The following is a 53,053-nucleotide window of genomic DNA, read 5'->3' as shown; positions in this document are numbered from 1 at the left end:
GACGATGGTATTAGTAAGTGCCCTGAGTCATCATCCCTCCAATTCCTCGTTCAAGGTCAAAATTGTAGCTTTCACCATCTGCTACGATTATAAATATTCACAATCTTCGATATAAATATATTATATATATATTATATATTTTTTTTTTTTTTTTTCTACAACTTGAAATATTTTTTTTCCAAACCATCTGTGTATATATATATATATATATATATATATATATATATATTTTATGATGATGTAAAAGGTGTGAATAATATTTAACACTTTGAATTCTTAATTACATATGCTTTTCATGAATTTCATTCCATTTAATTAACTCTAATAATTACTTTTTTCATTAATACTTAACTTAATCATTTTATCATACATTTATTCCAATTACAAAATTATGTTAAAAAGTTATTTATTTTTCTTAGCACAAGAGATTTTAACATGTTCCTACTAAAATGCTTTTCACTCTAGTTTGAGTTTACTAAAATAGCAACTCATATTTCAACTTGTAAGAATATTTTTTTTTTTTTCAAAACAATATTTTTTCAAACTTGTAACATTTTTCTACTTAGAAAATGAAATCAAATATTTTTTTTTCTTCAATTATATAAAATGTTTTTAAGAATTAATTTCTCAAACTTGTAATGTATTTTCCACTAATTAAATAAAAAATCAATTTTTTTTTTTCCACATCATATAAAAATAAATTTTTAATCTTACAAAATTAATTTTTTTTCCGCAAAAATATTTTTTTCAAAAACAAAAATAATATTTTTATAACATATTATTTTTTTCTTTTCAATCTTTTTTCACAATACTTTTTTTTTTCTTTTTTTTTTTTTTCATTTTTTTTTTCAAACTTACAAAAAATAAATTTAATTCAACTGAATCTTCAAACAGAATGATTTAATTAATTTTAAAACTAGCAATCAATTTACTTTTTGTATTAATAACAACTATTGTTAATCCGTTTACTCTTTGCACTCTCAGTATTAATTAGCACACATGCATTACAAATAATAGTAATGTTTAAGATACTTATAAATCATTCACTCAAGCTTTCAAATATCCAATTATCATGTTATTGTTCAATCATGTGAGGGAACTTGTAATGAAACTTTACTCATCAATCGAAATTATAAGCGAAAATATCACATTTTTAGCAATTAATATAATCATACAATTAACTTTGAATTTAAGAAAATTAAAAACTATTATACACTTAGTAACACATAGGTCGAAATGGTTTACGATCAGGTGAGTGTCTTTTATCAATTGAGAGAACAACATAGTTGAGAAAGAGCGCTCACTTTTCATATTAGAATTTATAAGTCTTTAAGGTATTTCTCCAATATTGAATTCAGTATTAATACGTATGAATTTCAACATGTGAATGTGACTGTATATTATTTTTCAACCCATTAACTTGTTTAAGGTTCACTATCATAATTTTCAACTTTTTCTTAGCATATGTTGAAATATTTTATGTGTGTCAATCTATTGAAATATCACAAAAATCATATTCTCACTCAAACTTTATTACAATACCATACAGTGAAACAAACAAAATACAGCCATTCTAAAGCTTGCTTACAAGAAAACGCATGTAGAAATATATGAAAGATTAATTTCAAAGCACAAATCATCAACTATATACAACGCAAAGCAATAAAACAAGTTTAACTGCCTTAAAGGATAACAGATACATTTTGAAGGATAGAGGTAATTCATTTATAAAACTTATTAATTTACTACTTAGCTAAAGGTGCGTATTTCGCAGTCTGAACTTCCACATTGACAATATGATCCAACGTCCACCCAGATCCAAGTTGTATAAACACCTCTAAGGCGTTTTCAACCTGACCAATAGCATCATTTAAATGTTCTAAGATAGTGTCCTTAACAAGTTCTATTCGCATTACACTTCTAAAATAAGAAGTAATCAAATCATCATCATCATCACCAACATGACGACTCAGCACTGCCTTCATTACTATGCACCATTTAATGCTTCGTTTTTCATCTATTTCATCCTCCAATATTTGAATAATTTGGAGTCTTAACTCATCAAAACACATTTTTATGTCTTGAGAATTTTGAGGAGCAGGTGTTACAAACTCCGTAGCAAAAACACCGAATGTAGTTTGTCGAGTAGGTTTTAATCTCTTTGGGACATGAGTTTTCACTGTAACTTGCTTCACTGCACTATGCATAACACGAACGTGATGCAAAAGGGTAGATTTACTCGCAAGCACTTTTCCGCACCGATCACATGTATAGCTTCGTTCATGTATCAGGATATGCCTTTTCAAACTATCCTCTCGTTTAAACTTTCTGTCACATTTCGAACATGCAAAGGTGGTAGTAGAATTATGAATCTTCAAATGACGATTCAAAGCAGATTTCCACTTGAATGACTTTCCACATTCTTGACATATGAATGAGGGACCATGCTCCTTAATATGTAGATTCAAATGCTTTCTTTCATCGAATAGCATGTCGCACTTTTCACATCTATAAGACTTCTTTCTAGAATGTATCTTTTGATGACTTCTCAAAGTAGACTCATGCCCAAAGGAAGCATTACATTTCATACAACAAAATGGTTTCATTCCTGAATGAGTCTTAAGATGTTGATTCAAATTTGAATTTGAACTAAATTGCTTCCCACATGAAGCACATACCTGTAAAAGATATAAAGGAAAAATAAATCAAAAATTATCAGAAACTTTTTTTATTTAAGTCAATTCTATCATTGAAAATAGCATTTAAAACACTAGCACATATGAAGTTTCGTGCTATATACTTTCACAACATCATTTCATCATCTAAATTTAAACTCAAATGAAATGTAAATAAATACATAAAACGTGAAAACAAAACTCCTGTTTACATCATATTCAATTCTTTTAATAAGACAAGAATCCGAAAGTTGAAATTTTATAAAAGTTCATTTAAAAATACAGCACACAATATCGTTTACTGTTCCGCTACCAAAATTCAGCATGTACAATTTTTCCACTAAACTAACAAGCTTCTTTAGAATATTAAAGTAAGATGCTTATCAAATAAGCGCAAACCTTCAAGTAAGCACATTCTATGAAAATATTAATCAATTTTCATGAAATGAATATTTCGTACTCACACTTTTGAAATAGAAAAATTGGTGAAATCTTTACCCAAAATCATTTATTATATTATTTTCATACTGCTTGAGCCCTCAAATATTTCAACAAAAGAATTATCACATAACACACTCAAAATAAATACTTACATGTGATGATAAAACATCTTCACGACTCACACCACCATCAACAATATTCGAGTTTTCCCTATGATTTTCCATTAGAAAATCTCTAAAGAAATTCGAAACACCAAGTTAAAATTTTCAACTGTTCGAAAAAGTTATTCGATAGAAGTTAACTTCAGCACAGAAAACCTCCCGTCACGATCGGAATGGAATCCAAACCACCAAAGGATCTTTCGAAGTAACCACATCAAATTTATACTTTCGAAGGATGCGTTAAACAAAAAGGTGAAATTATCAACCAATGAGAATGCTAAATGAAATGGATGAGAGAACCAATGAGCTTAATGCATTTGTTTGAATACAATCCTTTCACAACAGTAAAAAATAAAACAAAATTAATAAATAAATAAAGATAAATTCAATCCATATGTGACCATCAAGATCTTTCTCAAAATTTGTCGAAAACTACTCTGAGTGGAGTTGTTTTTCTCAAAATTTAAGTTTCAGGATGTGCCATGACTTTTAATTTTGAGAAAAACAACTCCACTCAGAGTAGTTTTCGACAAATTTTGAGAAAGATCTTGATGGTCACATATGGATTGAATTTATCTTTATTTATTTATTAATTTTGTTTTATTTTTTACTGTTGTGAAAGGATTGTATTCAAACAAATGCATTAAGCTCATTGGTTCTCTCATCCATTTCATTTAGCATTCTCATTGGTTGATAATTTCACCTTTTTGTTTAACGCATCCTTCGAAAGTATAAATTTGATGTGGTTACTTCGAAAGATCCTTTGGTGGTTTGGATTCCATTCCGATCGTGACGGGAGGTTTTCTGTGCTGAAGTTAACTTCTATCGAATAACTTTTTCGAACAGTTGAAAATTTTAACTTGGTGTTTCGAATTTCTTTAGAGATTTTCTAATGGAAAATCATAGGGAAAACTCGAATATTGTTGATGGTGGTGTGAGTCGTGAAGATGTTTTATCATCACATGTAAGTATTTATTTTGAGTGTGTTATGTGATAATTCTTTTGTTGAAATATTTGAGGGCTCAAGCAGTATGAAAATAATATAATAAATGATTTTGGGTAAAGATTTCACCAATTTTTCTATTTCAAAAGTGTGAGTACGAAATATTCATTTCATGAAAATTGATTAATATTTTCATAGAATGTGCTTACTTGAAGGTTTGCGCTTATTTGATAAGCATCTTACTTTAATATTCTAAAGAAGCTTGTTAGTTTAGTGGAAAAATTGTACATGCTGAATTTTGGTAGCGGAACAGTAAACGATATTGTGTGCTGTATTTTTAAATGAACTTTTATAAAATTTCAACTTTCGGATTCTTGTCTTATTAAAAGAATTGAATATGATGTAAACAGGAGTTTTGTTTTCACGTTTTATGTATTTATTTACATTTCATTTGAGTTTAAATTTAGATGATGAAATGATGTTGTGAAAGTATATAGCACGAAACTTCATATGTGCTAGTGTTTTAAATGCTATTTTCAATGATAGAATTGACTTAAATAAAAAAAGTTTCTGATAATTTTTGATTTATTTTTCCTTTATATCTTTTACAGGTATGTGCTTCATGTGGGAAGCAATTTAGTTCAAATTCAAATTTGAATCAACATCTTAAGACTCATTCAGGAATGAAACCATTTTGTTGTATGAAATGTAATGCTTCCTTTGGGCATGAGTCTACTTTGAGAAGTCATCAAAAGATACATTCTAGAAAGAAGTCTTATAGATGTGAAAAGTGCGACATGCTATTCGATGAAAGAAAGCATTTGAATCTACATATTAAGGAGCATGGTCCCTCATTCATATGTCAAGAATGTGGAAAGTCATTCAAGTGGAAATCTGCTTTGAATCGTCATTTGAAGATTCATAATTCTACTACCACCTTTGCATGTTCGAAATGTGACAGAAAGTTTAAACGAGAGGATAGTTTGAAAAGGCATATCCTGATACATGAACGAAGCTATACATGTGATCGGTGCGGAAAAGTGCTTGCGAGTAAATCTACCCTTTTGCATCACGTTCGTGTTATGCATAGTGCAGTGAAGCAAGTTACAGTGAAAACTCATGTCCCAAAGAGATTAAAACCTACTCGACAAACTACATTCGGTGTTTTTGCTACGGAGTTTGTAACACCTGCTCCTCAAAATTCTCAAGACATAAAAATGTGTTTTGATGAGTTAAGACTCCAAATTATTCAAATATTGGAGGATGAAATAGATGAAAAACGAAGCATTAAATGGTGCATAGTAATGAAGGCAGTGCTGAGTCGTCATGTTGGTGATGATGATGATGATTTGATTACTTCTTATTTTAGAAGTGTAATGCGAATAGAACTTGTTAAGGACACTATCTTAGAACATTTAAATGATGCTATTGGTCAGGTTGAAAACGCCTTAGAGGTGTTTATACAACTTGGATCTGGGTGGACGTTGGATCATATTGTCAATGTGGAAGTTCAGACTGCGAAATACGCACCTTTAGCTAAGTAGTAAATTAATAAGTTTTATAAATGAATTACCTCTATCCTTCAAAATGTATCTGTTATCCTTTAAGGCAGTTAAACTTGTTTTATTGCTTTGCGTTGTATATAGTTGATGATTTGTGCTTTGAAATTAATCTTTCATATATTTCTACATGCGTTTTCTTGTAAGCAAGCTTTAGAATGGCTGTATTTTGTTTGTTTCACTGTATGGTATTGTAATAAAGTTTGAGTGAGAATATGATTTTTGTGATATTTCAATAGATTGACACACATAAAATATTTCAACATATGCTAAGAAAAAGTTGAAAATTATGATAGTGAACCTTAAACAAGTTAATGGGTTGAAAAATAATATACAGTCACATTCACATGTTGAAATTCATACGTATTAATACTGAATTCAATATTGGAGAAATACCTTAAAGACTTATAAATTCTAATATGAAAAGTGAGCGCTCTTTCTCAACTATGTTGTTCTCTCAATTGATAAAAGACACTCACCTGATCGTAAACCATTTCGACCTATGTGTTACTAAGTGTATAATAGTTTTTAATTTTCTTAAATTCAAAGTTAATTGTATGATTATATTAATTGCTAAAAATGTGATATTTTCGCTTATAATTTCGATTGATGAGTAAAGTTTCATTACAAGTTCCCTCACATGATTGAACAATAACATGATAATTGGATATTTGAAAGCTTGAGTGAATGATTTATAAGTATCTTAAACATTACTATTATTTGTAATGCATGTGTGCTAATTAATACTGAGAGTGCAAAGAGTAAACGGATTAACAATAGTTGTTATTAATACAAAAAGTAAATTGATTGCTAGTTTTAAAATTAATTAAATCATTCTGTTTGAAGATTCAGTTGATTAAATTTATTTTTTGTAAGTTTGAAAAAAAAAAATGAAAAAAAAAAAAAGAAAAAAAAAAGTTTTGTGAAAAAAGATTGAAAAGAAAAAAATAATATGTTATAAAAATATTATTTTTGTTTTGAAAAAAATATTTTTGCGGAAAAAAATTATTTTTGTAAGATTAAAAATTTATTTTTATATGATTGGAAAAAAAAAATTGATTTTTTTTTTAATTAGTGGAAATACATTACAAGTTTGAGAAATTAATTCTTAAAAACATTTTATATAATTGAAGAAAAAAAAATATTTGATTTCATTTTCTAAGTAGAAAAATGTTACAAGTTTGAAAAAATATTGTTTTGAAAAAAAAAAAAATATTCTTACAAGTTGAAATATGAGTTGCTATTTTAGTAAACTCAAACTAGAGTGAAAAGCATTTTAGTAGGAACATGTTAAAATCTCTTGTGCTAAGAAAAATAAATAACTTTTAAACATAATTTTGTAATTGGAATAAATGTATGATAAAATGATTAAGTTAAGTATTAATGAAAAAAGTAATTATTAGAGTTAATTAAATGGAATGAAATTCATGAAAAGCATATGTAATTAAGAATTCAAAGTGTTAAATATTATTCACACCTTTTACATCATCATAAAATATATATATATATATATATATATATATATATATACACAGATGGTTTGAAAAAAAATATTTCAAGTTGTAGAAAAAAAAAAAAATATATATATATATATATATATATTTATATCGAAGATTGTGAATATTTATAATCGTAGCAGATGGTGAAAGCTACAATTTTGACCTTGAACGAGGAATTGGAGGGATGATGACTCAGGGCACTTACTAATACCATCGTCAATGCCTTACAACCGCGTTCCTTATCACTAAGTTGTTCACAATTGACCCTAGAGAGGGGGAGGTGTAGCGGGGCGTGAATCAAGGTGAGCGAAAGTTGAAATGGATATTTTGCTTTAGAAAGTTTGTACGAGCTCGATCAGGTCTGAAGTGTGAATATTTGCAAAGTGTGGTGAAAATGGATGAACACATGGTAGTGTTTGAAGAAATTTGTCAGGAAATTTTAAGGTTAAGTGCCGATAATACATATGAAGAAAGAAATGCATTGTATAATTCATTGCAAGAGATTAGGGATGAACTTGAAAAGTTTTTCGCAATCAACGATCAAGGCCCGTACTTCGAAATTAGAAGTCGATATTTCTGTAACCAAGAGGAGGACTGTGTTATATGCATGATTGAAGGGAATGGTGAGTTCATAAAATTGAATTGTGGTCATATATGTCATGAGAAATGTGTAATACTTTGGGGGATAAATAACCCCACTTGCCCAATTTGCCGAGGGGAATTTTTTAGTGAACTTAAAAAGTTTGTTCTCCACCTAAAAGTGTATGGAATGTGTCATGAACTGCATGGCTACGTCGTCCGAATGCAGACAGCATTAGGCCGATATGAGCTCGGAATGAATACCTTAGAACATTTGCATACTATGTGTACGATGATCTATATGTGTTACGAACATGTTATTGTAAATGGAAATTGTAATTACCGTGAAATATTTTCAATTTAAATATATTATATAATTTGTTATTAAATTCTTATTAATTTCGTTTATAAAGTTTAATGAAATGTATTTAAGGGGTTTCAGATAAGATTTCATTATTTCAGCAGGAATACATTGATTTCTTTATTTCCGCAGGGAAAAATGCTTTCTTTATTTCAGCAGGAAAAAAAAAAAAAACATATGATTAATTTCTTTATTTCAGCAGGAAAAAAAAAAAAAAACATATGATTAATTTCTTTATTTCAACAGGAAAAAAAAAAAACATAAACATATGATTAATTTCTTTATTTCAGCTGGAACACATCGATTAAAAACCACATGTTGATGAATCAACGAGATTATACATTTCTTTATCAGTAATCACCTAATAAAATCAATTGAAGAAAGTGATGTCATAACTTTTCGGATTAGCTCAAGTTTAATTAGTCAGTTGAAATTGGTGTCATGATACTTACATTGAAACAGTTTTTTATCGAATCTTTCACAATAATGATTCATTTCGCTCCATACTTCTATGTGAATAGACCATGTCTTTCACACTCCTGTTAGTTTTCGCAATTTTCTTTAAATTGTGATATTTATATCATTTTATGGTTTAAAATTTAAGGTATTTTCATCGAGGTATTTTTTGGTCATCGAAAATAACTATGTTGAAAATGGCGTATTTTGGATATAGCGATGTGATAAATAGTAAATGTATGAAAATATTTAAGCGCGTGAGGGCATGTTTGATTGTGATTTTGAATTAGTGTTAAAAGATAATTTTCCTTTTGTTGAGGAGTGTATATATTTTGAAAATGGTTCGAAGTTTGTAAAAACTAGCTTTTCTAAGTTTTGTTGTATGATTTGCGCGTTGAATGCTTTTTTTTGGTGAACTGGTAAAGTTAATTACCAATCGTTGAATTACTTTGATTAAATTTGAATGCGATAAATTAATCAACAGCTATAAAAAAAAAAATAATATTTGCAACTATTTAAAATTAATTTGTAATTTCGGAAACAATATGATGGAAGTCTAAAAATAATAAACAGTAACATATAAAGTGAAAAACATGATTCTTGAATTTGATGAAAATTGAGATGTAGGTATATGTTAATGAAAAAAATTATTAGAATTAATTAAATGAAATGAAACTCTTGAAAAGCATATGTAGTGATGAAATGTAACTTGAGTGAGAAATTTACCTACTGAAAAAAATATACAAGATGATTTTTAAATTCCATGAAAATTTGTTAATGTTATGCAGTAATTAATACTATCGGAATTAAGATTGATATGGCGATTAAAATTAACTCGTGAAAATGTATAAATCGTATTGAATATTAAAGCTGATTGATACAATGAAAAAAAAAAAAAAAAAAAAGAAAATCTAACTTGTGAAAAATATTCAAAGTTTGAAAACGCTCGAAAATAAGCAAAAGAACGAAAGACGTCAAAATAGTCTAAGACTTGAATGTAAAAAATATTTGAATTCTAAAATACCTGAAAAAAAAAATAAAGTTCGAAAAATATTTCAAGTTTGAAAACGCCCGAAAATAATTAAAGATCAAAAGACTTTTGGATGGTATGGCAAAAAGTATCACACATTGTCATGGCAACAATTGCGACATTTTGCCATTCCCTAAAAACGAAGATTTAAAAAAAAAAAAAAATTTCCAAGTCCAAAAAATCACGGAAAATCTTCAAAGTCTCAATAGATGACGCCACGAGCATTTAGCACATGTGAAAATTATATTGAGATGATAATTAACGTGCTTACACTCAGGTCTTAGTAGCTTGGTCAGTTTGCGCGTGTCTAAATCTGACAGCTACTAAGACCTTTTGGAGATCGTGTGTTCGATTCCCAGCAGCGACACTCTGTAAAAATAAAAATAATTAAATTCGCAGAAATATTCAAAGTCCGGAAATAAAAAATCAACCTCTCAATAGATGGCGCCACCGACGTTAAACATAGCATAAGTTAAAACATAGCAACAAGTGTTGCCAACCGAAAACTAAAAACTCTGGTTGTCATGACAACAAGTGTTGCCATTCCAAAACCGAAACTCGCCATCCAAAAAGTAAAAACTTTGTGGATACCATGACAACAAGTTCAAAATATTCTAAGTCCGAAAACGCGGGAAAAATATCTAAAACGCGGGAAAAACCCTCGTCACCTTCTACGGGTTCTCGCGGCGGCCCCCGTCGTGGGGAGGGTCAACCCCAAGGTCGGGAGGGGGTGGGGAGGAAGTGGAGGAGGCGGTGGGAGGAAGAGTGGGAGGGGGAGGCGGATTGCAGATGCATACTACCGCCACCGCCTCCTGTTGCAGAACTCTCATTATTCCCCTACTTGCGGCATCACCGTCGACCGGCTCCTCACGATGCTGCTCCTATAGCGAAAGCCGTCTCCAGGTTGCATCCATATCCTACACACACGCGCATACATACAAAACTATACACACACACGCACATACCCACACGCATACATACAGACAACTACACATACACGCAAACACATACACACAAGCATACATACAGACACCTACACATACACACACAAACACATACACACAACTACCCACACATTCATGTCTGCACACAGACACAAACACATATGCTTACACACACATACACATACCCCGCCCCCACGCACACAAACACTTATACACACAACTACCCACACACTCATGCCTGCACACAGACACAAACACACATGCCTACCACACACAAACACACACACTCGTGATTGCGAAAAACATAATTTGAATTCAAGATGACAAAATTCAAATTCATCTTTTTCTTTTCTTTTTTTTTCTTAAGTTTCATTTTCTGTAGTTCAACATTAAAACTTTTACAGCAAATTTAACCGCAATTGAGTAATTCTAATGTTCATTTTATTGCCCACACTTGCGCTGTTTTTGCTGTGATTGAAAAAATATATATTCTTAACCCCCAAAGTAAGGGGGGTTAAGAATATATTTAGTGCAGGTGGTTTTTAATTTCCCGTCCGTTAAATTCTGAAATCAATTAGTTGAAATAAAACTCTCACGACACCCTAAAATAAAGACGTTTAACAACGTTCAAAAAAGGACAGTGATGTTGCAAAATAAAACCATCTTCGTTCGAAGGACAAAGGTCTGAAATTGATACATTAACCCTTTATTCGAACGGCATCCTAAAAATCTAGTAGACAATTAAGAGAGATTGAAGCACAAATTATAGTCATTGCACGTTAAATTGATCAATAACAGATATCTAAGAATGAAGTAGATTAATATTGCGAAATAAATTTAACCCGTTCGTATGTTTCGATACATTTTTACAGTTCTAGATCTTTTTCTAAACTGAGTTTTATGTTTGAAAATGTATCAATTCTGCGACCAAGAACTTTTTTCAGAAACTTATATTAGATGCGTAACGTACGTCGGAGGTTTCACTGGCCAAGTTGTGAAAAGACTTACTTCGTGTGTCTGAGATCCTTGCTTCCATTCTTACCGGTTCAATATATTTGGGGAAAACCTATTCTGGCAGCAATTTTCCAAGTTACGCTGATTATAATCGCAGCATTACGACGCCAGGTTAGGTATGCCCCAACTATATATACGATTTCTGCTCTCTAGTACTGCATGCTCTCTTGCATGCTCACAACTATTTTCATTAAACAAAGGATGTATGTGTATGTATATGATATGTATGTATTCAGTGGCGAATACAAGGGGAGGGTCATGGGGGTCATGACCCCCCTCCCTTTCCCCTAAAACGTCGACAATAGTATCCGTCGTTACTATGTTCAAACGCTTTATAAATAAAATGCAAACGATTTCAGTAGTCTTTCAATTTATTAATTATTTTTGAAGTACATATTTAAAATACTACTTTTTTTCATTGCTTGTTAAAATTATTTTTAATGTTTATGGGTCATTCTTCAAAAAGTGTAACTTTTCTCTCACACGCCTTTTACAGTAAAAACTTCAAGGAACAATTCATTTAACAATGATTTTTATCTTCATCAAAAATATGTCTTTTTAAACCTGCCAACATTTTTTTTAATAATAATTTTTATTTTAGTATATTTTTGGTTCACAACATGTGAATTCTCACCTCCGTGGCATGTCACACACCTTGTGTGACTGTTTATGTTGCTTAATAACTTGTTTAATTAAAGGTATATACTTATTTTTTGGTTATTCCTTTCACAAGTTTCTCAAATACTAATTGTTTAAGTATATTTATTTTTTTAATATTGTGTTTTAGTTCGTTTTAGTAGGACAAGAAGTCATGTCACACAATAAATTCTCATCTTCGATACCTAAACACAAAATGCCATTCCCCATTAACACGTGGCAGTTATGACACCAAATTTTATTTTCCATGATACAAGGGTGCCCCTTTGTTTATTTTCAGCCATAGTTGAAGTTGTGAGATTTTTTTTAGAAAACAAGAAGATAGATTTTGCTTTAAAAACTTAGTATGGTTATTCTGACTTCTCACCTCCGTGAACTTGAATTTCAGGAATGTAAATTAATGTAAAAAAAGAAGTGAACATGTTTTCATATGCTTAACATGTGCAGATTGTACCAACGAATAAAACTTTCCCCCTGAAAATTGTATCTATTAGGCCTATATTAATGGAAAATTCCTCACCTCCGTGACAGACCTTATCAATGTCATTATTTCTGAGGTGAAAATAAGTGATGGAGGGGAAATACATCAATAATAGGCATTCTAACAAAATTATAAACTGCCTGTATATCCTCAAATTTACTAAATACTATTTTTTAACATACATTTGAAACTGCTACTTAAGCCGTATTTTAATTAAGAAAGCTTAATATTATGTTCCCACTGATCATTAAAATTACTAATTGTTTGCACAATTAACAAAATTACTACTTTGACATTAAATTGACCTCTATTTTTAAACATTAAAAGTTTTTTTTCTTTTTTTTTTTTAATTTCCGTGAACAAGGTTATTTTTTTATTATTTTTATTTATGAGTAAAATAATTGGAACTTAGCTGGGCCATTGTTTATGGTTACTTCTAGTAGGTTACACTTTCATGTACGAATGAAAAAAAAAAAGAAAACAAAAAGTTTCGAAATGGAAAAATATTTTGCGATCAAAAGTTACGTTTTCCGGAGAATGACCCCTATACTTTATCCCGGGTCCATTTGGTGCTTTGCATTAACACCTAAGCCGTTTCAGAAATTTTTCGTGCTCAAAACTGTAAAGTAATTCATTTGGGGAGGGGGGAAGTGTCATTATTCAGCGTGACCCCCCCGCCGCTAAAATATTAGTCTGTATCCGCCCCAGTATGTATGTATGTATTGTAACGGATTCCGTGCGACTTCCACTTTCTTGAAATGAAGACACAGTTCTTGATGAAAACACAGGAAATTTATTTACACTATGTACAGGAGAGATCTTCAACAACTGCTAAATTATTCATCAGCAATTAAGCAATTATCACACAACACCGTAAACTCAACGTTTACACACGTATTTACTTCCAAATACGAAAACAACACAGCGAAATGCCTCGCTATAAACAGAGCAAAATGCTCCTCAGTTCGAAAAATCAATCGAAACTAACTGTTTATCCATCGCTAACGGCTTAAATACACCGAAAAGAATTTTCTCAAATATTCCACACGCTTCTCGAAATGCGTTGACCGTTATCAAATTTTATCAATGAACAAAGAGGGAATAGGGGTCGTATATTTTAGCCATATGAAAAAGGGGTTGTATATTCATTACGGGAAACTATTTACAGGTTACGTTCCTACAATAATTACTATTTACAGAATTTGTAACATTGCCCCCTTCCTAAGGACTGCACGTCCCGGGCAGTACAATCCCCAGAAAGGGTGCCAAACTTCTATCACAAGTTTACAAATATACACATTAATTAACAACTAACAGATACAGAAAACACAATAATAACAAGAAATATTACTAAACATTAAAAGCAAAAATTATCTACAACTTTTATGTTATCAACCATGGTTGTTTACGTAATACTCATGAACTATGGCCATAGTATGGGGCTAACCGATCATAATGTACAACCCTAGGTTTTGCATTAGGTGATTTTTGGATCCTCACTACGACGTCATTTAGTCGGTTAACGACTTTGTAGGGTCCATCCCAATGCGACTGCAATTTGGGTGAAAGACCTTTCCGTCGGATGGGATTCCATAACCAAACCTTGTCGCCTTCGTTGAATTCATGTCCAGTAGACCTTGTGTCGTATCTGGTCTTCATCTTCTCCGCCGCGATGTTGATTCGCTCTCGTGCGAAGTTATGAACGTCTTCCAACCGGGCCTGGAGATCCTGGATGTACTCCTCAGGCGATGAAGGCGCATCCGGAGGACGACCGAAGACGAGATCACAAGGTAGCCGAAGCTCTCGTCCGAAGAGCATCTGAGATGGGGCATATCCGGTAGTCTCGTGGACAGCACTGCGGTAGGCCAGCAGGAACAAAGGTAGCTTCTTGTCCCAATCCTGTTGATTTCTGGATACCATAAGCGAGAGATTGTTCAGGATTGTGCGGTTAAATCTCTCCACCATGCCGTCCGATTGTGGGTGTAGTGGTGTTGTCCTAGTTTTCTCAATTCCGAAAATTTGACATAGGTCCTTAAACACAGCAGAGATGAAATTCCTCCCTTGATCGGAATGAATCTGCAAAGGTGTTCCATATCTCGAGATCCAATGTTGAACTAGAGTCTCTGCTACGGTGGTAGCCTCTTGATCTGGAATGGGATATGCTTCCGGCCATTTGGTGAAGTAGTCGATGGAAACAAGAATGTATTTGTTCCCATCAGCAGTTCTTGGTAGAGGACCCAGGATGTCGATCCCAATTCGTTCGAAAGGAGCTCCAACGTTGTACAGATGTAGCTTCCCTCTGCTTCTCTTCTTTGCTCCTTTACGAGCAGCACAGGCGTCACAAGAATGGCACCACTTCTCCACGTCATCCTTCGCCTTGCTCCAGAAGAAGCGCTCCTGAACTTTATTGAGAGTTTTCAAGACACCAAAATGTCCTCCAGTCGCACTACTATGTATTTCTTTCAGAACATCTGAAATCCTGGATCGAGGAAGTAGTAACTGCCACCTAGATGTCTTGCCGTCGTCAGATTCCCATTTCCGGTGTAGCACGCCATTCCGTAAATGGAGTGAGTTCCATAAAGCCCAGTATCTTTTTGTTGCAGGACTGAAGATGGAAACGTCTTGCCAGCTAGGGCGTCGACTGTCACTTTCCATGAACTCTAAAATTGGTTTTATGTCGGGGTCTTCAAGTTGATCTTTTCGAACTTGGTCATCACTCCATGGATCAGGTTCTGATAATGTTGGAGTCACTGTCACCTGATAGGCGGTAGGGCTAGTCGTTCCATACTGTTTCTCGATTCGGGAACAATAGTGGCAGTTCTCAGGACAGGGTCTCCTTGATAAAGCGTCAGCATTCCCGTGAGATAACCCTTTTCGATGCTTGATCTCCATGTCATATTCCTGGAGCCGCTGTATCCATCTGGCTATCTGGCCTTCTGGATTCTTGAAGTTTAAAAGCCAAGTTAACGAGGCATGATCTGTCCGAAGCAGAAATTTTCGGCCATAGAGGTAATGATGGAAGTGTTCTACAGCTTTCACTATGGCCAGTAACTCCTTTCTGGTGACGCAGTAATTTCGCTCCGACTTTGATAAGCATTTGCTCCAGTAAGCGATGACATGTTCATTTCCGTCAACTTCTTGGGATAAAACAGCTCCAATTCCCTCGTTGCTCGCATCAGTGTCCAGGATGAAGGATTTTTCAGGCTGAGGATAGGCGAGGATAGGCGTTGATGTTAAAGCCTCCTTCAGTCGTAGAAATGCATCTTCGCATTCTTTTGACCATTCAAACTTTTGCTTGCTCTCCGTCAGCTTATGCAAAGGTCGTGCAATGTTGGAAAAACCCTTCACGAACTTCCTGTAGTACGTGCAGAGCCCCAGGAAACTTCGCAACTGATGGATGTTTTCGGGACGACTCCAACTCCTGACCGCAGATACCTTCTCTGGATCGGTTTGCACACCCTCAGAAGAGATGATGTGACCAAGGTAGTTCACTTCCCGGCGGAACAAATTACATTTGGACGGGCTTAACTTCAGATTGGCTTCCTTAAGCTTTTGCAGTACCTTCCTAAGATTTGCCAGATGTTCTTCGAAGCTGCGTCCCATGATGATGATATCGTCTAAGTAGACCAGACAGGATTCGTAAGAGAGTCCTCTTAACACTGTCTCCATAAGACGCTCGAACGTAGCTGGTGCATTGCAGAGGCCGAAGGGCATAACTTTGAACTGCCATAAGCCTTGTCCAGTTGTAAACGCTGTCTTCTCTCGGTCATCAGGGTGTATCTCAACCTGCCAGTAGCCGCTCTTCAAGTCCAGGGTCGAAAACCACTTGTGTCCGGAAAGAGTGTCCAAGGTGTCGTCTATCCGTGGAAGAGGGTAACTGTCTTTCTTGGTGATTTCATTCAGTCGTCGGTAATCGACACAAAATCTGGTGGAGCCATCTTTCTTTCGGACCAAGACGATGGGAGAGGCCCAGGGACTGGATGAGGGTTCGATTACATCATTCTCCTTCATCTCTTTCAGGAGGGTCTCAACCTCTTCCTTCTTGGCGAACGGTAGTCGTCTTGGATGCTGTTTAATAGGTGGGTGTTCTCCAGTGTAGATCCTATGCTGCGTTAAATTCGTACGGCCAACATCCTCCGATGTAGATGAAAACAGATTCTTAAAGTCATCCACCAATTGTTCCGCAGCAGTTCTTTGATCTTTCGATAAGGGTGCACTCCCAATTAACTTCGATGTCAAGGACTCAGAAGACACAGTCTCGGGGGAATTGATTCTTCTAATGATGCAGTTTACTGGAGTACAAGTTGCTAACACTTCACCTTTCCGAATATTCCTTGGCCTTTCACTCACGTTGGCGACTCTTACAGGAATTACATCCTTAGAAAGGTCCACAAGCGTAGATGCTACCAGCACTCCTTTTAGGCTATTGCTTAAGTTGGGGGATTCAATGAGTCCAAATCGAAAACTATTGCTTTCTTCAATGGAGCCGGGTATTAATGATTCTGACCTTGAGGGAATTGACAAATCTGTTTGGGCTATTATTTGATGAGCGGATTTGACATCACTTTCTGCAGGGAAAACGGCTATGTCTTCTCTCATCGAGTGCAGCTCATTAGTCTTGAAGTCGAGAGTGAAGTCATATTTCTTCAAAAAGTCCAATCCGAGAATGAAGGGGTCCGTGATATTAGCGACGAATGCCGTATGATGGTAGGTGGCATTCCCAAACACTATTTCCAAGTCCACTTTACCGTCAATCTCAATTTTGTCACCTGTCACAGTCTGGAGACTTACGCGTGGCGATGTCCACAGCAGTTTCAATCCAAATTCACGAGCCACATCTGTCCTAATGATTGTCACATTGGCTCCAGTGTCAACAATCAGTCTGCAGGGGTTCCCATTTACATGTGCGTAAATGAAAAGTCCATCACTGCCACTACTAGAAGAGGAAATCTGCAGAGCTTTAGTGGTGTTGATTTCCTTCCCTCGCGTAATTTGGCGAGCCGGACAACTCCTTCGCAGGTGTCCTTCACTACCGCATTTCCAGCACTTCTGCTCTTGTTTCTTTTGGGCTTTTATGCTGCTCAAATGTCTTGTCAAGTCACCGAGTTGTCTCTCAAGTTCAGCGAGGTGGGACGACCTGGAATCAGACTCATCAGCTTCCTGAGTCCGGATTAGATGGCGATCCACACGGGTTGCTTCTTGGGCGGCCTCGTATCTCATCGCATACATCAAAGCGGATTTCAAGTCGTTTACATTCGCCATCCGGAGGGCCTTCTGGATCTCAGGATTCCGAACTCCGTCGATGAAGTAGTTGAGTGCCAGGTTGTCCCGAACATCCGCAGGACAGTCGCAAAAAGCAAGATGAGACAGTCTCTCGACGTCCGCCGCTAGCTCTTGCAGGGTTTCCCCGGTTTTCTGGAAACGGGACTTCAACTGGAGTCGGCTGAACTCTTTCTGGCATTTCTCACCGAAGCGAAGCTCCAACGCAGATGTGAGGGCGGCGAAATCCAGGCGCTGGCTGTCCGGAAGGGTCTGAAGAATGTCCGCTGCGTCACCTCTCAGGGATGCTGCAAGATGGCAGGCCTTGGTAGCAGAGTCCCATCCGTTCGCTTCCGCCACTATCATGAACTGAGTTTTGTAAACCTGCCACGAAGTTTTCCCATCAAATGTGGCAAGTTTATTGGGCGGTCGAGCAACCGATGTGGGAGCGCCAAACTGTACAGAGCTGCTTTCCGCGGTCGCCAATCTCTTTTCCACGTCCTTAAAGATCTCTTCTTTAAATAGATGAAATCTTCTATCTTCTTCTTCAAATTTATTTTCTACAGCATTGAATCGGCTTTCAACGGTATCAAATTTTTCTTCAATAGCATCAACTCGATGCTCTATGTCATTAAATTTATTTTCCATCACAGTCTTTACCGAAATAAGGTCGTTTTTAATTTCTTCTTGGTTAGACGTTAAGTCCTTTTTCAGCACCGTTAAATCGCTTTTTAACTGGTCTTGATTAGCCGCCAAACTTTCGGTCAAGTCACTTTTCACAGCATTAATTGCTTCCAGAAGTTGTTTTAATTGGTCATCCATTGCGCGAGTAATCACCATAAAAACAAAGTCTATAAATTCAAACAGTCTTTATGAAAAAAATGTCCAAAGTCATACTTACTCCAAGAAAGTCCAGAAGAAGCCCCACGTTGGGCGCCAAATTGTAACGGATTCCGTGCGACTTCCACTTTCTTGAAATGAAGACACAGTTCTTGATGAAAACACAGGAAATTTATTTACACTATGTACAGGAGAGATCTTCAACAACTGCTAAATTATTCATCAGCAATTAAGCAATTATCACACAACACCGTAAACTCAACGTTTACACACGTATTTACTTCCAAATACGAAAACAACACAGCGAAATGCCTCGCTATAAACAGAGCAAAATGCTCCTCAGTTCGAAAAATCAATCGAAACTAACTGTTTATCCATCGCTAACGGCTTAAATACACCGAAAAGAATTTTCTCAAATATTCCACACGCTTCTCGAAATGCGTTGACCGTTATCAAATTTTATCAATGAACAAAGAGGGAATAGGGGTCGTATATTTTAGCCATATGAAAAAGGGGTTGTATATTCATTACGGGAAACTATTTACAGGTTACGTTCCTACAATAATTACTATTTACAGAATTTGTAACAGTATGTATGTATTTTCCCTATCCAAATCCAGCGCCGAATCTCGACCAAATTTGGCAGAGAGGTACTTGGGCACCCGAGAAGAAACGTAAGGGGGGGGGGGGGGGGTCAAACGCCAAAAAGGTACCAAACAGTTCAAATTTTATTTTAGAACACGAAAATGGCATTAAATGGCTCTTTCAGCCTGAAATAATTATCCTACTGATTCGATTTTAGTATCATTACTCATTTACAAATACATCTTTAGAAAAATTTTGTCTTACAGATTTCAAACCCACCAAAGCTGTAAAATCACCGTTAGAAAAGTTATAAGCATTTTTCAGCTATGAAACATCAAAATTAAATCAGAAATTTATCCTCCGCAGCGAGCTCAGTTTTAATTAGCGTGAATAAAATCATTGAAAAGAAAGATCTGTTGCCTTTTTTTTTTCTCGACTGTCAACAAAAAATATTCTTGCTTTTGATTTTAGGCTTTTTTTTGTAATCGGGATTTAAATATTTTCCTTTTTTGTTATTTTTCCGCGATCTGTCTGGAAATTTTGCAGATTTTTTTTTTCAATGTTTGAGCCTGATTTTTAAACACGCGTCACTTGGACAAAACTTTTATTTTCGAAGTAGACATTGCAAAGCCGGCCTACGCTGCTAGTAATGAATAAAGAAGTTTGGTAACCTATTCAAATCAGCATAGTCTAACTGCAATTTACTTTAGTGAATGTTCAGCACACATTATATTTATCTTTAACAGATACGGAATGGGGGGACACTGCTTGTGACACATCACAAAGCGAAAATTTCCTTATTATCTCATACCTTTGCACTCTATTTCTGTACCATTATTTTTAGAAAACACAGTGGTTCAATTAGCTTGTGTTTATATAAATTTGTTTGTTTTGAAAAATGAGTTTAATGACGGTCATAGCAATGTACTAAATATAATTTTTAATTATTTTTTTCAAAAACATTTTGCAAACATTATTGTAACACAAAATTGTTAGCAAACCCCCTAGTATCCAAAAAAAAAAAAAAAAAAAAATTGTTTTAAAGTAATAATCAACGATTATGTGCAGGAACATGTCAACTTTTATACACATCAGATCTCTTATTCACGATTTAATAGTCATGAAAAAAATTTAGAACTTTTACATGATACATAAATGATTAAATTTAACTATATTTAAGGTTTTAAATATAAGTTAAAATATTTTTACCCAAATGGCATTAAAAAAATCTGAGATTTTTTTTTTGCCTGCATCAAAAAGAATGATTAAAATTTAAAATAAACTTTAAATGTGAAAAATTAAAAAAAAAATATTCTAGTACTCAATTTATTTATTTATTTTTTAAATTAATTAAGTAATTTATTTATTTTTGTATGAATGTAAAGGTTTCACACCTTAGTTGCATATTAAGAAATATAAGTTAACAAAAAAAAAATAAAAAAGTGGTTGAAGTGTAGGAGCTGCATGTTTCCTAAAAAAAAACAAGTGTTTAATCACATGTAGAACGGTTTTTTTATCCAACCGTTAAGTGCTCAAATCCAGCTGCGACATATATGAAAGAAAAAAATATATATACATAAATATTGTTATAAAAATATATGTTACTTATCGATTTCGCAGGTATTTCGTCATGTATCAGCATAAAAAAAGAAGGAAAAAGTTCATTTTGCATTTTGTGATAAATCATGTTTATAACGAGGGAAAAATAGTATTTTTCGAAATTATCAATTGTATTTGCTATTATATGTGAATCATATCACGTTTATGCCACCCAAAACCCAAAGTAATGTTTGAAAGGCCATAATCATCACTTTTCTTGTACGTATTTGTGACGTTCTGCAAAGCCTTATCATACCTTAGTCTCGTTTTCCTGAAACAAAATATAGAGTATTAACGAAAATACTGCAGCGGGAAGGTAAAGGGCAGTATCTGTAAGATTGAGTTTTTGAGATATTTGAAGAAACGCGGAATTAGGGAAATGATGGCATTTAACGTTTTTTCATGCTTTATTTTCAGAGGAGATCAAGCAAACACGTTTGTACAATTAAAGCTTAAGTACAATATAAAGACAAAAAAATAAATAAATAAATAAATAAAATAAAAATAATAAAAAATTTAATTTGAAGTTTGTCATCTTGAATTCAAATTATGTTTTTCACAATCACGAGTGTGTGTATGTAGGCGTGTATGTTTGTGTGTGTGGGGGGTATGTGTGTTTGTGTGTGGGAGGTATGTGTCTTTGTGTGTAGGGAGGTATGTGTGTGTAGGCATGTGTGTTTGTGTCTGTGTGCAGGCATGAGTGTGGATAGTTGTGTGTATGAGTGTTTGTGTGTGTGAAGGCGGGGTATGTGTATGTGTGTGTAGGTATATGTGTTTGTGTCTGTGTGCAGGCATGAATGTGTGGGTAGTTGTGTGTGTGTGTATGTGTTTGTGTGTGTGTGCGTGTGTGTGTGTCTGTGTAGTTGTGTATATATGCGTGTAAGTGTAGGATATTGACGCAACCTGGAGACGGCTTTCGCTATAGGAGCAGCATCGTGAGGAGCCGGTCGACGGTGATGCAGCAGAGGGTGCTGGTGGGAAAATAAAATGATAGCACATCAAAACAGTCAAATGAAAGCAATAAGCAATCGTGATTGCTCAAAAAAAAATAATACGGAAGAACTTTCAGATACTGCGCTTTACCTTCTCACGGCAGAATAATAATTTTAAATTATAAAGTGCAATTGCCTTTAAATCATCATACATCATTCTAACCGAGAGTATAGCTTTCAATGCACCAGTATTAGGTTAATGTTTGCCTTTTCGAGAAACCTCACTTTTTTTTATTTCTAGCATTAGTCTTTTAACATTTTACAATTAAGTAAATCGTGCCGAATTTTCAGTTCTAAAATATCTAGGGATGGGGCGTCTCACATTAGTAAATATTAAGCTAAATACCAAAGATGGAGGACTTTCAGTAGACATAGATTATTTCCCTCTTTTTTTTTCTTTTGCTTCTAAAACTTGCAAGCGGGTCATTGGTGCTTTCTTCTCTCTCTCTCTCTCTGTATATATATATATATATATATATATATACGCATTTACAGGTGAGAAACGATTTTCTTCAGTTAATGATGGATACAGTAAAAGATGATGAGGATAAAAAGTCTCAAACTGTTCATGAGAAGGAAGATCTGACAGAAAACTATGGAAAAGAAGAGGACCATGAGCAAGTATTGAAAACCTTCGGTGACAAAAGTGAGTTGTATTTACCTTTTTCAGACCCATTAAAACAATAATACAAATAAAGGTAGTAATAATAGTAATAACAGTTACAATTTTTGAAATGAATAAAAAAGCGTTATTTTACACCATTTTCGTTTTTAACAGGTGGTTATATGCAGTTGAAAATTAAAGTTTTAAAAGTCTTAGAAGTGGTGCTGCCCCATTAATTTCCTTAAAACAATGCTCATATTCAGTTGATGGTCCTTTCAGGGACAAACAGAGGGGAGAAGATATTTTTTATTTATTGCATTCAAGCCATACCTTTAAAAGTTTAAAAAAACAAAAACCAAAAAAAAAAAAAAAAATGTTCATGTTCCTGATCGCAGAACAAGCTGGCATTTCCATTCATATCATTTTTTCCTTCGAAAGGGAATCATTCACCAAGTTAACACGATGTGACTTGGAATTGTCGTCTATTATCATGAAGTCACATCCAATAGCTATAGTGTAAGGGACTACGATAGGGCTGAAGATTTTATTCCCATAACAGTGGCTGGGGTCGCTGCTCCATTTTGAATATTGAGATCAGAGCGTAGACCATCCCTTTCCAACAGCCAAACCTGACACTTCTTTTCACGAACGGCGGGATGAAACTACGCCTATTTTCAAAATGAAGAGAAAAACAGGATACGTCAGAAAAAAGAATATTCCTCAAACACGCACAATTACTAGAACTTATTAAAAGTCAAAAGTATTCTTTAAGCTTTCAAATATATCAGGCCTTCAGTGTGACAGCATTTTCTGTAATCTTAGCACTAATATGGCAATTCGTTTCAAAAAGATTATCCGCCATTTTGGAGCACTTTATAGATCCTCCTTGGATCTACAAAGCTGAAAAATTGCATACGTTAATTTCTTTGCCCCTTTGTAAATTTTCATATAATTCGGAGATGATCGGATTGGGACCACGGGGACACTTGACATTGAATGATTCCAATACAAAAATAATAAATATTCGTGTAAACGTTGAGTTCTATTGAGTTCTGGTTTCAGTTGAGTACTTCGTGATTACACCCAGACCATGGTCAAGAGCAGTGAAGAAAAAACCATTAATAAAGATTTCAACGAAATATTTCGTGTATATATCAGAAAAAACACATGAGTTAGAAATGATTTTTAAAATAAAGGCCACTTGTGACTAATAATCTAAACATGGCTGTAATGACTGCTTGGGATTTTATTGAATTAAGAAAGTAAAAATATTGTACAAATACTTTTTAACAGTAGTGTTGCTGTTTTGATAATAGTTAAGTAGCCATAGAGAAAATTGTTACTGTTCTGTAGTATAAGCTTGCACTTGTAGTCACGTATATACAAATTTTGATTCATTTTTCAACATAATTATTTTAGCTATAAAAGTACTGAAATTACAGATAACTTTGTGTTCTTTTTGTGCTTTCTCCTAGAATTATCCAGCGTTGAGCTGGTTGCGCAAAGTATTCTTTTCCTCCTTGCTGGATACGATACCACAGCATCTACATTGTCATTCGCTTCTTATCTATTAGCAATCAATCCAGATGTCCAAGACAAGTTGTTTTCTGAGATCAGTGACACCTTAAGTTCTACAAGTGTAAGTTGAAATTAGATCTTAGAATTAAGGGCTGATTAGTAAAAATATAAGCAATTTTTTTTCTGCAGTTTAACACTGAATTTGCAGAGAAGATATTTTGCTTTGCCCATAACACTTTTTTTTATTCAATATTTTATTCGGACTTTCGATATAACTAATTTTGGTGCTGACACTTATACGTTTATTTAAACACTATTCAACTATTGCGATGCATAATTAGCAAAATACACACATAAGTATTTAAGCATTAACGTTAAATATATTGATAGTTTCGGAGCAATATCTTCTTTGAGTAAACGTTTTACTTCTTTCAAAGCGTGTTTAGTATACTGCATGAAATAAATTTCTACACTGAAGAGGCAAAACATTATTACAACCGTCACATTTTACTGAAATCGTCTGGAGGAGGAGGCGAGCATGTTATTGAAGGGGAAGGGTAGTTAACTGAATTTAGAGAAGATAAGGAATTATTCTTGCACTTACTTTTGCAACGATTGTAGCTAATTTAAGCGAATTTGTTGGAGGATAGATTGTAATGGTTCGATGTATCAGAACGAGTACCTTCGAAACTGGATGACTTGTAAGATTTTCCATGATCTATCTTTGTTAGTATTTAAAAAAAGCGGACAAATGACAGTGAAACCTGCAACAGGAGCTAAGGTACTTGACATTCCTGAGTCACAAAAGAAAACAACTGTCGGACACTGTCTCACTTTAAAAAGCAAAAGCGACGCCAGACAGTAACTAAGGTCACAACCAAGTACATTGCAGTATTAAGTACAAGGGTTTTAGAATACACAGTTCAGAGGACATTTCTGGCTATGGGGGAATGACGCAGTCACTCGTATGTTTATTTTGATCGTCATTATTGACAAAGCCCATAGTAGGCCCGGGAACATCGAGACTGGACCAAGAACTATGTGGATGAGAGTTGCGTCGTCGGAATTAGCTCCATTTCTCCTTCGCCACTTCCATGGTCGTGTTAGTGTTTGCCTTCCTCCCGGTGAACAGTTGATCACCTCATGAGCAGCAGGTTGTGCACAAGCTGGTGTTGGCATTATTATGCATTGGGAAACGTCCTCATGAGTGTCTATGGGCCGCTTACTTGCGGATAGGGATTGCAATACCGGACCAAATATGCAATACCGGTATTCGGTATTTTTAAAACGTGATACCGGAATACCGGTATTAATACCGGTATTTGGAATTTCTCAATAAATTATCAAAAAAAATTGTTTATTTGTATTATTTCATAATTTTGTGCAAAAAGTACATTATTTAAGGAAATTAAGTTTGAACAAATATAAAATAAGAAGGAACAAATGTTATAATAAGAAACCAATTATAATAAGAAATATATTACACATATTGAACTGTCAGTAAGCATGGAACTCGTTTTAGTGTACCGATTTTCTGTAGTTGAAAATACTGTTTCTGAATTCCTGCTGGGCGGTGGTACTGTTAATATCGCGCGTGTTTCTTTTCTAGTGTGTGCAGTATTTTTAAAAATTCTTATTGTTAATACACCCAGTTGTAACTGCTCTTCGAGAGACAATTCTTTTCGAATATTAACATCATCTTCAACAACTTTCTCTTGATCAGGACAGGCTTGTGTTTGTGTTTTATTAACCCTTCGGTTTGAAATTTATGATGAACTTCACTAAACTTGATCTTTTTTGTTTTTATCTCCTTTTTCGTTTTCGTTTTCATTTCAAAATTCTGTAGTTATGTCAATATATGAAAATATGTTCCAGGGGATTAAGCCTTCCCTCTATGTAAATTTTTTTAGGTACAATATAATTGCTAAGTGTTACCTCGCCAAGTATACAGCTCAATAGTGAGAAGAACAGCATACTAATCCCGGTGAGAACGAATTACCCTTTGTTATGCTACCAAGAAAAGGATTTTCTCAAAATTCAGTACAGTTGAGTCAAATATTAAAAAAAAACATCTGTCATTAAATATTGTTTCAACAGATGTTTAGTATATATTATTCATAGCACAAATACATTCGTAACTGAAATTAGCTTTTACAAAAGGGCAAGTGAGCAATCAAGGATATTTAAAAAATAAAAACATGGTGCATATAAACGTACGAAAAACTTTCGTCCACTGATATTCTATAAATTCTTGCTTTTGAAGCCACGTGTTTTACATCAATAGATTGATTTTGGCACTGTCTCATTGAAAAAGGTATGTACCTTTAAAATAACAATAGATATCTAATAAGTTAAATTGAAACATCTTTAATTGAAAGATATTTATTATTTTCAGCTAATACCGAAAATACCGGTATTTTACCTCAGCAAATACTGGTATTTCAAAATTGCAAAATAGCTCGAAATACCGGTATTGGGTATACCGGTATTGCTATCACTAGTTGCGACAGAGCAGGTTATGAAAGCTGTGGAGTGTCTGAACATAGTTGCGGATCAATCGCACCATTACATGGCGTTTATCTGAGCAACTGATTGTAGCTTTTATTATGCAATTAAAATATTAATGATGACTTTTCAGTAAAAATAGAAAACTAAATTAGCAGTCAACAAGTTGTTAAAACATTCGCCACTGCTGTTAATTGTACTAATATGTACTATTTAATTTTTTAATCTGAAGTGAAAGCTTTTTTTTTATAACTGTTATTACTCCAAAGGAAATACTTCTCATTATTCTTAATTGCCTTTTGGACAGTCTAATTAACTGCTTATTTCACAACGAATTTGAAAGAGTACGCTCTAAGTAATTAGTGGACTTTCGCATCTCGTGTTTGTATGGTAACAGTTTTGCTCTGATGGGTCGGCTGCTTGGTTTTTCTTGCTTTTCTGAAAGCGATGAGGTGTGTTTACTTACACTTGTTGACTCCCCTCCTCCCCATAAAAATAACATTTACTTTATTTAAGCGGGAAAAAACTATTAAAATACGTAGGAAATAAAATATCTGAGATCCTTAACGAAAATAACGCTGCTCAGTTTATTAATTACGTTTTATATTTCCTGATTAACTGACCGTGGTTAATTATAACCGGCGTAAGTGCAAGTTTGGTTCAAAGGTGAGCTAAACTAGATGAATTACGCTCTGAGCTTAAAAATTGCCAATATCAAAAATGGCCGTGAAACTGGAAATTCATTCATCCAACAAGGTGACGCTCATATTGTGAGGCTTGAGTAGCAAAATTTAAGAATTTCAATTAATGTCTTATCCACTTAACCCACCGGATCTTAAATCGATGGAGCACATTTGGTCATTCATAGAAATGTAGCTAAACGAGCAAACTCCACCATGGTTGAATATTTCGAGTGTGTGCTACTTCTTTTCTCAGACATTTGTTATAACTTATTTCTGCTCTTCATTCAAGCACTTGTGGTGAACATAGCAAAGCAAGTTGCAACTATTTTGATACCAAAGGTTGCATAATACGTTATTGAGCCGGTGATCATAATGCAACGGCTATTCAGTACGTATTAATTTTTACAGTTTAGTCATTCCATTTTTACTTTTAAATTTCGACAGTAGAAAAATAAATAAAAACCATTTCTTGATTGCAGCTTTTATTCTGCAATAAAACAATTAATGATGACTTTTCAATAATTATAGAAAACTAAACTAGCAGTCAACATGTTGTTGAAACATTCGCTCAGGCTACTAATTGTACTAATATGTACTATTTAATATTTTGATCTGAAGTGAAAGCTTAATGATTAGTTTTTTTTTAAATAATTATTATTATTCCAAACGAAATACTTCTCATTATTCTTAACTGCCTTTTGGACAGTCTGATTGACTGCTGATTTCACTAAGACTATGAAACAGTACGCTCAAAGTAATAAGTGGACTTTCCGCATCTCGTGTTTGTACGGTAGCAGCTTTGCTCTGATGAATCGGCTTCTTGATTTTTCTAGCTTTCCTGAAAACTATGAGATGTGTTTACTTACACTTGTTGACTCCCCTCCTCCCCATAAAAAGAACATTTACTTTATTTAAGCGAGAAATTTTTTTAAAAATACATAGGAAATAAAATATCTGAGATCCTTAACGAAAATAAGGCTGTTCAGTTTATTACTTACGTTTTATATTTTCTGATAAACTGATCGTGGTTAACTATAACCATTGCAAGTGCAAGTTTGGTTCAAAGGTGAGCTAAACTAAATGAATTACGCTAATTGCCAACATTAGAAATGGCTGTGAAATATGCCAAATGTCCTTTTATGGCAGATGAATATTAAGTAAATTAAAATTCCAATCATTGTTGCTAGGATATAAACAGAAAACCATCTTCCATTATTAACATTTTTATGTTTGGTGATGGAGCCGGCTGGTACCGTGATGGTTAGGCGCTGGCCTTCTACGCCTGTGAACCCAGGTTCTGATCTGCGGTGGTCAGTCGGTGGATTTTCGAGATGCAGAAAATCATCAACGCCCATGTCGTATGATTATGCGGCATGTAAAAGATCCCTTTGGTATTCGTTTGGCTTAGAACTCCATCAGCAAAATTAAAATTCTTAGTGCAAATTTCGCATCAAAGAGATTTTTGGTGCCTCCATCTGGTGGAAACTGGGCATCCAAATTACTCCTGCATTGACATCCGCGCCTTAATGGTAGCACATGAAAGACTGGATGCCGTATCAGGTGATCGCACTAGGTCTGCTAAAGGCTAAAAAGCCTAAAACGCAACCCCCATTAGACGAAAAAAAAAATGTTTGGTAATGGGGAACGTTCCTCGGTTTTATTTCTGTGCCAGAAACATGCTTTGTTATAAAGTGTAGGGGGAAATGTATGTATCTTCTTTACACTCCCTTGCTTTGGTGAGTCTTTGGCTCAGTTTTTTTAATCCAGACCAGGGACCGAATTCCCCCGGATATAGCACCCCAGAGATTTTAATTTGTAACATCATCTCGGAGCTAGTTATGATTGCGAGAGACTTAACCTTCATCAGCCATCATAAAGCAAACAGTCTGGTATCTTACTCCTATTCCTGGGATTAGATCTTACTCTTTCTCTAAGGTGACGATATGCGTATGCTTCAATGGGGTGGTGTCGAAACAGTGCGGATGTTCTTTGAATGTTCTTTGAGTCCACCGTACCTGTCCATAAGCCTAATTTAGCATAATAACCTTTTACTCAAAGGAAACTACTAATACTCAACTGCTAGCGGCTTAGATTCTGCAAGGTCCGTACGCACGCTGGATGCAAAAGAACCAATTACTTCAGAATGGCACTGATTGCACTGCACATGCGCAAGAAAATGCTCTTCAACATGCAATCATTTACGCCATCTTCCAGCTTTTCGTTCTCTTGCAGTTAGTTCAGTCCTTTAAATTAATAGCCTGTCCTTGTAGGGGAGACTGGGACAAGAAACTTATGCTATTAATTTTTGATGTTTATTAATTTATTTTTAAGGATAATAAAATTTCCTTTACATGAGCTGTTAGAGTTGTCCTTTATAGTATTAAATATAGTACCAATAAATTTTTCAAATGAAATAAATGAAGGATATTTTTATTTTTTCATAACCTTAACAGAGTGTCATCTTGTCCAAGTACTGGGGCAAGATGACTTTGGCTTCGGGGCAAGATGACAACACTGAAAAAGGTTGAACACAGTTTATTTTTTGAATATATTATATATTTTAACAAATTTTTACTCTGTTTTTACATCTTACAAAGCATCAAATTAAGCGTAATGAATTGCAAAGTAACGTTGAAGTGTTTAATTGTGCAGCTAACAATAGTCACAAATAAAAATGCCATTTTCATAATTGGAACATTCCTCACGCCACCACTCTTGGCATTGCAGCACTAGAACCATTCTTCTGTTGGAGGTTCAAAATATTCCTCTTTACAAGCAGGCCTTGTTTAGAAGAAGTATTGTCATCTTGCCCCGTGTTTCGGCCCGTCATCATGCCCCGGACTGCCTGTTTGAAGGGATTCGCCTTCATTGCCATAAAGGAAGGCAATTAATTGACGTTTATTCATGGTAATAGGCAGTATATAAACTAAGTGTTACTCATAAATACTAAAGAGAAACAATCTATCATTCTTGTATCTTTAGCAGAGCTTATTTACACATGCATAAAAGGTATAACGTAGCAGCGGTAAATAATCAGAGCTTCGGAACTACTACAAATATGATAATTTCACCGTCTTTATACTATTGATGAACGAACAGCCTATAGGAGAGCCAGTAGTATCCAGGTGATGCTGTTTCCTAGTGAGAAACGCAAAAAATAAGACTATCGTCATGTTGTCCGCCTCGTCATCTTGCCCCGGTCTCCCTTAAATAAGAGAGCAATTATGTCGGATAATCGAGAAAGCTTAATACAATGTTAAATTTTTGAAACGAAGTTCTCAGCAGAAGTAGTGTCGCAATTATAACGAAATTGTATATGATTTACTTTTACACCGACATAATTAGAAAAACAAAAAATAAATCATACTTCTGTATAAATTTAAAATTTGGTGATTATAATGAGTATTCATAAACAGAGCATTGATTCAAACTTCTACAAAACAAAATACAATCGGGTATTATTATTTCTCATATGTAAAAATACCAAACATACATATCGTAAACAGAGAGTGAAGTATAATGTGATGTATTGTACAAGAGGATTATAATTTTGGGTTTTTATTCACGATATTTTTCCCAGGGAGAATTGAATTACGAAGCCCTGCAAAGTATGAAGTATCTTGATTGTGTCATCTCGGAAACTCTACGTTTATATCCTCCAGCCACTAGGTAAAGCTATTTCCATTACTTTAGATGTTTTCGCAAATCAAATGTTCAAACTTACAATTTTTTTTAATTTACTAAAGAATGTGAAAAACATTTTAAATATTTGTGCTTTATGCTTGGTTAAAAAAGAAACCTTTTCTTTAAAAAATGCATTTTTAGCTGTGGTGAATTAAAATTAAGTTTCATCCAAACAATCTGCAAATGTTATAGTTTTTAACTTTCAGTTTCTAAAAGGTTTCTGTGGTTTGTTTTCTGTAAAATAGACTGGAAAGAACCGCAGATGAAGATTATGAGCTGGGCGTTATGGGAATAACAATACCGAAAGGTATGCTGGTAACCATTCCATCAATTGCTTTGCATAAAGATCCGAAATATTTTCCAGATCCAGAAAAATTCAATCCTGATCGGTAAATAAATATTTTCTTCTGAAATTCAAATACATTTAATGCGAACTGCTTATTTAATGCATAACTTATCTGAATTTTTTAAAAAAACTTATAAATGAATTTTTATTTTAAATTAGTGTGGATTGTTAAGGGAAAATATCAGTAGTTCAGAACCGTAGCAGAAATACTCGCGCAGGGTATGATACACCCGTAGAAGTCAATTCCAACGAAACTAATTTTAGAATGTCCCCACCGTTTCTACCCCTTCAAGGTTATGACCTATGGATCAGCAACTCAAGGAATCGTCCACTTCCAAAAAAAAAAAAAAAAAAAAAAAAAGGTGGGGAGAAATATAACTGAAAGCGAAGAGGTGGGTATGTCACACCCTGCGCGAGCAATCTCGGGTTAAGTTCTATTTGATTTTACAATAGTTTGGTGTTCATGGATTTTTTTTTTCATTTCAAATTATTAAAATGTATGGTAAATTCAGCTTCTTTTATTAATTAATTAATTTATTTATTTTGTGTATCAAACTTTTTTAAACTATTTTATTGACGGGGCGTCATTTTTTTTGTACTGAAATATTATCTGCTTAGATCTTCACTCATTTCTTCTTTCTTATGTTTATAATTAATAATATGTCTTACTTTAATCTCCATAAATATTTGCAACAATTCTATCATTTTAAAATTTTAACATGTATTATCTTCGAATAACAAGAGAGGACCTTCTCTTTTTCGTATTTTCAATTATCAGTTTCATATCTTGCCAACAGCTCATGTTTTTTTCCCGGTCTAAATAAATTAGTTTAAAATGAAAAAAAGGATATAATTTTCTCTTTATTATCCAAAAAAAAAACATAGCTCCTTTCCTTTAATTCTCCCGAAAAATAATTACCAAACTACGAATGATCAAAAAGGTTATCATCGAAATTACTTAAAATCATCAAAATAACTCTACGACTACCATGTCTGTGACAGTTGCACTTCTGACTAAGTTCGCTGAAAGCGATAAGTGGATTGTTTTCCGAAAAACTTACAAAACCTTTCAATGGTTATGCTTTCCCCTTTTTGCGCTATGGAGATACATTTCCTTGTTTAAACTATAAGAAACATTATTGCGTTGTTTCAGTTGGTTCCCAATGTATACCTTTGTTGACAACTATTTTCTTTGTTAATGCAATTTTATTTTTAAAAACAAGTGAGGTTTTTTTGCACATTAAAAAAAATATACAAAAACAGTTCACTGTATAATTATGCTTGCAAATTAAAAAAAGCAACAATGGAAACATTAACGCTAGCAGCGTGCGTTGATTTGTTTTAACCACATTCCATGAGGGTCATTTGAGGTAAAGAAAAGTTGTATTTCAATGTTTCAAATTTAGATCCATCCCCTGTTATTGGATAAATTTCTGAGATTAATTTTTGCACATTGTATCTAAAAGTATATTATCTGAGTAACTGGTATGAAAATTTTTGCTTAGTGAGCATATTTTCTTTAAAAAAAAGCAGTTTACATTTACTTTAGCGTGTTTCCATTTACCCCAAAGATAAGGGGATTGATTTAAACAATAATATCCTTTCTCACGAGAGATCCTGGCAGATAGCTGTAATATGCGGAATAAGTTTTGAAGATTTAAAATTTCTACAACAGCAATATTTCATCTTTTAGGGTCTGGTGGGGGAAAGTGGTCAATGGGGTAAAGTGGTCATACGTCAAATAAATGGCTATAGCTTGGAAATAAATGTTCGAATGGATGTAAAAATTTTACTTTAGAGTAAGGCAGTTAGAAACTACATTTTGAATACGAAATTTTACAACTGGCAAAATTTAATTCGGTAAAAAAAAATATTTTGCGTGAATATGAAAAATTTTAAAATCTAAACACCTATTTTAACATTCTTGGGAAATTTTGTTTGTTAGAATTTGGAACAGATTGACTATACAGGAAGCTTCCTACCTGTCTCGAGAACTCTTACTCATTAGCAGTTAGCTGAATCTATTTTAGATAACTTTTTAGAACAATTTAAGTAAGATGGGGTAAAGTGGTCATAATATTAGGCTTAACGAATATTATTCTTCTAATGTCACTTAATCTTTAGGTATAAGGCAGATACATATTAAATATTAATTTTACTTAATATGTATTTTTTTACAGTAAACGGGGTTAAATATACGAGTATATGCGTATATATACGCATATATACTCGTGTAGACATGTACATAGACGTATTCACATAAATGCGCAATAAATACGTATTTGGGTATCTGCAAGTATTTTTTATCCATACAGCTATACATTCTACTATACACGTATAACACGTATATGCTCGTTTATACTCGTATCTATAAGAACACTTATATACTCAGGTAGACACGCATATACGCGAACGTACTCGAGTAGATACATACATACAAGCATGTGATATAAAGGTATACAGGGTGAGTTTATATTCTTGAGCAAATTATTAAAAGGTGTTAGAGGAGAGAATAAGAAGCAAGAATCAATAAGGAAATATGGTCACAAACACAATGCTGACGCGCTACATGCACGCAAAGTGAGAAATTGATGGATGCAAAAAAAGTCACAAATATATATATATATATATATATATATATATATATATATATATATATATATATATATATATATATATATATATATATATATATATATATATATATATATATATAACACAAATACAATTTTACACAACATTTTAGGACTTAAGAAAGTTTTAAAGCGATTGATGAAATTTGCGGCCTTCAGCTGTAATACATGCGTCGCATTCACAGATCCCTCTCTGTTGCAATAACGAGACTTTTGAAAAACTTTCATCAGCCGCTGCGCCTTTGCTGCGATACATGTATTAAAGCTACTACAGACCGTAACTTTCAACAACTGCTCTAAATATTTCTTAAAAACTAAAATGTTAGGTGAAATCATCTTTGTGCAACAAATTTGTGCCCTGCTTTGCATCCATCAGTTTCTGGCTTCGTGTGCATGTAGCGCGTCAGTGATTATAACTTCCTTATGATTCTTTGCTTCTTATCCTCCCCTCTCACACCCCTTTGATTTTTGCCCAAGAGCTTAGATTCACTCTGTAGGCCGACATGTATATAAGCGTATATTCTCGTGTATACATACATGTACTGGTGTACACACGTAAATGTACGTATATACGTCTATACAGGTACATAATCGTGTTTACACGTATACGTGCGTATATACTCGTGCTTCCATATTTTATATATACGTGAGTAGACACGTACAAAGACGCACTGGATGTATCCACGAATTAACTCGTGTATACTCGTATATGTACGTATGTACACTTATATATGCGTATATACGTCTACTATACACATATATACTCAAGTATGCTCGTATTTTCTCGAGATACAAGTGCATACGCGCATATGATGTTCGTTTATACGCGTATATACTCGTATATACACATGACACGTACATATACGTAACACGTATATACATGTGACACGTATGTACTCATGTAGACACGTATACACTCCTGTAGGTAATCACGTATACATGCTTATATACTCGTATATACATGTATATACTTGAGTAGGCACGTGCATGCATGTATCCGATGTATACATGTATCTACTCATATAGGAACGTGTTTACTCGTGTATAACACGACACGTATTTATTCGTGTATACACGCATGTACTCGTGAATATACTTGTAACTATAAAAACAACTGAAATATACAAGTATTAGGGTTCTTTATAATGGTTTTGCATCTATTTTTAACTATGACCACTTTACCCCATGTTATGACCACTTTCCCCCACCCCATGGGGTAAAGTGGTCATAAAAACATAGGAAAAAGAAAGTTCTGTAAAACTACTAAAATCAATACTTTTCTTCCTAAAATTCAATGTACCGTGTTCTTTAATAATGCAATGTAAAATAACAACAAAAAAAGTTGAAGTGTTTAAAGAATTTGTTGCATTTATTATCCACCTAAGTTGAAAACCTACGATTTTATGACCACTTTACCCCACCAGACCCTACCTATTGGTGCATGCGTCATGCTGATTTTTTCAAATTCCATTTGAAAGTTTTTAAAAAGAAAAGTGTACTAGCAATTAAATTAGATGTTACGTTTGTGTAAATTATTTACAAACCCCCAAGCAATTCATATCAAAAACCAATCTTCCAAAACTAGGAACAATAACAAGCTTTCCTGTTTCCGACTATCCCAGAGTACATCATCAATGATGGTAATGAAATACGGTGATTGAGCATCAAAAATAGGTCACATCAGTAAACGTGAAATTTATAAGAATACGTTTTAGTTAATGTCCACATGATAAATAAATGTAGCTGAAACCTTTTGCTTCTCATTTGTAGAGCTTCTAGAGAATATACAGGAAGAATACATAACTTCAATAGAAAACCTTTTTTTAGTGTCATCTTAACAATAATGTCGCATATGCAAATGTTTGATACAAGCAGAACTGTCAAAATGAATTTTTTTATTTGCCTAGTCTTCACTTACCAATGGTGAGGTTTTAAAATTTACAACAAGTATGGCGATACAGTTTGTTTACATTTGTCCCAACTGAACTACTATCAAATAAAATAAGATGCCTAATTTTATTCATTTTTTTTGTTTGTATTTTTTAAATCATAAATGAAAAGAATGAGGGCATACTGATCTATATTACTTTTTCCGCGGAGAGAAATTACTTTTTCGTATGGATAATAAATTGAGTTAAGAATTCAGAGTTACCAACTAATAATAAATCCTATCCCATCTGCAAGCACTGTCTCCATTTACAACTCACCCCGGATCATGTTTTTAATCGTCAGGCCATTATTCGCTTCCTCCTCCAGCTTGGAGCACCACCAATTGAAATCCCCTTCAGTCTTCAGGATATGAAGATTTTAACAACCAATATTAAATCCTATCCCATCTGCAAGCATTGTCCCCATTCACAACTAACCCCCCAGATCATGTTTTTAAATGCCGGACCATTATTCGCTCCCTCCTCCAACTTGGAGCACCACCAATTGAAATTCTCTACAGTCATCAGGACATGAAGATTTTAACAACCAATATTAAATCCTATACCATCTGCAAGCATTGTCCCCATTCACAACTAACCTCCCCCGAGATCATGTTTTTAATTGCCAGGCCATTATCCGCTCAATCCTCCAACTTGGAGCACCACCAATTGAAATCCTGGTCAGCCATCGGGCTCCAGAATTAGCAGATCTTGTTATCAAGACTTTTGGAGGCATCTAAACCTTTCTCACTCTGCACGTCATTAGATACGACAACAACAATTCAGAATAATAAACTAATAACCTCAGAAATGTGCACTGTTTAAACATTCAGCAATAGTCATTCCTTAATAGTACAGTGCAATTAGACATAAACCTCAACATCCAAAGTAAAAGTTTCCCTTCAACTCCAAATTGTTGTATACTGTCCACATATTGTTTGGTAAAAAGTTACACCGTTTTCAGCGTCGGGTTTTGAGGGGAGGGGGGGGGGGAAGAAGTTGTTAAATTAGTAGTTTTATCAGTTTTTCGGAAATATTTAGACACCTATGGGATTTAGCGCAAAAAGTGCAATATACAAAATAATCTACACTAAATTACGAACAAAATGGTACTAAACATTATTTTGTTAAGTGAACGGTTCCAGAGTTACGGAGAGTGAAAAAGTAGAAAATTTTCACATTTTTAAGATTTTTAATGAAAAATGAAATTACAACTACTACGTTCACAGAAATAACTAAACAATTTTAATAAAAAGTGATATTTTACAGTTGTACTGTAGTCTAAAAGAAGCTAAGAGGCACCACATGGGGTTATAGTCTAAGATCCCACTAGGCTTGACCTACCCTCATCGAGTTTCCTAAAATAACTACCATATAAGAAGAGTAAAAGTTGTAAATAAAACATGAAAGTAAGAATTTCTACCTCTTTCACGTGAACTAATCAGAATTGCCAGGGGTTGAAAGGTGCCTGAAAATGAGTAATTTACCCTCATCGAGTTTCAGAAAATCGCTACCATGAATGAAGAGCAAAAGATGGAAATAAAAGGTTAAACTAAGGTTGCCTACGTTTTTCGGTTCCCTAATCAATATTGTCAAGGGATAAAAGGTTTCCAATGAGGCAGATAACTTACCCCTCATCGAGTTTCCCGGAAATTTTTGTCATAAATGAAGAGTAAAAGCTGTAAATAAAACGCTACAGTAAGGTTGTCTAACTTTTTCCGGTCCCTAAGCAGGGTTGCCAGAGACGAAAAAGTGCCTAAAAATGAGTAATTTACCCTCATCGAGTTTCCAAAATTGTTGCTATAAATGAAGAATAAAAGCTGTAAAGAAAACGAGAAAGTAAGGTAGCGTGTGTGAACTAATTAGGTTTGCCAGAGGCTAAGAGGTGCCCAAAAATGGAAAATTTAGCCTCATCCAGTTTCCACATAAAATATATAAAACAAATGTAAGTAAAAATATTACAAAACCAATGGTATAGGGTTGCCTAAGTAAAAGTACTCCAATCATAGGGTTGTCGCTATTCAAAGTTTCAATATTGAAACTTCGACTCAATCAAACAATTGACTAAATCGATGTAACTATCAACTAAAGTGAATTTCTAGCTAACGCTAAGAACAAAGTGGGCCTTATTTCTCTCCTTACAATGCACTTGCGAAGAGGCGGTTGTACAGTTCATCAAGCATCAGGTAACGTCGACTTATTAACAGTTTTAAAAGCTATTGGTAAAGCTAAGACTGAAGTTGAATTTTGTGTGATTGGTGATGATACGGACTTAGTAGTCTTGTTGACTGTTCACACACCATCAGAAAACAAATTGAAAATGGTAGTACCAAAGAAAGGCAATCATCAGGAAAAGGTGTACAGTATTTCGGACATTCAGCGAGGCATTGGAGATATGAAAGGTGTACCATTAGCAATGTACGTCTTCACAGGATGTGACACTATCATCTATCTACAAGGGAAAAATTTCACCGTATAGAAAAGTGCAAGCCAACAACGCTCTTCGTATGAAGCATCTAGTCTTTAGCAGTCTCAAAGCTGACCCCAGTGCAGTGGCTGACGGATTGAGAAGAAATAAAATGGAAGAAGTGAAGACTTTCATTCATGAAACCAAGGCCCCAAGTCACGTGATGGATTTTAAAGCAAAGCATTGGTAGAAATCAGGTCTCTTTCGCTTGTTTCACGCAAAATATGCCAACCATTTGTCGTTGTTGACTCACGTGACTTGGGGTCTCCGGTTCAGATTTTGCTAAACCAATGATTGGACTTGCTTCCTCCATTTTAATTCCTGCTCTATGGGCTGACGCAGGGAAGCATTCCCTTCTTGCGATGTTTGGAGCCAAGAATACTGAATATCTACACAGTTTTCGCTACCAGTGTTACTTGCAGGCTATTGCAAAGCAGCCCATATATTCATTGTTCAAGTTGGCTGCACTATCCACCACTTCAGCAGCTTCCATGCAGCATTCATATAGAACATAAAACCAGGTCCATTAGTAGCTGGATGAGAAAAAGAATGCTCCAGTGGGGGTGGAAGAAGATTAGTGAACACCTGAAACCACAATTATAGCAATGCGTTCTGCAGCTCCCCAGGAAATTACCTTCTCCCATAGTGTACGTTTGCAAAGACGAATGCGTCCGTAACTGCGAGTGCAGAAATAGTGGTCTAATCTGCTCAAGCATAAGCAGTAATTGCTCAGGTTTAGGATGTATTCACAGGGACACCAATATCATAGACGAAGATCTAGAAGAGGACGGTGCTATGTTTGAAGAGGATTGAATGTTGGTGAATACCTTTTATCACACATAGTATGTCGCATTTAACGTTCTACATTTTTATTAAATATTAGTATTGAACTCAGTTTAGGGACTTCAAAAAGTTTGATAAAATATGGTTGCAATATACAGACAAATATGCCTATTTTCTAAAGAAAAAACTTCAAAATCTGCACTTTTTATCATTAAAAATGATATAATTATAAACCATAATTGTTAAGCACATTTTTATATTTAAAAATCATCTATGTTGAAAATATATTCATTCTTACTGCGGCATTGTCTAGAGAAAGTTCGGGTTTCTCCGTGCCACAGATATATACAGTCACGCGGCCAATGAAATGCTCTTTTCCCTTAAAAGTAGAGCCCCTTGAGTAGGTGGTGAGGTTGTCGTTCCATCAAGGGCTTATCACAAAACATACCACCGGCCGCTACAATCGTAATTTGCTTTTACAAAACACAATTCATACAAAAAATTGGTTTCCTTAGTGATAATAAATATTTATTCCGAAAAATCTAAAAAAAATACAAAAATTTTCTATTATTACACCCTCCGTAACTCTGGAACCGTTCACTTAACAAAATAATGTTTAGTACCATTTTGTTCGTAATTTAGTGTAGATTATTTTGTATATTGCACTTTTTGCGCTAAATCCCATAGGTGTCTAAATATTTCCGAAAAACTGATAAAACTACTAATTTACCAACTTCTTCCCCCCCCCCCTCCCCCTAAAACCCGACGCTGAAAACGGTGTAACTTTTTACCAAACAATATGTGGACTGTATAGAACAATTTGAAGGTGAAAGGAAACTTTTACTTTGGATGTTGAGGTTAGGCCTTTTTTTGGTCTATTTGCACCGTACTATAACTTTTGTGGTTGGTTTGAAAAATTTTGTTCCCAGAAATTTAGTGCCTTGTTGGAAAATTATGAAGTTTGTCGTCTTTTTTAATTGATTTTTCCCAAATGGTTCAGATAAAAATACTTTTACACCCAATTTTTTGCCATTCAGTTTTAGTCCCCAAGAACGAGGAAAGAGAGATATTTATGTGTACATGCCATTTGGGTCTGGTCCGAGGAATTGTGTCGGCATGAGGTTTGCTCTACTGGAGGTCAAGGTTTGCCTTGCGTTCATTGTGAGCTACTTCAGAATCAAGAAGTGCCCTGAAACTAAGGTAAAACAAAACCTAATACATCATGTTTATAAAACCTGTACTACATAAGAGTTGTTTTATGAAAATCGAAAAATATTATGATTAATGTGCGAACAATCCTGAAAATACTACGATTTTTCTGTTTTACTTTGCGTTTATCTAAGAGCATTGCTATAAAGGTAGTTTGATTTTTTTTTCTAAATTAGGGGATACCGGGGCTAGTAGGGACATTATTTTCATTTTTGATATTACCGTAAGATGTGACTGATATAAAACATGTAGTGTAATATATTTATAAATCAACTCTCTGCATTTTTATTGTTTTTCGTGACATATAATGGCATTTGCGTAGCCTCTAAGTTTGTCTGAACTTGCCCCGTAGTGGGAAAAGTAGTGACATGCACATTGTGACACATAAAAAAACGCGCACAAATACGTTGTACCATGTACAAATTATGTAAGAAACGCAATTAAATGGGATATTTTAAGTTAAGAATGAAAAACAAAAATCATTTATAACACTCTTACCACAAAAAAGAACACCTTCAAGCTTTCAGTAACACTGTAAAGGAAATGACAACGAACTACTTAAACTATTAACACTTGGCAACTCGTTTTAGAGACACATGAAAAAATTGCACTGTTGAAAATTCAGGAAGATTTTCTGGTAATTGTTACTGTAAAATGGTGGACTTACAGCATCGCTGATTTTTACAGAAATTTATACCGGAGAAATAAGCGATCCCAGCTCCAATTTGTTGCTGTGGCCTACCGAGGAAACCGTAAAACTTTGCTGTAACATTTGATTTTTACGGTAATAGTTATTGGAAACATGGATGCCAGTATCAATTACCGTAAATTTTCCGGAAAATTTTTAGCATTGTGTGTTCATCAGGAAATAAATAAAACGCAGTTTAAGACTAATTTTTGGACTTGTTAATCTTTATTTCGATACAACGTGTAGACCCATAGCCTTCAACATCCGATGTGCTGTTAATACAAAAAAAAAAAGAAAAAAAAAAGGTTTCTTTTTTAGTACATTTGACATAAGACCATCTTCAACGTAAACCAGACTTGCATACAGTCTTCTACAGGTCTAGAAACGTTGTTTCTCCTACAGGGTGTCCAGCAAAGGACTCCCTGGTTTCAAAATTAAATATCTCGACAACAAGGGACGATATTGGAATAGAATAAACGGTATGTTTATTGTGAAACCCATAAAAATCATATACAGGAACTTGTAAGTTAGTTTAAAAAAGTTCCAACAGGTGGCGTTTGCACGCTGTAATTGTAATAAAAGTCGCCATAAATAGTGCTGCGAAGAGGTTGGTCGATAATTTCTAGCGTATATATAAGCATATCTGAGAGACTAAACTACTGCTGAAACGACAAACCTCTTAATCTTTTTTTTTTCTATATAACTTACCGCTGTTACAATGATAATGTCAACTGCCATATACTCATCTAATTCAATGAGATTTCTTTGTTCTGAAGACTGCTCTGCATTCTCACTATCATTGGCTAAATTCATTGCTGAAGTGCGGGATTTGATAACAACTTCATATTTATTATTTTCACTATCATTTTGGTCATCAACGCTCTCATCTCTGATGGATAACAGACGGATGCAAGTAGTGGCACTGACACAACGTGCCTCCTTGACTTTATCACAACCAGCCGCGTGTTACGCCATTTTGAACTTTACTAAACAGTTTCCGAAATAGTATCATGATCAACAAATGAAATGCTTAGATTAACAGCTCTAAGTATAGGGGAGGGTGACCCAAAGCGGGTAGGCCTTCGTATGCCACTCCCCCGTAGTGTGTTAGCGGCGATGACTACGTATGTCGTGTTTACCCGAACACCCCCGAATTATTATCAGTCCCATCGAAGCTGCAGTGAAGCTGCGTTGCGCAACCAGGCTTAAAATAAAAAAAAAATGATACATTATAAAAATGAAGTTTTTGTAACTAGTGATTAGTCGAAGACCACCTTATTTTTTTTTTTTTTTTTATTGTCAATTATATTATTTTATTCTGACACTATGCAGCTATAAACTACGATGGTCATTCCGTTTTTTTTTTAAATTATTAATTTAAGGCTATAATTATTGAAAAAAAAATATGTGCCTTTGGGCAAAGCGGATATAGGATTTAATCATATATTTGTTTAAAATTTCTTGACTCGTGTGCTGACTTACTACCAAACGGCACGACCTTGAGAGTCACAGATCTGGATGAAATTCTGGATTTAGGTCAGTTCGCACTAGATATGAAGCCAGGTATAGCGGTTTGACTGCATAGGCCCTAGTTCGGCTGCAACGGAGGTGCAAAGTTGCTGTTTGAGTCCAGAAAACCAATTATTTTTCCTTTGAAATTAAACTTTCTTTTCCCTTTTCTTGGTTTGCATTGCTGTATGTATCAATTAAATGCATTCACAATATTCCCCCCCCCCCCCCCATTGTACTGACAAGAAACATTGAATGTCTTCCAAGGGTAGATATTGTCCCAAAGTTTCAAATTCCAATAAAGACGCCATTGCAATTCTGGAGTTCTGCAAATCAGTGCAGTTCAGACGGCAAAAACTTGAGGGTCATGAATTTGGATGAACATCTGGATTTAAGTCAATTCGTACTAGATATGAGCCCAAGTAAAATACTTTCAGTACATAGGCTTTAGTTCGGGCCTAACTTTGCTGGTTTGGCCCCGGAACTGCAATAGCGTTTTCTTTAGAATTTGAAATTTTGGCACAATATTTGCTTTTTTAACATCTGTTGCGTCTCTTGTTAGTACAACGTATGGGCGATGGAATTTATTCTATACTGTGAACGTATTCAGTTGAGTGAAACTGCAATGCAGTATCAAGAAAAGAGTTAAAAAAGGTTATTTCAAAGAAAAAACCATTGCTTTTCTGTAGCCAAACTAGAAACTTTGGACCCCCATTACGGCCAAACTAGGACCTATGCAGTCAAACTGCTTTACCTGGGCTCATATTTAGTGGGAATTAACCTAAATCCAGAGTTTCGTTCAGATCCCTGACTCTCAAGGTCGTGTCGTTTGGTAGTTAGATTTTCTCTTTCAATATTGTAAGTATATAACTTTAAAAAGTTATTTTTAGGATGGCAATCAATTAATCTATTCATTAACTCAGTTATTTCCTTATGTTTTATAAACAAATGTACTGACTTTAAATTTGATAAGTACAACTGTTTTATATATTTTTACATAATAGCAGGTAGCTAGTCAACTATTTTAATCGCTTATAACTTTATATTTGATTGGAAAATGTAGCAAACCACAATTAGTTAAGCTTACCCGTTCTGGCCTCAATGGTAGGGCAAAGCGCGTTTTTCACATGTTTGTTAAGTTTGATAATAAATAAATATTGGGTTTTTAATAATACAAAAACCCCTTTTTATTTTGAAGTTCAAGAACCCTGCTAGGAAATAAAACCGAAATTGTTGTGATTAAAACCAAAAAAGTACAATTTTCGAGCGTTCTTCGAAAACATACCCGCTTTGGGCCATTATTTAAAAATCCCTAGGTATTTAAATAACGTTAGTAATGTTTTCGTACCTCAGTATCCATAGTGGCAATGACAATTCCTACGTAGGTCACATATTGTACTTTTGCTGTAGAAAACACAATAAATATGTCTATCTTGATAACTATCCTACGATACACATCCAAACTCACACAAGACACTGAGACTATCAACCTGCTCACTCACATGACGCGACGAGTGTTGAAACCTATCGGCTCAGTCAAGAGGCTCAATGGCACAACTTTCCCCTGGCACAACTAAACCCGGTCTCCCTTACGTTTTAATAGCTACAACTTGACTGTGTGGTTTTAAGTTGAAAGTAGCGCGTTACAAGTAGCGACGCTACTGTTGTAGCTACAATTTTTAGTGTTTGTAGTGTAGCGCACTACACTGCGAAAAAAAGTAGTGTAGTGAGTAGTTCGATACAAAAAATAGTAGTTTGTAACGATTTCTTTAAACTACTTTTAAATAGTCAAGGTTCAAACGAATTTGACTGGCTCAAATTTTGCACAAGCGGATGCAATGAGAAATAAGATTAAAAAAGTACGAGCTGATCTCAGGCATATCTATTTGACGCCATACGTTCTATCTGTTTGACGCCATTAGTTTGTTTGCCATCGCAATTTTCATATTTTGTCAATATTTGTATTCAATAGAGCTTGACTAGAAAAGTATATGAATTAGTGATAACCGCTAATTTAGGGACTTCTTTGTTTATTTTCTGGCTGCCGAGAATGTCTCGTAGATGAGCGTTTTAGATTTCAAAGAGATTGTTGTTCCAATACTATAAAAGCACTAATTTTCGGGAAAATGAAGACATCGGTGATTTCGCGAGTTGAAAATTTTGTGAATTTTATATGAAAGGAGTGAAATTTAAAAACAAAATATTTTGCGAGGCTTACATTTTTGTGATTACGACGGGCACGCGAAAATCGCGAAAATTAAAGTCTCGCAAAAATGAGCGCTTTTACACTATTCACCAAATAAAGAAGCTACTGTAATAGTTATAAAAGAGGATAATATTGATTTTCCCTTGCCAGATTACAATAAATACTAGCATTTCAGTATTATACAGTGCGTATAAGAGTATTCCAACAGACATTTTTGGAAAAAAAATATAAAAGAAATAAGAGTTAATTCTCTCTTAGTAATATTCCATCTCCAGATGAGCTAATTTATGAATCTAAACCTTTTTTTCGTTCAATATTCTTATGGTGAATGTGTGTATTAGGGTGTTCCAAAAAAAATCGAAAGTTTTTTTTCAAGTCGCACACCTTCTTAGGTTTTTCCTTTAACGTCAAAAAATTGTAACAAAAGTTGCATATAATTTGAACAACGTAACCAATGCCGATTTCCGTCTGAAAGTGTGAACCAGCACTTGTATCGCTAGACCAAATTTAAAAAAAGAAACATTTTTTAGAAACTCGAAATTTCTGTTGATAAAACGTTGCCCCCCTATTTCCTACATGCACCACAATAGCAATTAGTCAAATTTAAAAAGCATTTAAGTTATCCATCTTCTCGGTCGAAAATGTATAATTTTCTTCAAAAAATTAAAAAAGTAAGGTATTTTTAAAAAAGTAAGGTAAGTTTTATGAAATTATTAAGCTGGAAAATATAAACAATAAAGTAGGTAATTAGCGTTAAATATAATTTTTTGTTCTCCTGCAATATTAAGCAATATTTCATTTAAATTTATCTGTGTTTTTTAAAAGAAAAATTGAAAAAAGAAAATTTTTTTTGAAGACAATTATAAATGTATGCCAAGTGTAGGAGTTCTAAATATATTTTTATTCGAATAAATGTTTTTGTAAAAAATGCTTTTATAAATGTTTTTATAAAAGCACTAATTTTCGCGAAAATGAAGACATCGGTGATTTCGCGAGTTGAAAATTTGGTGAATTATATATGAAAGGGGTATTGGGGCAATTGGGTGGGGTATTGGGGCAACGTTTTATCAAGAGAAATTTCGAGTTGCTAAAAATAAATTTTTTTACGATTTGGCCTAACATACAAGTGCTGGTTTAGAGTTTCAGACGCAAGTCGGCACGGATTGCCATTGTTCAAATTATATAAAACTTTTTTTCACAATTGTTTCGACATAAGAGGAAAAATATAAGAGGGTATGAGACTTAAAAAAAATGATTTTCATTTTTGTGGAACACTCTACAGTGTGTGTGCTTTTTATTTACTTATTTTTTGAAAAGTAGAAAAGTAGCGACTACAGTTCAAAAGTAGTTTGTAGTTGCTCCATTAAAAAAAAAAGGAGTTGTATCTGTTGTTAACTACACTACAACTACAACTACTTTGTAACAAAGTAGTTGTAGTTGTAGTTCACTCCAAAAAAAATTAGTTTTTCCAACCACTGACTTAACCTTTGCTAGACAACTTAACCAACATTTTTTAATGTGTACTTTACAACAGACTTCGAAAAAAAGTATGTTGCACGTGCACTTGACAGATAAAAGACTAATGTATCTCCCATTGTACTTGATCTGTATCCAACAATAAGCAGACAATTTGGGAGAAGCAACAGAATTTATAGCAATCTATTTTTCTTTTCCCGTAGTTCAGTCTTTTTCAAGATTTTCAGCAGCCATAGCTTCCATAACTACAAACTGAAATTACCACTGTGTTTACCTGTAGACATTTTTTGTCTGATTTACCGGGGTCCTTTTTTTCACTAGATGTCTAGAGAAGACATGCTGACTTGTATCTCGTTTGTTTAAAAAAATAATAATAATTTCTAATATAAAACAAAAGCAATAAAGGAACATCTAAAATCATAAACATTGCCTTGGGATGCACAAATAGCGAAAACTAAAACAATGATCATTTTACCTCACTTAAGAGAAACTGCTCTAATAAAACACAAAATAAATACTTTTTATTAATATAGTAAAATATTTTTTTTATGAACAAGAGATGTTTACGTATGGAAATTAGTTCGAATTCTGGAAGAAAAAAGTAATGCAGAAAAAAAAAAAAACTTCGCCGTTTTGAAACAAACTGTGAGCTAAAAACATCATAGTATTAAAGGCAGAATCAAACATAAAATCAAAACAGATATAACTTAAAATTATAATAATATTTTCAAATAAAAAACGGCAGTTGAAAATGTTGCTTTTGATGATGTGTATAAAATCTAAATAAAAAAAAATCGGTATGCCTGCAAAAATTTTAGGCAATTACTTCCTGCTTGTTGTTGCTTGTTCATTTTACACTACCTGACCATCAATTTTGTGCGTTTCAAGTGCATTCAGTAAATTTTAAGAAATGCCAAACAAATCTATAAATTTGATTTGGATTGATTCAGGATTCATACTCGTCTTTAGAGAGCAATGTTTTTTCTCCCAATTGCTCAAAATTTAAAGCAACATTTTTATTTTCTTTATCACAAACAAAATACGGAAATTAGATCTTCTAGTGAAGACATTTCAAAAAAAAAAAAAAAAAGAAAGAAAAAACACAAGATCGAATATGTTGTTCAGTTGAAAGATATTTATGGGTAGAGAAAAAAAAAAGTTTTCCTCTTCTAAAAACACAAGAGTTATCTTCAAAGAAGTTTTTAAATAATTTCATTAGTTATTCTTATTTTTGTTTTTAGCTATAGTTTCTATGCATTAAATTAAAAGATTTTTTTCATGCCGTTATACTTTTTAACATTTTTGAGAATGTGGTGTGAAAATGGTTATGTTAAACGAATGTCGGAGTACGATATACATATACAATTAGCTAAAACATTACTTTTTTTTCAAATTATATATTTTTAAGTGCCTTGAAAGAGGGTTGCAGTGATTAAGAAGTTTTTACCATTGCTATTTTTATTGAAAATTGATATGGTTTAAGGACGAAACACCTGTACAATTAAGAATTTTTAGTATACCACATAAGCAATTTCAAATGTAAGATGAATAAATTACAAAATTTTGTTGAATGGTCTTTCCAAACGTATTAAGTTGTGTAAAATCATATATTAGCATTAAATACTGTACACCAGTAAAAAAGGGTTTTCTTCTGGGAGGGAGAAGAGACTGTAAGCTCATAGGTCTTTCCAAACGTATTAAGTTGTGTAGAATCATATATTAGCATTAAATACTGTACACCAGTACAAAAAGTGTTTTCTTCTGGGAGGGAGAAGAGACTGTAAGCTCATAACAGTCTTTACCTGAATACATTTATGAATTTCAGCACTAGACTTGGCCCTATAGCTTTGAACCTAAAACCGTATTTCTACTTAACCCCAAAACCTTCCTCGATACCTCTTATTGTGATCGTAATTAATTTTAATCTTTTGCCGCAGTTCACAACGTAAGCAGAAGCTTTTGCTCTTCTAGAAGGTATTGAATTAGAGTTAAAATAGCTCGAGTCGAGGCTTGAAGAGTTATAAAGAAGACTGAATGAATCTGAAAACTTATGTTAGCTAGAAAGAAATAATTATAATTTATCACTCATAAATGTGATGTTTTTTTTTTATTTTACAGGTTCCCTTGGAATTTTTTCCTGGACAGCAACTTTTACAACCTAAAAGCATTAAAGTTCAAATGGAATTCAGAGAAGACAGCATCAAAGCAAGATAAATCCTCAAATGCCGCATGTAAACTTCGCAAAAATAAAAACTTAACTGTAATTATATGAGTATGTAAAGATGTTTAAAAACTTGCTATTTGTGTACAGACAAAATATTTACCTTTGTGTGGTAAATGATATGCACATAAACATTGCAATACAAAAACTAACAGGGTTTTTTTTTTTTTTTTTTTTTTTTTTTAGCGTTTGGAGATGTTGTTACGGTTTGTCTTATTGTTTTTGTTATCCGTGTTTTTGCCCTTTACGTTGGAAACAGAAGATATACGTTGCAACCTCGACACGCGGTTGAACTAATAAAAATGCATTTTTACCTGATATATCGTTACCACAATATTTAGTTTTTGAATACCTACCTCACTTCAAAAACCTACTATTGTGTGAAATTAAATAAAATTAAAATTTATATCTATAATTAAATATATTTTATCATTATTTTTCGTAACTTAATTTACGTTTCATATTACGAGTACGTTTTAAGCTATAATTTGTCAGTTGTTTATTATCATGGTTATACAACACTACATAACTTAAAAAATCTTGATCATTTGCAAAGTCGTGTAACACGAATCACTCGAAAATAAAATGTTTTAATTATCTTTTACAACTGATTCTTTTTTTATGTTTATGAAAATGTTCTTTATACACTTGTAAACAAAATAAAGGGATCAAAATTTTGAAATTTTTGTTTTAATCATAACTTCATTCAGTTTTATTTTATTTTTTACATATAAACAAAGAAACATTTTTTATAAAGTCCGAAAATTAGTATACTTATAAATTATGTAAAACATCTAATGTAATTTCAAAAATTTTTAACTTAAATAATTAATAATTGTTATATGAAGCCTGGACGAAAGTATAAACTCAAAGATAAAAAACCTTTTCGAATAAATAAGTCCATTTAAAGCCATAACCAGGGTAAATGTTGACATTAGTGCAAGTTAATTGCTTTGTTTTTCAAAATTAATGACAAAAAAATTTCATAAAAATTATAATGATGATAATAAAATTTGTTATGCATCAAATTCTAAAAAAAGATTTCAAACAACAAGTATACAAATGCCATTTTAACAAGCATAACAAAAAAAAAAAAAAAATCTGTTAGGTATACGTATAGGTTTCAAATCGTAAAAATCGACAAAAATGTAACCCCTTCTTTTATCATTCAACTAAAATATGCATTAATCTTTAGCTAACAGGAAACACCAGGATGGAAAAAAAAAAACTAATAAAAAAAAGTATCAAAAATTTTCCGAATTGCCTTTTCTGATGGCAAATGTTCTTTTAAACCTTTAAACGTGTTTTTCTCAAAACGTTCCTTTTTTTTTTTAATTTTATAAATTTTTGAAACAGTAACTCGAGTTTAAATTATCATTTCACCTGTTTGTTTCTTGCTAAAAAAAAAATACGCTAATCGTCGGATGTTTTGGCTCTAAGATCTAAGTCATTGGTTTAAAAAAAAAAAAAAAATAATAATAATTAATTAATACAATTAAAACCTATGGGAAGCTGCTGTACCGACGGACTAAATTTACTTTTCAATTTTTGCTGGTGTCTGGGAATGGATAATCGATCGGAAAAAATTTTCTGGCAGAATCTACAACTTTTCATCTAATTTGGCAATTTTTGTCAGGTGAAAATCTCAAAGCTTTCAACTTCAAAAAGATTTCTTGAAAACCATCTTTTTTGTCCGTGGTACAACACCCCGCGGACAGATTTCTTTGTACCCAGGGACATACTATATATATATATATATATATATATATATATATATATATATATATATATATATATATATATATATATATATATATATATATATATAAATAGGTATGAGGAACTCAATTATACTCAATACATTTTCATAAGCCATTTCATATTAAAATACTTCAAACATCCATTAAAAATAACATTAAATAAAATATCCAACAGAAATTAAACTTTAAAAATTAATCGAAGGTTTTTCCCTTTTTTTTTTAAATTTTCCTTAATTTTACTCTTTAATGAACTCTTTAAAAAAGTTATTACTCTTAAGAGAGTTAATGATGTTATGAACAATTAATATGTTTTTTAACAAAGAAATATTATGGCACTCTATGTACCTGTATAATAACCTCAATTTATACGAAAATTGAAATCTTTAACCAAAATTAACCCATTACAAAAAAACTCAGTTTAGATAAAACGAACAAAAATCTATAAAAGTCAACTTCAAATGAAAACAGGTGGGATTGACGGTCTGTAGATCCTACAACAGGTAGGGTTACTTCAGCACTACATCTTCAAACCCTACTTCAATTTCATCATCATTGTTGAAGGCAAATTTTAGACGTTGATGACAGAGCACCACTTTGAGGTACTTCACATTTTAATAAGACTCACGTGTGACCCAAGGAGACTAAAAATTGCCGTCCGTGGGTACATATGGTTATGTGTCCTTGGGTACAAAGGTACGCCATTTTGGTTTTGCAAGCCAGTCACATCGACAGGACCACAGTTTTACAACATTAAAAATGAGAAACAAAACCTTCAAAATATAGGGAATAATGATACCTACAACAAAAATGAATAATACAATGCACGACGGACGAAAAAAAAAATTGCTCATGTTATTTTTTTCACTTAAATCCTACTAAAACCACCGAAAAAATGTGACAGAATATTTTCGTTTGATGGCGCTGAAACTTCCTGGGGTACTGGAGAGGGCTGTGACACACACGTTAAACCCCAATTAGGATCTCTCTCGACGATACCCGGAATTTCCCGACCAACGTCCGTAGGTACAACCGTCCGTGGGTACAGCAGCTTCTCCTAAGGATTACGTGTTAGTATAAAAAACATGAGTTTTTGAAGTGCACTTTAGATGCCATAAAAACTACGACCTGTGTAATTATTTAATTAGGTTCGAACATAGAGCGGAATAATGCATCTTTTAACGCCAATTTTGTATGTGTAGAGAATTAGGTATGTTGGTAATCATTGAGCAAAATATTATGCTAGTTAATCAGTTAAATCATAGTTAATTATCTTTACATAGTACAAAACGAAGTCCCCAAAAAGCGTCTGTGTGTTTGAACTCGCAAAACTCGAGAACTACCCGGCCGATTGCGCTGAAATTTTCACAGTTTGTTCCATTAAGTCCTGAGAAGGTTTGCAGACCAGTTCGAATAAAATTCGATGAATACTTCTTTTTTTATTCCAATTTGCGTCCAATTTTCACATAAATTCTCGAATATGGGTGTAAAAAAATACTTGCCCATATTAATACTACCTATCGTTAGAAAGGGTAGAATTTTCCGCGTTCTACGCAATTTGTTTCAATGCTTTAACTTTATTACGGCGGGAGTTATTTGCGTTTTTAGCTCGAATTTTTTTAGGCTTATCTGAAATTTAGGCACTACTTTCTTCATTAATAAATCAATAAAAAGTGAAGGAATTGTCCCACAGCTTTCTTTTTGACGTCATTGGAAAAAGCGACCTTTTTTACTCCAGATCTAACTCGACCAATGGTCGAAAAAATAAGCTTTTATCTCGAAAGGAAAAAATGTTACAAGCCAAAGGGAAAAAAAAGTTACAAGTTTTAAATCAAATTTAAAAAATCTCGATTTCATTCAAATTGTGAACCATTTTCTTCCGCATTTTAATTCCTAAAACTTATTTTATTTTGTGTTTCCATGGTTACGCATTTTAAATCCATCTTTCAGGATTTAATTTCTTAAAAGTATTTTAATATCTGTCGTCATTGTTTGGAAAGGAAATCATGATGTTTTTTTTTATTTATTTTTTACGCCTGATTGTTGAATATACGTCACTTGACAGAATTTTTATTTTCAAGGTAGACCGGGCAAAGCCGGGCAACGCAGCTAGTTAAATACTAAAGTTGTCTGTGCATTTTTTTTTCATTTTAAACATTTTAAAAAGTAATGAAATTTTTATTATCCAAAGGTCTGTTTTTTTAAATGAAATTTGAGGAAAAAAAATGTTTAAACCTATTACGGATACACTAATCTGAAACTTTGATAGACGTACCAGGTTATCCAACTCGATACCCAGTTATAGAGGGGAGGGTAGCCCAAAGCGGGTATGTTTTCGAAGAACGCACGAAATTTGTAGTTTTTGGATTTTTATCGCAACAATTTAGGTTTTATTTCCTAGCAGGGTTCTCTTGAACTTCAAAATAAAAAATGATTTTTTTTATTATTTCTAACCCAATATTTATTTATTATCAAACATTACAAACACTTGAAAAACCCGCTTTGCCCTACCAGGGGGCCCAAAGTGGGTAAGCTTAACCAGTTGTGATTTGGTACATTTGACAATAAAATATGGAGTTATAAATGATTAAACTAACTGACTAGCTACCTGCCATTATAAAAAATATATAAAAAAGTTGTACTTATCCAATTTAAAGTCAGCGCATTTGTTTATAAAACATAAAGAAATAACTGATTAAATGAAAAGACTAATAAACTGTCATTCAAAAAAATAACTTTTTAAGGCTATACTCATCCTGTT

General features: G+C 33.6%; 1 protein-coding gene across 1 annotated transcript; it reads left to right on the top strand.

The window, feature by feature from the left end:
* The first annotated feature begins 22,574 nt into the window (after positions 1–22,574).
* On the top strand, positions 22,575–49,101 carry LOC129222144 (cytochrome P450 3A19-like). The gene is made up of 6 exons (XM_054856599.1): positions 22,575–22,721; positions 24,155–24,318; positions 30,966–31,054; positions 31,315–31,458; positions 40,264–40,426; positions 48,433–49,101. The coding sequence occupies exons 1-6, from the start codon at positions 22,595–22,597 to the stop codon at positions 48,526–48,528; spliced, it is 783 nt and encodes a 260-aa protein (XP_054712574.1). The 5' UTR covers positions 22,575–22,594; the 3' UTR covers positions 48,529–49,101.
* Positions 49,102–53,053: the final 3,952 nt, after the last annotated feature.

This window comes from Uloborus diversus, chromosome 5 (assembly GCF_026930045.1).
Source record: "Uloborus diversus isolate 005 chromosome 5, Udiv.v.3.1, whole genome shotgun sequence".
Taxonomy (NCBI): domain Eukaryota; kingdom Metazoa; phylum Arthropoda; class Arachnida; order Araneae; family Uloboridae; genus Uloborus; species Uloborus diversus.
Note: the sequence above shows the minus strand (reverse complement) of the source record. Positions and strands in the feature narration are given on the sequence as shown.

Excerpts from the sequence above, each read along its gene's own strand:
- LOC129222144 (XM_054856599.1), top strand. The coding sequence starts at position 22,595 with ATGATGGATACAGTAAAAGATGATGAGGATAAAAAGTCTCAAACTGTT. Across the intron at positions 31,459-40,263 it reads GAAAAATTCAATCCTGATCG|TTTTAGTCCCCAAGAACGAG; the intron begins GTAAATAAATAT and ends TTTGCCATTCAG. Across the intron at positions 40,427-48,432 it reads AGAAGTGCCCTGAAACTAAG|GTTCCCTTGGAATTTTTTCC; the intron begins GTAAAACAAAAC and ends TTTATTTTACAG.